Consider the following 72,089-nt stretch of genomic DNA (forward strand, 5'->3'; position numbering starts at 1 on the left):
AACCTGTTAAGGTTTATAGAAGTCAAGAAGCCATGGAATTGCAGCTCTGGTCATATTTCTCAAGTTCGGTTTAAGTTCTGTGCTTGCAGTTGACTGGTCTTTTTGTATTTTGATTTTCATTAACACAGAAGGCTTGCTGTTGGCAATAATGCCTTGGAACGTCCTTGCCGGAGCTTAACATTTCAGCACATTTTGCCTTGCCTAATGATGAGGTTGTGGTTTGCCAGGAAGGGACTTCTAATGCTTTCTTCCTAGAACTAGGTAGAACTATCCCCATGCAAACCCCAGCTAGTTCAAACAAAGCTTCTGTAATAGCAAAGGGAGAGAAAAGCTGCTATAAATACTTTTATAGGCTGCATAGGTGATTTACAACCCGCTTTATTAATCCTATAAAAAGGCAGAGCCGAACGCCTTTAAGTTACATGCATACAGATGACTAATTAAACACACAGTTAAAAGTCTTGACCCAGCACAATTCTGACCCTTAAAGAAATAAGTCTTGAATTCCCTTCTAGGCAAAAGTTTTTGGATGAATTTGTGAGTGAAGAGGTGGGAGTGCTGTGGAGGCGGAAGGTAGACATGGATGATGGTAGCAGGTAGAGAGCAGAGGGGGGATTAGATTCTGCTGGCTCATGTTTCCCCGTCCTCACTGCACATACTAACGACAATCCAGCAGCCACATGAATGCCGCACATGCCACAGGCGGCTTCCTCTGACAATGACAAGGTTAGGACAAGTGGGGATGAATTAAAGTGCCTTTGGGTAGAGAAAGAATAGCCTTCAAGCTGGGAGGGTTCTTAGCAGCCTTGCTCACCAGTCCACCCCATGCCACCCCGGCCCCTGCCCTGGGTTTGCACTCTCAGAAACAGACTCAGGAAGGAGAGGTGATTTTTTTCAGTCACAGAACTAACTAAGGGCAAAACCAGGACGAGGACCCAGAAGCGACCTTTAGAACATTAACCTTTCAGAGACACCATTCATCCCTCAGGCTGTGTTGCTAGGAGACACAACATATTTAGGTGGGGGGAGAGGGAAGAGGGGATTAGTGGAAGGCAAGTCAGGTAGGATATGATTCCAAAACTCAAAATGTTTGCCAAACCATTTATCAGAAACATAAAAGGCCCTTTCAGTTTTCAGGTTCTTGGAAGGGTTTGGAAAGGAGGGAGTGGCCCTTCCCATCAGGGGACAAGCCCCAACAATCCTTCCACCAGCTCAGTGGAGTTTTCTCTGTTGGTTGGCCCCCTCACAAAGTCTGGCTCTGTACAAAACATTTTTAGAAGCTCCCAGATCAGACTGTGAAAGGGTGGTGTGAGAACACTGGGTCAGGATGATTGGGTAGCATGCCTGGAGGGCTGCTTTAGACAGCCAATATTATTCCTCCTGCATTGAGCTCCTGAGGTGACCCACAATGTCAAGGTCACCTCCACACCTACAGGCTGCCCAAATAGAGATTGCTGCTGAGAATTTTTTTTTTCCACTTGAACAGCTCTGTCTGCTTTGCTTGGTTCCCTTACGAGTCTGGGGCCGTTTCCTCAGCTCCAAAGTGGAAGGCAAGTTTTCTTCCGTCTTTACATGTGAAGCTCACAGCCTGGCTGTTTGTTGCCTCTGCTTAGAAACACTGCAATCACTGTCTTTCATGGATTTCCCACCCCTTTCACCAGCTAATTCCAATTCGTTATTCCAGTTCCAGCTCTGATGTCACTTCCAATCAAGAAAGTATCTGCAAATCCCAAGCTTAGGTCCAGGGCCCTCTCATCTGCTCCTACAGGAGGCTATGCACACCCTTGTCACAGAAAGCACATGTCACACTCTCTTACAATTGTCTGGTTTTGGGTTGGTTTTTCCTGCCAGACCATAGGCTCCAAGAAGGCAGGAACCATGTTGTTTTATTCACCATTGTATCTCTGGCACTACCATGGCGCCTGACATATAGAGGGATGCCTGCACAATGCAAATACTTGTTAAACGCTCAAATGTCTCCATCACTTTCTATATCTGAAAACAATTTCACAGGTAGGATATAATTTTTTTTTCATTTAGAATTTAAAAATTATTTCACTCTAGGCATAGAGACATGGAAGAAAATTACTGAATATTGGGATTAGATTAGCTTGCTAGGGCTGTCACAGACTAGGTGGCTTAAACACTTGTCTCATAGTTCTGGAGGTTAGAAGACCAGAATCAAAGCATCCGCAGGGCTGGTTCCTTCTGAAGGCTGTGAGGGAAGGGTCTGTTCCAGGCCTCTCTCCTTGGCTTGTAGATGGCTGTCTTCATGTTCACATGGAGTTCTCCCTGTATTCCTGTTTGTCTTCAGATTTCCCCCTTTTTATAAGGACACTAGTCACACTGGATCAGGGCCTTCTCTAATAGCCCCATTTTAACTTATTAGCTCTGCAAAGACCTTATCTCCAAATACAGTCACATTCTGAGGTATTGGGAGCTCAAACTTCAACATAGTGTATCTGGGGGGACAAAATTCAACCCATAACAGGAATAATAGAAGTTACTGCAACTCCAGATGGCCACTTGAAAGGTTAAAATCACAACAAAATAAAAATTTCTCACCTTTTTCTGGATATGATCACTTTTCATAGGGCTTGGAAAGCCAAGCTAGGTAGCATATTCTAGGGTTATAATCTTCTCCAAATTCAAGGCTTAGGGTTTTCAAGACCCTCCAGCAGAGAGTTCTATCAGAACACAGGTGTTCTAGAAACACCTAGTTTACAGACACCCCCTGAGCATCTGCCATGGTAAGGAACTATACGCCCCTGCCCACGAGTCATTCCCATCACCATGACAAGAAGCAAAGGGAAACTGAGTTTTCCAAGTAAGTGATGGGAGTATCCATTGCTTGCTCTAAATTCACACTATTATTGTCAGAATAACGGTGGAATTGGAATGTGAGCCGCACACTTGTGAGTAATCAGTTAAGATCACTTGGAGCTGAACTGTGCCTCTCTTTGCTGACTCAGTCTTTCTTCTCCACGTGCCTTTCCCCTCCTAGCAAGGCCAGGGACAGGCAGACCTCAAAAGCAGCCTCTCCTGCTTCCTTCTGTTTCAATCTGCATTTGTTTAATTGCGAGTGATGTTGAGCATCTTTCTGTAAGTTTACAAAGAAGTTGTGTTTCCTCTTTTGAAAGTGCTCTTTATATATGAAGAAAGGTTGCTCTTAATGTGGCCTATTTTTTTTCAAGTTTCAATTTTGCTTATGAATTTTTCCCTGCCAAAATTTTAAATCATTACATAGTCAAGTGATGAGTCTTTTCATTTTATCTTTTACTTTTCATCTTTTACTTTTCTTACATGTTCTCCTCTCAGGAGCCTCACTGACTCCCTGTTGGCATCTTCTGTCCTCTGCCTCCTACACCAAGACTTGTTTATATATGATTTATTTAGAAGTCTTAAGGAACTGCACAGGCTCCTTAGCAATAGGTTTTATTTTCTCAGGGAGTGAATTTGCAATATCCTACAGAAGACCTATTTAATACTATAAAATAACACTTCTATCGTAGTGTTTATCACATTTTATATGATTGTCTGGGGGGATATCTCTGTCTCCCACCAGACTGACCTGCAAGGAAGGCATGGATTGTGTCTTACTCTCTGCTGTAACTCTGGAGGCTAGCACAGTGACTGGCAAACAACTGGTGTTCAATAAATGTTCTCTTGAATACCATCCCTAGGGCCTCTCCTCTCCCTTGGTTGCCTTTATCCTTTAAGCGTCCATGTCCTGCGTGTCAAGTTCTCTCAGGTCATTCAGAGCTCAGCATCTGATATATTATCGGCCCACTGGTCACATGGTATGAAAATGGTCAGGTGTGACCCCACTCCAAACACACTTTTGTCATCAAAAAGGTGCTAAGGACTGAATTCTTTGGAGTTACTTAAATTTCATTTCTAGTCCTGTTCTGTCTACTTATGAGGCTGAACAAGATTAAGTGACTTTTTCACCCAAAACCTTGACTATTTCTTTAGTTAACCTTTGTCTTTCATTTCTTTTCAGAGTCACACAACCAGTAAGAGCCTCATGTTCAGTGGCTTCCATTTTGCTGTTACTGCTCATAAAGGGGCAAAGCGTGATCTCTTTTGAGAAAGCAATGCTATAAAAAAGATTTTAGACACCTTTTCAAGTGGCCAGTAAATGGAATAATGGAACCTTTTTTTTTTTTTCACAGTACACATGTGGCAACCACTACTCTCGCCCACTTCTTTTTCCTCTCCACTTACCTCTGCTGAGAAAAGAGAAGACAAATGCTTATTGAACTACTCTAAACCCAGGAAACCAGATGTAATGATTTTGTCCAAGATAAAGAACCCCACTCTGTGTTTATCAGTCCCACCTTGGCAACCCTGGGCTGTTGCTCAGGTGCTGGGCAGGCATACGAAGAGGGAGAATGGGAAGAATGAAGTGGGATGCATCTGTCAAATCCAGCACAAGTTTGCTATGAAAGTGACTCATTTCATAAACAACACAGCCGCTGGAGGAGGCAGTCCTGTCAGATTTGATGGATGGCTGTGTATCTCTGGATCTTCTGCAGTTGTTGGGCAGACGGGCTTCAGGGCCAAGCAACCATATCAAATCTATCGTGAGTCAATAAGAAATATGAGAGTTTTTCCTACCAATGGTAAAAATAAAGCAAAGTTCTCTGAATTCTGGGACTCTAGATCCACTCTCCAGGCTGACCCAGCCTGCCTTTTGACCACAGCTTCACACCTGACCTATTTGAGTGCCCTGCTTTGCAAGGGGAATTCTGGGGTATCACTTTCCCTTGCATAGAACAAGGTCAATCACCGTTGGTCCCCAACCGGGGGAGGCTGGATGGGAGAATGAATAAGTGATGGTTGTTTTGGGAAAAGGATGGATTTCTGACAAATGTGAGTTTGAGAGTACAAATCAGTAGGTTGCATAATGGCCCTTCCACTTGCTTCACATGGCTTTATCCCCTTGCCCCCTTTCTATCAGAAACACTGCCAACAGAACAGCTCCTGGGGGTCTGAAGCAAAGAAAGCCTACAAAGATCACCCATGGGCTGTTTGCAGATAAGAAGTCATGGCCACTGGTGAGATTATCTCCACCTCTATCTCCCCTCAGGCTTAAGGGACACTAGGTTTTGCTCTGCTCTGACCTCCCAACTCCTAGAAAGCCTGAGTCCTGGTCAGGAAAAACACTAATTTTGATACAGGGAATGTGATTGGAAGAACTCTGGAAAAGTCTTGTCAGATACATCTATATATTCCTTCCCCCTCTCATGGTCTCTGAAACCTCCACCATAAGACACAACACATTGAAGGCATCTGTGAAAATGCAGTCATAAAGGGTGAACATTAAGCCATTATCCTCCATGCACACCTTAGTTCTAAATAGTTTATCACACTAGCCAGGTATTTTTCACTGCCTCAAGGCTAGGAAAGCAGAAAAGGTAAGTGTTGACACAGCCGTTGGAGTAGAAATCTGGAAAAAGAGTGCATAGCCCAATAGGGTGGCTCCTAACTGGGCCAATATCAATGGGTGATCCTGGGTAGATAGAAAATGGCATAAAGGAATGACTCAGCATGACAATGGAAATAAAAGGAGACTCGAATCTAACAGAATTAATACTCTCCAAAGCAGCCATGAGCAGAAAGCTGTCCCAGAAGAGCTGCCCATCAGTCCGAGTTAACTTTTCACTTCTACAATTTAGGAATTCATTCATTCATACATCCACTCAACAAGCATTTTCAGAGTACCTGTTATAAGGCCTGAGGAAGTGTGTGGTGCCGGGCACAGGGTGTTTCTTGCCTCCGTAGAGGCGCCTTCACGCTCCAGCCTTTCCCAATGCCTACCGCTCTGGTCCTCCTCCCAGCCCGGCCTGCTCCTGCCTGCACACACAGCCCCTCAGAATGCGCTCCTTTCTACTGCGGTACGAGGACATTTCCTGGGAGGCAAGCTCTTTGCTGTTGAGGAAAACTACATGGTACATTTCACATGGCTCCTAAATGAGTCGAAGGCTGAAGTATCACGGAGTCCTGTTAAGGGCCCCACCTCCGGTTTCTAACACACCCTGTCAAATCCCAGGACCCTCCTCCGGGCTTTAGATTTTACAGTCACAAACTTCTCTTCCTTCTTTTCCCAGGCTTAAGCCCAGCTCTCTCTTGCAGCCTCACCTTCCCAGAGCATTAGGAATCTTTATTTCCTGTCTGGATTCCAGGTCCTTTCCCGCTCTTGGCCTCCTGTCAGAGCTCTTCCATCGCCATCGCTTGCTCGCTGATCTGGCCTGGGCCTCCTCACAGAAAGTTTCCAGGGGAACTTCTCCCAGCTCAACTGCCCTGAGGAAAGTGCCCACCTCCAGAGCTCCCTGAGTCCTTTGCCATCTTCTGCCTCTGTCCTCCCGTCCACCTTTCTGTCTCGTACTCTCTTCTGTGACAGGCCTGACTCTTATTAATAAGATTTCAGCTAGGTTGGATCCTCCTGACGCAATTCTCAGCCCAGCAGGACTGGCCTCACCTAGAACCTTTATAGAAATAGATTCCTGGGCCCTACTGGAGACCCGTTGAATCAGAACGTGCATTTTAACAGGTGACTGATATGCATGCGAAAGTTTTAGAAGTCCAGACTTAGAGCTCTTTTCCCAGAGACCCCACTCAAGAATGTTTATCCTCTGTCCCCTAAGCTTAAACCTCCCTCTGCCTCCAGGAGTTCTGGGCCCGCCTGACAAACGCCTGGCAGTGCGGTCAGCTTTCAGGCTCCAGATGGTTTCTCTCAGCGATTCCTGCAGTCACTCACCCTTCAACATGTGAGAGGCAGCGTTTATCTCGCCCTTCCAGGAACTTTTATAAAGATGTTTCAAAGTACCATGGAAACCATCCGTATATCTTGTCTCACCTCTATTCCAGTCATAATTAAGGGAGGAGGTGTTTATTTATGTCCTTGGGCACTGACAGGGAAGAGGAATACTAACACCCTCGTGCTTCACCAATGGTTTGGGGGCTGGCAAGACCCCTCAGCCTGAGCTCCCCCCTGACCGAGGATTTGTATCAACTGTTCTTTTAAAGAGACTTCACTTTTAAAAACCCAATATGGAATATTCTTTACAAAATCCCTTTTACAATGTCAATAGGCCAGGGAGAAAGGACATCTTAAAGGCTTGCTCTATGTTTTTGAAAACTTTTTATTTTAAGGAAATTGTAGATTCCCATGCAGGGTAAGAAATAGTACAGGGAGATCGTCTATACCTATCACCCAGTTTCCCCCAGTGGTGACACCTTGCATAACTATAGTTCAATATCACAACCAGGCTACTGACATTGATACACTACATCAACCACATTCAGATTTCACCGGTTTTACATGCACTCATTTTTAAATGTCTTTCTATGTGATTTTATTACTTGTGTAGACCCATGTGCCCACCACCACCACCACCAAAATATAGAACAGTTTCATCACAAGGATACCTTGTGCCACCACCTATTTATAGCCACAGCCATTTTCCTCCCCACCCCCACCACTACCCCAAGCAATCTGCTCTCTGTCTCTAAAGTTTGTTATTTCAGGAATTTTATTTCTGTGTATGTATGTGCAGTTGACCCTTGAACGACATGGGAGCTGGGGGGCTGACCCCCTGTGCAGTAGAACATCCACAAATAACTTTTGATTCCCAAAAAACTTAATTACTAATAGCCTACTGTTCACCAAAGCTTTACCTATAACCTAAACAGTTGATTAACACATATTTTGTATATGCATTATATAGTGTATTCTTGTATAGAATATAGAGAAAAATGTGATTAATAAAATCACATAGAAGAGAAAATACATTTACTATTCATTAAGGGGACCTAGATCATCATAAAGGTCTTCATCCTTGCCTTCATGCTGAGTAGGCTGACGAAGAGGTGGAAGAGGAGGGGTGTATCTTGCTGTCTCAGGGTAGCAAATGCAGTAAAAAATCCACATATAAGTGGATCTATGTGTTCAAACCAGTGTCGTTCAAGGATCAACTGCACACACACACACACACACACACACACAGAGGTATTGCAGGTTTAGTTGCAGACCACCACAATAAAGTGACTATTGCAGTAAAGCAAGTCTCAGGAACTTTTTGGATTCCCAGGGAATATAAAAGTTATGTTTGCATATATTGTAGTCTAATAAGTCTATAAAACTAGGTCTAAAAAAACAATGTGCATGCCTTAGTTTAAAAATACTTCATTGCTAAAGAAATATTAACAATCATCTGAGCCATCAGTTAGTTGTAATCTTTTTCCTGGTGGAGGGTCTTGCCTCAATGCTGATGGCTGCTGACTGATCAGGTTGGTGGTTGCTGAAGGCTGGGGTGGCTGTGGCAATTTCTTGAAATAAGACAACAATATTGACTGCCCCACTGATTGACCTTTCCTGTCACAAAATATTGCTCTGTGGCATGTGATGCTGTTTGATAGCATTTTATCCACAGTAGGACTTCTTTCAAAATTGGAGTCAATCCTCTCAAACCCTGCCACTGCTTTATCAACTAAATTTATATAATTTCCAAATGATTTGTTATTGTTTCAACAATGTTCAGAGCAACTTCACCAGGAGTAGATTCCATTTCAAGTAACCACTTTCTTTGCTCAGCCATAAGAAGCAACTCCTCATCCATTAAAGTTTGATCATGAAGTCAACTTCATGTCACATCTTTAAGTCACATCTTCAGGCTCCACTTCTAATTCTAGTTCTCTTGCTAATTCCACCACATCTGCAGTTACTTCCTTTCTTGAAGTCTTGAACCCTTCAAAGTCATCCTTGAAGTTTGCAATAAACTTCTTCCAACATCCTCTTAATGCTGGTATTTTGATCTCCTCCCCTGAATCATAAATGATCTTAATGGCATTTAAAATGGTAAATACTTTCCAGAAAGTTTTCAATTTACTTTGCCCAGATCTATCAGAGAAATCACTATCAATGGCAGCTATGGCCTACAAAACATATTTCTTAAATAATAAGACTTGAGAGTCAAAATTACCCCTTAATCCGTGGACTGCAGAATGGATGTTGTGTTAGCAGACATGAAAACATCAATCTTTCATACATCTCCATCAGCACTCTTGAGTGACTAGGTGCATTATCAACAAGTAGTAATATTTTGAAAGGACTCTTTTTTTCTGAGAAATAGGTCTCAACAATGGGCTTACAATTGATAGTAAGCCATGTTATTAAACAGATGTGTTGTCATCCAGCTTTGTTGTTCCATTTATAGAGTGCAGACAGAGTAGATTTAGCATAATTCTTAAGGGCCCCAGGATTTTCAGAATGGTAAATGAGCATTATATGCAATTTATATGTATTTTTGTATATATGCACTATATAAATATAATCCATATGTAATAAACATATATACAGTTACATATATGTATATGTATATAAAATACATATATAATGTGTGTATATAAAATCACAAAATATGTAACCTTTCGATATTGACTCAGCATAGTTCTCTGAAGATTCATCTATATTGTTGCATGTAGCAGTAGTTCATTCTTTTATATTGTTAAGTAGTATTCCACGGTATGGATATACCAGTTTGTTTAGCAATTTACCTATTGAAGGACATTTGAGTTCTTTCTATAATAGTTTTTAGCTATCACAAATAAAGCTGCTATGAATATTTCTGTACAGATTTTTATGTGAACATAAGTTTTCATTACTCTGGGATAAATGCCCAAGAGTGCAGTTTTCTGGGTCTTAACGGTAGTTGCACATTTAGTTTTGTAAGAAATTGCCATACTCTTTTCCAGAGCGGCTGTACCATTTTATATTCCTACCAGCAATGTATGAGTGATCCCTTGCTCTACATTTTAAGTGTTTTTATTTGACTAAATCTCAAGATACAACTTCTTTCGATAGTTTCCTTTAAGCATCCAAAGAAACAATAACAGAAAAGGAAATCCTTGCCCTCTTTGAGTTACGTGATTTATGCCCCTGTCTCCTAAAAGGCTCTTTCTGCCCACGCTCACTTTGATTCTGCAGTCTGCCTTCATGTTTTTCTCTCCTTTGGGTGCCTTCCAAATCGCTTATCATCATTGGCTGCAATTCCTTTGTGTCTTGTTCTGATTATAATCTGCTAATCTTCCCCAGATGCCACGCCAAGCCCCAGCGGGGCAGTCAGGTCTGCAACCACCGCTCATGACTCAGCACCTTGGACAGAAGAGCTGCGTCTGCCCAGGTGCCCAGGCCAGCAGTGCTAGCCACTCATTCTTTCCAGGCCCAGGGTACAATTCTGTCTCCATTCCTATTTTGCCAGGAGCAAAACAGAACTGTGGGAAGGGCGGAGAGTTCAGGTCGGAATTAGACAAGACTGGGACAGGAACCTACTGACAGGGATGTCCAAGCAGGAGATGGACACAGCCTTAGCCCTGGGGACTTTACCATTTGGGCCAGGCCTTTCCCCAGTTCTGAGCACCATAATTATAAGCGTAACAATGCTAGTTATCATTTACTGAGCATTTGATATGAGTTTTTTTGATATGAGCATTTGATAAGAGTTCACAGGTCCTGTGTTCTGTGCCTACTAATTCATCTCCAAATTATTTGCATGCCAGGAAGGAGAGCCCATGTGGGGGTGGAGAAGCATGTTGCAGGCAACAGCTTGTGCAGCCTGTCAATAAATTTTTGGTTCTTGTCTTAAGAGTCCATGTGACAGTGCCCGGTTCATACAAGCCAATGTATTTTGGCAATTAACAAATTCTGTGATAAAAGAAGACAACCAAAACATTGCTGCCCAACCAAAAATGTTCAAAGAGATATGGTATGCAGTAAGCTTCAGGCGAGGGATGAAGACAAGCATGTCTCTTGACCATCTGCTCAAGACCCTACAGCATACCACAAACTAGCAAGGACACAGTGCAGCTTCGTGGAATACCACAGCCCCAAATGCATATTTGTCACATACCATTCACTCTGGCAATAGGCATTCCACATGCCCCAGAATTCTGCAACTCGTGCTGTTTTGCCTTCTGATGAGACAGCCTGCTGACAATAAACACTTCTTGATAGAGGACTTCTGCTCCCAAGCTGAATGTTATTTGACCTATGTGTTAAATTCTTTTCCCTCTCACTGTTAAGCCACATCTCTGTACTCTTCACACACCCCAGCTTGCATAGCCTGCTAAATATTCTGTCTTGTCCCAAAGAAGAGTGCCTTCTAGATGATTCCCTGTCTCCTTAACCCAGGCTTGTCATAGGACCTCCTGACACTTATAGCTGCCAAGAACAACTTGCAAGTCTTGCAATAAACATACTCCGTGCTTTCCCTGGCCTTCCCTGACACTCAGGGAGCCCCACCTTTCCTGGGCACATCCCATTGCTACTCATCCCACCCACTATTTTTTAATTCCCTCATTGGGTGGTGCCACTCAAGCTTGCAAGCTGCTCTATTTAACTGAGGCAAGATATCTGGGCTTGACGGTGTTATCTACTCTATATGGTCTAGAACAGAAAGTTAGGATTTAAGAATCCAAAAGTTGTGGCTTCTAGTCCTGGCATTCCAGGTACTGGTAATGTTCAAAATCACCATGTTACCAACAATCCATGTGGGCCATAAAAATCCCTGGCCCTGTCTTCATTACTAGGAACATCCCTCAATGTCGGCTTTACCTCCCAATGCCTTATTTCACTGCCCCCCCCCCAAATAGATGTCTTCTTTTTATTTAATGACTCCTTCTTTGCTTTATTTTCTTCTTTCATCTCTTTTTATATGTGCTGTTTTGTATGTTTCACATATCTTTATAATCTGCTTTTAATCCTTTCTGATTATAAATGGTGGAAGGAAGAAAGGAAAGAAGAAAAGAAAGAAGAACAGAAGGAGGGAAAAGGAAGGAAGGAGGGCGGGAAGATAAGAAGGGAGGAAGGAGGGAGGGAAGGAAAGAGGGAAAATGATGCAAAAAAAAATTAAGAAATTTTAGACAGAACTCTGTCCATATCAAATAAGCTCAGAATGCCTTAACAAATTTACCTTTTTCATCTAAGTGAAGCAAGGGTTGACCAAGGGGAAGGAAGCATGTGATAGTCACAGGTAAGGAATTGAATAGCTCAGATTTCTTGCATTTTGTGCACACCTTCATAGCTGAGTTAAACTTCCTTATTCTTCTGCCATTTGTAAAATAAAGTGGGAATTATGGAACTAGACCACAATAACTAAAATAGGACAGTCTCTTACAAAATACTGGTATCACAAATAAAAAGTAACATTATTAGGGTAAATTATGATAAAAACTCTGTTCTAAGCAGTATGCTAATTATAGGAACAAAAGAATCATTTGTCACTACTATGCAGAATCACAAATGCTAATTCCAGTTTAGAAAGTGTCCTTTTTTAGTTCTGATTTAAAAAAATACTTGATAATTATGGTAGCGAGTACAAATAGCCCAAAGTACTCCAGAAGCTTTCCTCCCCTATGCCCTGCTCAGTTCCCCTCGGAAAGTACTGAACCGATTTCACATTTCAGGGCTTGCTGTACTTGGCCTCTTGACCTCTCTGTTTTTCACACTACTGAATCCTCTTGAAACTGTCTCCTTTCGTTGACTTCTATAACACTACTCTTTGCCAGTTTTCCAAGAATCTTCTTGCTTTCTGTTGCTGGGGCCTCTTCTCTGCTTATTCTACACCTTCTGCCTTTCTCCCCTGTTTCAGTGTTTCCCAATAGGGACACTATTGGCATTAGGAATGGGACAATTCCTTGTGTGAGATGGTCCCTTATATTTCAAAACATGAACCATGCTTGGTCCACACTCACACATGCCAGCAGTGCCACCCCCAGTCATTGTCACTGGGGCTGTCACCAAAAACAACCTTACATGTTTCAAAATGCCCCTTGGTGAAAAATTTTGTGCCATTTTACCATACCCAGCTCTGATATCTCCCCTATGCTTTAGTGCACTGTCAACGAGATATTTCAGTTGGATGACATACACACAAAAATTTCAAATTTCTGTCCTGAGGCAGACAGAAATCCGCTCCCTAAATCTGATTTTCCTCCTGAATGCCTATCCCTGTTGGCCATGCATAATCATCAAAGCCAGAAACCCAGGTATCAACTTTCACTCCTCCCTATTCTTTAAATCCCATATCAACTAATCTCCAAATCTTTTTAATCTCTTGAATACTTTTGTATACTTTAATTCTCCTCAATCTTCATATAATAACTATCACTTTCCTAATCCACTAATTCTCAGCATAGGATCTTCAGCCAGCTGGTTGGCCAAGAATGACCTCCCAATAAGCTACAAAATGATCAAATAAGTTTAGCAGGAACTGTTGGATACTTCTGGGCTCATATTCTTCTCTTATTGAGTAAAAATATGGTTCTAATTAGAGCCTTTATTCTTTAAATTCCTTTATTACTAGAGGGTGAAATTTCTGGAGTATCTGTGTTGAGGTATCTTTTGTCCCACATACATCAGCTAGGGTCAAAAAACTTTGTGCACCACTCTCCCAGACGATAAGCTCCTAAATGTGCTAACTCTAATCTCATTTTTCTCCTTTACCTTCTCCTCTCCAAGTCCATTCTCCTCTGTATTCTCAGAATTACTTTTCTAAAATATTTACTTGGCATTGTCACTCCTCTGCTTACTTTTTTTCAATGGCTTTTTATCACCTAAAACACACATCTCAGACGATCATATGTGAAATTTCACAGTGTGGCCCCTTTCTATCTCTCCAACCTCTCTATTCCTTAGTCCTCAAACCTCACACAAAGCTCCATCAACACCAAATTCTCACAGTTTCCCAGCTACAACTTGTAGCTCTGTATTGCACTGCTTTTGCACATGTGGCTCTCTCGGCCTAGAATTATCCTCCATTGATTTAACTTGATTTATATTTTAAAGGTTATAATTCTGGTACAGTGTAGAGGACAGACTTTAAGGGAACAGGGTAGAAGCAAAGAGACCAAAGCTGATGGTGACTTGACCCATGGTATAATAGCAGTGAAGGTAGAGAATAATGCTTGATTCTTATATATTTCTAAGTATCCATTTTATATATTTCATTTAGAAGTATACTTGGTTCGTGGATAAAAGACACAAACTCAAAGTGCTTTTTCCTATTCTCTTACTCAACACAACAACATTTACTACAGACAGACTTCTGTGACCAAATGTGAGAGGGAGGGTTTTCTCTCTACCACCAAGTGAGCAATAAATTCCATAGCAAACACCAGCAGAGTATCCTCCAATTCAGTTCTGACACCATCTACCTGGAGACAGCACCAGATCCCACAGGTGGAAAGCTCAGTCTCACAAGAATGCCCTCTACTTCAGGTGCCAATGGAAAGCCTCAGGTTGGCCAAAGCCGGTGCTTTGGCTATAAGTTGGGGTTCCCATAACCTCCTTGTGGGTTCAATTAATTTTCTACTATGGGTCACAAAACTCAGGAAAACACTTACTTGTGTTTACTGGTTTACTATAAAGGATATTACAAAGGACACAGATGAAAAGATGCATAGGGTGAGGTATGTGGGAAGGGGCACTAAACTTTCATGCCCCCCGCCCCCGGTTGCAACCCTCCAGGAACCTCCAGGTGTTCAGCTGTTTGGAAGCTCTCCAAATCCAGTCCTTTTGGTCTTTTATGGAGGTTTCATTATGTAGACAAGATTGATTAAAGCATTGGCCATTGGTGATCAACTTAATCTCAGCCCCCTCTCCTCCCGGGAGGTTAGAGGGTGAAACTGAAAGTCCCAACCCTCTGATCCTGCCTTGGTCTTTCCTGCACCCAGCCCCATTCTGAACTTGCCTAGGGGCTGCCTGCCACATGTCAATTGTTAGCATACAAAAAGACATCACTTTGGAGATTGTAAGGATTTTACAGAAGTTTTATGTCAGGAAACAGGGATGGAAGCCAAGTATATATTTCACAATATCGCACCTACCAAAACCTTTGTACTACTTGACTGGTAGAAAAACTGAACCATGGAGTCATCCTTAGTCTGTTCAGGCTGCTATAACAAAATATCATAAACTGGGTAGCTTATAAACAACAGAAATTTATTCCTCACAGTTCTGGAGGCTAGGAAGTCCAAGATCAAGTTGCTGGCAGATTCAGTGTCTGGTGAGGGCCTGCTTCCTAGACAGCCATCTTTTCACTGTAACTTCATATGGTGGAAGAAACAAGGAATCTCTTGGAGCCTCTTTATTGAGGGCACTAATCCCAGTTATAAGGGCTTCACCCTCATGACCTAATTACCTCCCAAAGGCCCAACTTCCAATAACAATTATAATTAGGATCTCAATATATGAGCTTGGGGGGAAAGGTATAAACATTTAGTCCATAGCAATCATCTACCATTTTCTCAGTATTATATCTGAAAGAAACTCCCAGAATTAATTTTCTCACTTAGAGAATATTTTCTGTCAAAAAAACCTCTTTGCAAACTGAGCAGGGGTGTAATTCCTGTCTCTCTTGAGGATCTTAAACGATAAGCACATATCTTAATTATCTTGAAAATAATCCTCATTTCCCAGTTTGAGGTGGTTGTTGTTGTTGCTGTGTTGTTTTATTTTCAGCAATGCTGATAATAAGAAAAGTCATGAAATTAGTAAAGTTTTTCTCTTGTCCTTTTTCCTTTTTAGCCCCCTTCTCTTAATCTTACCATATCCCCATGCCTCATAAGGTTCTTTATCCTAATAATTGTATTGGTAATAATAATAATAGTAGTAGTAACAGTTAGTAGTGGTAGTGGTGATAATACTAATAATACAATGCATTAACTCATGTTCATAGAACCTTGCCATGCTAAGGGTTTATGTCAATTATTTCCTTTAATTCTTACAGGAACCATAAGAGGTAAATAGTTATTTTATACCCATTTTGCAGGTAAAGCAATAGAGGCTCCAAGAAGTTATAAAACTTGATTCAAGATCATTCACCTAGCAGATTGTAGGCTGGAATTTAAGTCCAGATTTCACAGCCTGTACTCACCCCCACTTTACTATATTGGCTCCATTGCAACCATTGGTCTGGACTTCAATTATCATATAACTGTGAACTAATCGAATGAAGCATTTAAAAATAATATTTTAAAATTTAAAAAGTTATTTTGTATTTATTGTACAAAGTTTAGAAAACCTAGAAAAGCACAAAGAAGAAAATGTTTCTATAATCATATCATATAGGGCTATTGTTAATATTTTTGTATTTTCTACATCATACTTATAATAGATTAATATCATTGTGATTATACTGAACAAACATTTTTGTAATCTAATTTTTTAAACTTGATAAAATTTTTAAAACTTTTCTCATATCAAGTCATATTTACACAAGATCATTTTTTGTAGTCATATAGCATGTTACTATGTGGATGCACAAATAAATTTACTTCATCAATTCTATACTGTCGGATATTTTGGTTAATTTTTTTTCTTATTTTAGGTTAAAAATTCCCTTACTGTAATTTATTCTTTAATAACAACTTTCATATATGCCTGATTATTTCTTCTGGATAAATCCCTAAGAGAAGAATTTCCAGTTCAAAAGTAAAAAATGTTTAAGGTTTTTATTCTTTTTTGCCAAAATACCCTCCTGAAAGATTGCTCTAATTTAAACCCCAACCAGTAGTTTTTTAATGTGGCCTCCTTTTATACACTCAATATTAACTGTTACTATTTTTATTATTTGAAGTTGTTTTCTTTTCCTTTTAATAGTTCTTCTCATTTACTTTATTTTAAAATCAAAAGGAGAAGGACTTTTGCTTCCTCCCATGAAGGAGTAGTAACTATATGGTATTTGCACCCCAACCCCATAATGCATAAACAACTAGAAAACTGGACAAAATATATAAAATGCCTGTCTTCTGGCATTAGACAAGAGGCAGTGCAGATCTATGATCCCTGAGAGCGTAACTTGCAGCCTGGAAGCAATTTCCTAACCTCAGGGCAGGAAGGGGGAAGGGGGCGGCATGTAGACCTTGGCAGCCTCTCTAAATGGAGGAGAGATAGGAGCTCAGAAAGGCTAAGGCAGCTGGAAATTAGAGGGCAGCATTCCAGAGAGGGAGGAGCTACACAAAGGAAGAACTCCAGAAATCTGCATGGGAGTCCCACTGAGTCTTTCTTTGGCTGAATCCAAAACTGTACATGTGTAAGTGAACTCCACAAATCCAGGCAAAGAATAACTGCAGAAGCTTTCTATCTGAATAATTCTCTGAGTATATACAAGGCTGAAAGACATTTAAGTCATTATGCCTTGTAGTGGAAAGATCTTATCTGAATACCTAGACATTCAGTAAAGACTATAGAAAAGCCAAGACTTAGTAGTAGGAATAAACTAGCCCTACAATAAGGCTACCCTAGACCTATACTAATAAGACTCAACAACAAGCCTCAAAGGGATCAAACTGATGTGCAGCTAAAATATTAATAACTGCCTAAACAAACATCAGCACTCTAGAGGAAGACAACAAAATTTGAACCTCAATATTATAACATTTCTAATAGCCAACATTCAATAAAAATTTCTACATATGCCAAGAAGTAGCAAAATGTGACCCTTAATGATGAGAAAAATCAGTGACTGGAAATAGACACAGAAGTGGCTGAAATGTAGAATTAGCAGACAAGGACTTTACAAGAGCTATTATGAAAGCTCAACAATTTCAGGGAAAGCAGGGACATAAATAAAGAAGTTGAAAATAGGAAAAAGAGCCACATAAATATTCTAGAGCCCAAAAACAACATATATGAAGTGAAAAAAAAATCACTTAATGGACTTAACTGCAGATTAGGCATTGAAGAAGAAAAAGTCAGTAAACTTGAAGATATAGTAATAGAAACAATCCTAAATCAAGCACGAAAAACAAAGAGATTGAGAAAAAAAAATGAATGGAACCTCAGTAACATGTCAGACAAGCAATCTAACATACATGTAATTGGAGTCTCAGAGTGAGAGATAAAGAGGAAAAGACAGAAAAAAATATTTAAAGAAATAATTGTTGAAAATATCCCAAAATCGAAAGTGATAAACCGACACTTTCAAAAAGCATGACAAATTTCCAGAAGGATAAAACACAAAAAATAGCACACCAAGTATGGTAACCAATCTCCAGGATGACTCCAAGTGATCCTTCTCTCCTGGTGTTCATGCCCTGTGTATTTCTCTCCCATACAAAGAGGGATCAACTGGATATTGGGAGGCAATGGCATGTGACTTCTGAGTCTAGACTGTAAGAGGCACTATACTTTCTGCCTTGTTCTCTTCTGAATCCCTTGCTCTGAGGGGAGCCAGTTATCATGTCATGAAGAGACTCAAGCAGCTCTGTGAAGAGGCCCATATGGAAAGAAACTGAGGCCTCCTATTCAAGTCAGCATCACCTTGCCAGCCACATGAGTGAGCCATCTTGGAAGCAGAGCCTCCAGCCCCAGCTGAGCCATCAGATGATTGTGGGCCCACCAAAATTTTGACTGAAACCTCACGGGAGACTCATAGCAGAACCACCTAGGTAAGCTACACCTGAACTTCCAACCCATAGAAATGGTGAGAGATAAATGTTCATTGTTGTCTTAAGCCACTTGATTTGGGGGCATAATATTTTACACAGCATTAATTAATTGTGTTTCTATTAGTTAGCTAAAAAAAAAAAAGTGGAAAATAAAATCTAAAAAAAACCCACCTTCACTATAGCAATGAAACAGCATCTCTGAAAACTACAGAGCATTGCTAAGAGAAATTAAAGTTGATCTAAATAAATGGAGATATCTACCATGTTCATAGGTTAGAAGACACAACATTGCTAAAACATTTATTACTAAATTAATCTACAGGTTTTGCAATCTTTCTGTAGAAACTGACAAGCTAATTCTAAAATTTATATGGAAATGCAAAGAACCTAGAATAGTAAAATAAATCTTGAAGTAAGAAAAACAAAGCTGGGGCCTTATATTACCTTCTTTTTGAGACAGAGTCTCACTCTGTTGCCCAGGCTAGAGTGAGTGCCGTGGCGTCAGCCTAGCTCATAGCAACCTCAAACTTCTGGGCTTAAGCAATCCTACTGCCTCAGCCTCCTGAGTAGCTGGGACTACAGGCATGTGCCACCATGCCCAGCTAATTTTTTCTATATATATTTTAGTTGGCCAGATAATTTCTTTCTATTTTTAGTAGAGACGGGGTCTCGCTCTTGCTGAGGCTGGTCTCGAACTCCTGACCTCGAGCGATCCACCTGCCTTGGCCTCCCAGAGTGCTAGGATTACAGGCGTGAGCCACCGTGCCTGGCCTACCTCATTCTTAAAATTATTTTAAAACTACTGAATTCAAGACAATGTGGTATTAGCATAAAAATATAGATTAATGGAAAAGAACACCCCACATAGGTGATCAATTGATTTTAGCAAAGGTACAAAGACATTTCAGTGATAAAGGAAAAATCTTTCAACATATGATAATACATGGATAATACATTGATAACACATGGATATCCATGGGGGGAAATGAACATCAGCTTTTATCACACACCATACTCAAAAGTTAGCATGGATCAGTCATAAAACTAAATGTAAAAGCTAAAACTATAACATTTCTAGACAAAGTTTTCACGAAGAAATAGAAAATCTTTTGTGACCTGGAGACAGGCAAAGATTTCTTTCATAGTGGACCAAAATTACAAATTATTAAGGAAAAAATTGATAGATTAGACATCTTCAAAATCTAAAATTACTGGTCTTCAAAAAATCACTATAAAAAAACAAAATGGCAAGTCACAAAACTGGAAACATATTTGTAATACATTTATGGGAAAGTACTTGTATTCAGAATATAAAAAGAGCTTATAACTCAGTAATAAAAAGTCAAACAACCAACTTAAAAATGGGCAAAGGTTTTGAAGAATTAATTCATAAAGGAAGATGTATAAATGACCAGTAAGCACATGACAAAGGATTCAACTTAGAGTATAGAGTTGTAAGATTTAAATGGGTAAACTGAATGGTATGTGAATTATATCTCAATAACACTGTTATTTAACAAATGAAACAGATCAGGGATTGCCTGAAGCCAGGAGTGGAGGAAGCAGTGGATTGTGAAGGAGCATGAGGAATCTTTTGGTGGTGATGAAAATGTTTAGTATCTTGAGTACTACAGTAGTTTCATGAGTGTATGAAAGTGTGAAAATTCACCAAACTGTATACTTTAAATGAATGCAGCTTATTGGATGTAGTGAATCAGGTTGATTTTATAAAATATGTAAATTGAAACATCTCCCTTCTACCTCTAGCATTCATTTCCCATCCCCCAATGCAATTAATATTATGAATTACTTATATATTATTCTGGACGTTTTATGCATATGTAAGTACATTACTACACATATTATTTTCCCTTTTTTAAAAAATATGGTGGCATACTATACATACTCTTATTTATCTTGTGTTTTTTTCCACTAAATATTATTTTGAAGATCATTCTCTATCAGAATATAAATAACTTCATTATCTTTTTTTACATCTGCTTAGAATTGGATGGTATGGATGTAATTTGATTAATCAGTATTCTATTAATTCATGCTTATGATATTTCTACTCTTTTGATAATACATACAGTGCCAAAGTGAATAGACTTGTACCTATGTGATTTCACACAGGTGTGTATCTATCCAAAGATAGAACAAGTATAGACTGCTATGATTTTGATAAATATAGCAAATTTCCCTTCATATATATTGTATAAATTTATCCTACCATCAGCAGTTATCAGGTTTTTTAACCTTTGACAATATTATAGGTGAAAAACAGTATCTCAATTTACTTGAATTTGTGTTTCTCTAATTGTAAGATTAAGTACCTGCTCATAGTTCCCAGGATCATTTGTATTTCCTTTTCTGTGAACCAGTGTTTTTAACCTGACTACATTTTTCTATTATATTCTTAAACATGTACTTATCTATTTGCAGAAACTCTTTCTGCATAAGAAAATTATCCTTTACCTCTACTGTGAGTTGCAAATATTTCTTTCAGTTTGTCATTTATATTTTGATTTTGACTATAATGAGTTTTATCAAAAATGTTTTATTTATATAGTTTAATTTATCACACTTTTCTTTCATGACTTCTAGGTTTTGTGTTAGACTTCAATCTCTCCCATTCTATGATTATAAAAAATAATTCTCTGGAGTTTTTAGGGTACTTTTATGGTTTCATATTTTACGCTCAAACCTTTAATCAATTGAGAATAATGTTTTGGTGTAGCATGCAAAGTACTCAAATTTTTTCCAGATGGCTACTCAATTGTTCCAATACCATTTACTGAATAATCCATCTTTCTACATTGACTTGAAATGCCATCTTTATCATACATTATATTCCCACATGTATTTTCATCTCTTTCTACACTTTCTGGTCTGTTCTACTGATTTGCCTATCTATTCATGTAACTATACCAGATTGTTCTAATTATTATAGCTTTGTAAAAAGAATCAATAGCTAGTAGGGCTAGTTTCTCCTTCCTTTAATCTTCTTTATCAGAATTTTCCCTACCTATACTTGTTTGTTTATTTTTCCATTTGAACTTCAGAACCACAGAAGTTTGTATAGTTTCACAGAAAAGTCCATTTTATATTTTTATTGGGATCCTTTAAATTTTATAGATTATAAGAAATTGACATATTTCTGATTGTGATTCTTCTGATCCAAAATAAATTACAATATGCCTTTTCATTTATGAAGGTTTTATTTTACTCATCTTCAATGCTAGCCTTTTACTAGCATTTAAATTTCTTTCTTTATATAAATCTTGCATATTAACTTTTCAGTTCATGTAATCTAATTGCATTGGCTATAATGTCTTAGAACTTGCTAACTATGAACAGTGATAGAGGGCATCTTTGTCTTGTTCTTAACTTTAATGGAAATGTTTCTAACATTTTCCTGTTAAGAATCATGCTGTTTTTGTGATTATCTATCTATTGAAAGATTTTAAAAATCAGAAAAGAAAACTGACTTTATTAAATGTCTTTAAGCCTCTCTGGAAACTATAATATTATTTTTTATTTTCCCTATTTAATGTAGTAAATTTTAGTAATACATATTTGTAACATTAAATAATTCTTGCATTTCTGAAATAAACTTCATTATGCTGTATTAATTTTTTAGTGTGCTACTGGATTCTATTTAATAGCTTTTTATTTGTGATTTTACATCATATTTATATAAGTAAAACTGATAGCCCGAGCTTTTTGTTCAATTGTTGCTAGACTTTGAAATCAATGCTATACTTTCATTATAAAATATTTTGGAAGCTTACCTTTTTGTGTATGTGTGGTCAAGAACAGTTTAAATTGCACTGCAGTTCTTTAGCCCTTAAAGGTTTGGTAGAATTCTCCTGTGAATCCCTCAAGCCCAGTACTTCTTAGGAGAGAAAATATCTTGAATAGTTTTCTCCATTTATTTTTCCTATGACCTGGAGAGATAAAAATGACAGTTCTGGTCATTTATATTCTTCTATACATTTATACATCGAATCTGGATTCTCAAATTTATTTCTACAAATGTGAACACAGAAAGTCTTATGAATTCTTTATTTTTTTTCTGTATATGTGGCTATTTTACCAATGTAATTTCTTATTTTCTATTTGTGTCTAACCTAAGTTAGCTAAATTATCTTTTCCCCCCATAGAACCAGCTGTTGAATTTGTTATATATACATTATCCACTTTTAAATTTATTAATTTTTGTTTTATTCTCACTTTTCTTCTTTCTGCTTTCCTTAGCTTTATTTTGCTTTTATAATTTTTTTAAATTTAAAAAACTGTTTTTTATTTCAGCATATTATGGGGGTACAAATGTTTAGTTTACGTGTATTTCCCTTGCCCAATCCGAGTCAGAGTTTTAAGTGTGTCCATCCCCCAGACAGTGCACACCGCATCCATTAGGTATGTGTATACCCTGCTTTTATATTTTTAATCTATTAAAACTGGGTATTTTACTCAGCCATTTTTACCCTTTGCTGTTTATTACTATAAAATTTTCTCTAAATACTACATAAAAAGATCCTGATGAATTTCTTGTGTTTTATAGACAACATTATTATCTATATTTTCATTATTTTCTAGATAATTGGCACTTTCAATTTTGATTCCCTCTTTGGCTTAAAAAGTTGTTTAAGAAAGGATTTTTTTTTTTTTATTTTCCAATTGGTATTTTGTTTGGTTTTATGGCTTCAATTTCTGAACAGTGATTAGAATATGTTTGTTAAAACTATTTCTACTTTTTGAAATGTATTCAGGTGTACCTTATAACATGAAATTTGGTCAGTTTTTAGAACTGTTTCATGGATGCAAAAGGATAAGTAATCCACAGTTTTCATAATATAGAAGTTATATATATCTCAATAATTTTATATAGGTTTTGTTTCCTCACTTATTTTTGATCACTTGATCTTTCAAAAATAATTAAACATCCTTTTTTCCACTGAATTTTGTGAATAATTTTCCTATGTTTCTTAATGTTTGCCTTTATACTTTTATAACTATATTTATATTACTTGAGTTATTAGCTTATTAAATGATCCTTACTTTTTAAAAAATGAGAAAATTGGCCATAACTTTACTATCTGCAGCTGTTTATCCTCTTCCCCACTAATTTTTATTATGCATGTTATTTTTACATTTTTTAGTTTTATGATATTTATATTCTATCAATTATCTCCTTTTTTTTCTTTTTATTTCTTCATTCACCTGCTGGTTAGCTGAAATCCTGCCAAATATCTACAGAAAGAGGTCATATGAAGAAAATGCTCTCATTATTTTTTCATGCTAAGAATATTTTGTTGTTGCTGCTCTTATTTTTGTTTTTACATGTAAATGAAAAGGTATCTGGATATAGTATTCTCAACTCACACATTCTTTCCTTCAATGTTTTAAAGGTATTAGTCCACCCTCTTCCCAACACCAAATGTGCTGTGAAGAAGTCTGGAGCTAGCATTATTATTTTTTCTCTTATGGGTGACTTCACCTTTTTGCTTAGGTGCCCAAAAGATTCCCTAGCTTGAAGTCTAGAAACTTTATAAGATTTTGGTGTGACTGTTCTATGCTAATTTTTTCCTGGGAAATGATATGCACTTATAATTTATGGAATCCAGTCCTAAAAATTTTCATGAATTATATTTTTATCAGATTCTATGCTTTAGAGGTACCAATTGTGCATATTTTGGATCTCTTTTGCCTATCTTCCATGTCTATCATTTTTCCTCTATTCTATAGCAATATGCTGAATCATAATTTTTGTCTGTACTGTAACAATTATTTAATAACAAGTATTTTCCCCATCCAACATTACTTTTTCCTATTTCTTTCCAAGTGTTTTCCTTGTGGTGTTTCCATATAGATCCTCTGGTGATTCCTCTATTATTGTTGTGTTTCACCTTTGAGTGAGATATGTAATTTCCTGGATCAGCTATGTGTAGTCAGTTTGTTCTAAGGAATGGTCTACAACCTCTTTCCAAGGTAAAATAATTCTCACATGACAGGGTTGTGTATATAAATGTGATTGTTTAATCTTTTCTTTTCAGCTAACAAAAATCACACTGCATTGCTCATTAAGTAAGCCAGGAATGGCTTCTCTCCAGTCTCAACAACGGACCACTTCTGGTAGAAATGGCTTATCTGTTTGATTCCTTTTCAGTCCTAACATTTCAACCTCTCACAATCTCATTCCACATGGAATCGGAGAAACTCTATCTGCTAGCCTGCTCACCCCATCTCCACTGTTACAAATAAAAGAGTTTTAGGTTATACCTCAGGCTGTACCACTTATTTTAGAGATGTGTGCTTTGCTAGCTTTTTGTGAAATGTGCAGCTCAAAGTTTCTATCCTCTCTCTGTGTCTTTCTGCACTCCTATTTGACCTTCACTATTTTCAGCAGTGCTTCTTCTCATTTTATGGTTTTGGGTTTCAGATGTCTTCTTATTTAATGATAATGGAGATTTTGTTTCTGTTTCTCATTATCTTTGTTGCTTTGGATAATTCCAAGAAAAGAGGGAAGTCCTGATTTTATTCCATATTTAAGAAAAAAGAAATATAGGTGATAAGATTTAAAAGTATCAATCACACCCTCTACTAGGAAGTGTTTAATTTATTTCAGACTCTTAAAAAACCAATACAGTTTATGCTATATCTACATCCCTTTGAGCTGACTGTAAGATTACAAACAGGTAAGCACAGTACCAACATGTGTGGTAATCTTTTTGTTGTTCTCACACACTGCCTATTTCTCATCAGACACTGAAGAGCAACCACTTGATGATAAAAGCAAAAGTACCAGATAGGGGAAACAGGCCCACTGCACCCTGAAAATAACTAAATAAGTCTCCACCAACTTCTTTCCACTTTTAATAATAGTATCATTCTATGTTTATCACAATTGTATGAGAGAGAATATTCTTTTCAGTTCAATTGCATATCAAAAATTGAGCACACACATGAAACCACTTTGATAAAAGTTTTTGAACACAGAAACTGTCAATTCATTGACTGCATAGGAAACAAGGATTTCACTCAATTCAATAATCCTTGGAGGCCCCAACTCCATTAGAAAGCTTCTATAGAACAGGTAAAAGTATCTTTGTTCTTGGATATTACTAATTTCCAGTTTTATTGAATTATGATCATAAAGTATTAACTGTAATATTTCTAATTGGGGAATTTATTGAGATCAATATCTAATTAGTGTGAGATTTACATCTAATAGCAAATTTACCCAAGAATAGTTATGACAGGTTAAATAAGAAATAGTACATCCACTCAAAGAAATACTATGAAGCTTTAAAAAGTGAGGAAGCTATGTATTGATATGAAAATATCTACAATAAATATTAAGTAAAAAGAATAAGACAGAAAACAGTGTGTAAATATGATAGCTTGGGGTAAGAACAGGAAAATATGAATCTGAATACATATTCATATTTACTTATATAAATATACACTGGAAGAACACACTAAAAATGAATAATAGGGGTTACATTGGTGGGAGAGGGTTATCTGAATTAAACATAGAGTGAGACCAATATTTTATTGTTAACTTTTTATATTTAAAAAATTTTGGAACTAAATGAATTTATTACCAATTAAAAAGGTTACATTTAAGAATTCTTTCACTTTTTATTGGGATGAATAGAATTTATAGATTAATTTAGGAGAAAATTATCTTTAATATGCCTTTTATGCATGACTTAGGTATCCTTTTCCATTCTATTCAAGTTTTCTTTCATATCTATCTCTAGGTTTTCAAATTTTTCTTTACATTGATCTTAAACATTTCTTATTATATTTGTTACTAAATATTTTATTATTTTGGTTGTATTATAAAGTCCACTTTTTTCCATTATAGCTTCCAAAGTATTATTTTTTACACATAGAAAGACTATTGAGTTTATTGTGCTAATTTTATACTTAGACATTTTTCTGAATTCTGTTATTTTTTATAATAATTTTTCCATTGGACTTATTGTATTTCTTTCTCTTGTTCAATTGCATCAATGTGTACCTCTGGAACAGTGAGCATTAAATTATTTAAGTGATACTGGACTTCTTTACTATGTTCGTAACTTTAATGTGAAATGTTACTTACATTTCACCCAGAAAAAGGTTATTTTAATGAGTTTTTAGAGCAAAGAAAGACACTGCTTTGGAGATACATGGCCAGGATATGACAGATCAGGTACTGAAAAACTACATTCATCCATAGGCCAAATCCAGCTTGCTGTCTGTTATTATAAATAAAGTTTTATTGGAACACAGCCATACTCATTTGTTTATGTACTGTCCATGGCTGATTTCACTGAAAATATTAATATTTACTATCTGGCTCTTTACAGAAAAATTTTGTCATCCCCAGTGCTAGACAACAATTCCAAAATATTGGTTGCTTAAACAACAAAAGTTTATTTCTTGTTTGAACTACCTATCTAACATATGCTGCCAGAGGCATGTGTTCCAATGGTCACTCAGGGAACCTAGGTTGATGAGCTCTCACCATCTTGTAGCTCTAACATCTGAAAAACATACTCATCTAGTGACACAAATCACCTCCATCCGTGTCCCATTGGCCAGAACTTGTCATATAGTATCATACTTGGAGGTATAAGGATTGGAAAAATAAAAGAAGCTACTATCTTTACTCTTGGGAGTTTACAGTCTAATAAGGAGGAAATGAGGGAAATGACAAATACTTAGCTAAATCTAGTGGCTTCCATCAAGAGGAATAAAGTTTCATGAGAAGGCAAAAGCCGGAAGGAAGATGTTTTAAAACGGAAATTTATCAGACTTACTGCCAAATCCTAAAGGACATTACATGAATAAAAAACAAATAAATATGTTAAAAGAACACACAGAGTAAAAAAAAAAAAAAATGTGACATATATAATATACAAAGCATTAATTTTTTAAAGTGAAAAGCTTAAACAAATTATTAAGAGATATTAGGATTTCTCAATGGACAAAGGAAGGACTACTCATGATAGAAAAAAACTAGAAAAAAATCTAGAAAGATGGTCAATCTCACTAGTAATAAAATGCAAATTAAAAATAAATTAAGATACCACTTTACCGGTAAAATTATCAAAACAAAAATTATATAGTATCCAGTGCTGAAGAAGATATAGTAATAGATGCACTTTCTCTATAGCTACTATGATGGTAATTGGTGCAGCTCTTGAGGAAAGCAATCTGGCAATATGTATTAAGAAGCATTTTTTATTTTAACTACATTTTTTTGTAGTTAGGTTTTGATTCAGTTATTTCACTTCTGGGAACCTATCCTAAGAAAACAATTCAAAATATGGAAAAAATTTATTTACCAAGACATTCATCACAACATTATTTGTAATTACAAAAATAAAAATAAAACTGGTCAAATGTCCAATAAGGGAATAGTTGAGTAAATTACAATGCATCATTTGAGGGATTTTATGTGGCCATTAAAATTATAGTTGAAAAGAAGCTAAATGGAAAAACACTTACTCTGTAATTATAAGAACTATTCAAAATGTCATATATATTAAGATAGCAACTAACAAGAGTTGTCATGAAAATGGTAAAATTAAGGTGTTTTGAAATATCCCCCACACCTGTTAGAAAAATGATTGGTCATGGCAGTTACCCACCATAAATATACAAGTGATCAATTCCTTTCTTAGTGTAGACATGGCAGAGAACTTCAGTTTACATGACATTGTGTCTATAACTCTTGGGCTGTTTTAAAGTACAATCTACCCTGTCCATTGAGGCTGAAATTCATCTTCTCCACTGCTATACAAGCCATTCTTTTACTTCTGTGCTTTAGATTCACGTGAAGAAAAGTCAGATCCACTCTGCCTTTCTGTCAAACTCAGATCCTCACCTGGTGGAGAGGTGGTGGAGAGGCAACTGGCTTAGGATAAGAAAGGAAATGGGGGTCTCTCACTACTATGATCAGCTTCTCATTAACACCACTACTGCAGAGGGAAGAAGATGTATGTCTGCTCCCAGATCATCCTAAGTATTAAGAATGTATCTGAAACATGGTACCTACGTTGTCAACAATGCATTACACTGTAGAAAGACTAAGGTAGGGTAGACAGTCCTTGGCCTTCCCTAAAAGCACACTCTAGTATCTATGTGTGCTTCTACTGTTGTAGAGTCATCTTTAAAATGAACTAGAAGGCCAGGTAGGGTGGCTCATGTGTATAATTGTAGCACTGTGGGAGGCTGAGGTGGGAGGATCGCTTGAGCCCAGGAGTTCCAAATTGCATTAAACTATATAGCTTCACTGTACTACAGCCTGGGTGGCAGAACAATACCCTGTCTCTAAAAAAGAAATAAATAGCCACCATTCTATTCACTACTTCTTTGAGATCAATTTTTTTTTTTAGGTCCCATATATGAGTGTGAAAATGAAATATTTGTCTTTCCGTGCCTGGTTTATTTCACTTAAAGTAATGTCCTCCAGATCTATCCATGTTTCTGCAAATGACAAAATTTCCTTCTTTTTCATGGCTAAATAATATTCCTTTTTGTCTTGGAAGAATCCTTGGGGTTTTCTAGATATAAGATCATATCATAAGCAAAGAGTGATAGTTTGATCTCTTCTTTCCTCATCTGCATATCCTTGATTTCCTTCTCTTGTCTGATTGCTCTGGCTAGGACTTCCAGCACCACGTTTAATAGAAGTAGTGATAGTTGCCCACCAGTTGTCTGGTTCCACTTCTAAGCAGGAAGACTTTCAATTTTTCCCCATTCACTATGACGTTGGCTGTGGGTTTGTCATATATGACTTTTATCATTTTGAGGTATATCCCATCTATGCCTATTTTGTTAAGTGTTATCATCATAAAAGTATGCTGAATTTTGTCAAATGTTTTGTCTGCATGTATTGAGAGGATCTTATGGTCTTTGTTTTTGCTTCTATTTATGTGGTGAATTACATTTATAGAGTTGCATATGTTGAACCATCCTTGCATCTCTGGGATGAAGACCACTTGGTGGTGGTGATTTTTTTTTTTTTTTTTTATGTGTAGCTAAATTCAGTTTGCTAAGATTTTACTGAGAACTTTTGCATCTATATTCATAAGGGATATTGGTCTGTAGTTTTCTTTTTTTTGTTGTTTCCTTTTCTGACTTTGGTATCAAGGTGATATTGTCTTCATAGAATGAGTTGGGGAGGATTCCTTCCTTCTCAATGTTATGGAATAATTTCTGCAGTATAGGTACCAGTTCTTCTTTGTAGGTTTAGTAAAATTTGGCTGTGAAACCATCTGGTCTGGGACTTTTTTCTATTGGAAGATTTTTTTATTGCTGCTTCAATTTCAGTGCTTGATATTGGTCTGTTCAGTTCTATTTCTTCCTGATTGAGCCTAAGGAGATTGTGTGTTTCCAAGAATTTGTCCATTTCTCCCACATTTTCAAGTTTATAAGCATAGAGATTTTTATAGTATTCAGAGATGATGTTTTGTATCTCCATGATATCAGTTGTGATTTCTCCTCTTTTATTTCTGATTGGGCTTATTAGAGTCCTTTCTTTTCTGTTTCTGGTTAATCTAGCAAGAGGCCTGTCAATTTAGTTTATCTTTTCAAAGAACTAACTTTTTGTTTCATTAATCTTCTGTATAATTATTTTGTTCTTGATCTCATTTAGTTCCACTCTGATCTTGGTTATATCTTTTCTTCTGCTGGGTTTGGGATTAGTTTGCTCTTCCTTTTCTAGTTCCTTGAGACAATTCATTAGATTGTTGATTTGTGATCTTTCTGTCTTTTGGATGTGGGCATTTAAAGCTATGAGTTTTCCTCTCAGGACTACTTTTGCTGTATCCCACAGATTTTGATAACTTTGTGTCCCCATTATCATTTAGTTCAAAGAATCTTTTGATTTCTATCTTTATTTCCTCCTTGACCCAACTAACATTCAGCAGTAGGTTGTTTAGTTTCCATGACTTTGTGTAGAGATGAGTGTTTCTCCACAGCCTGTATTCTTAACCACTGTTTTATAAATGCCTCTGATAATCTAGTTCCTACTACTTAATTCATTTTGATGCCCATTTACTAGGCTTCTAATCACTAATCACTTCTAATCCTAATAACTGACCAGTGAAGAAAATTGAAGAAAAATATGAATTTCACCTGTATCTTCTCATTGTAAAAGGTATCTGTTATACATTGAATTGTGACCCAAAATTCATATATTGAAGTCCTAATTCCCAGTACTTCAGGATGTGTCTTTTTTTGGAGGTCAGATCTGTACAGACACAATCAAGTTAAAATGAGTTTATTAGGATGGGTCCTAAACCAATACAACTGTTGTGCTTACAAAAAGGGAAAATTTGGTGACAGACACACACATAGGAGGATGCCATGTGAAGATCAAGGAAGAGATCAGGTTGATGCTTCTACAAGCCAAGAAACACCAAAGATTGACAGTAAATGATGAGAAACTAGGTGAGAGGCATGGAATGGATTCTCTCTCATAGCCCTTAGAAAGAATAAACCCTGCTGATGCCTTAATCTTGGACTTCCAGTTTGTGGTTTGGAGAGCCCTAGAAAACTAATACTGTGTCTTTTCCTCTTCCTGTTATCATTGTCTATCTACATACTGAAAATTATTTTGTTCAGTCAAACAGCTGAAACAAAAATAGATGTGGAAATCAAGTAAAGAGAAGAAATTTAAGATGGAATAGTTTAGGGCAGTGGTTTTAAAACTACATTTCATGAACCCTTAAGATTCTATATAGTTAACTGAGAAGCTTCCATAGTTTCAAAGAAGGTGCAGACCACAAGGTTTTGGAACCCCATCCCCTCCACACATGCCCCATCTTTAATGAGAGCAAGTCCACTTTTCTCTGTTGCACAATCTGTGTTCAAACTAAGATTTTTGTTTGAAGAAAATTTTCCATTGCATTTTTGAAGGTCAGAAATACTGATTTAAAAGCTGGACTTCTTTCATTTCTTTACTTGCTATAATTTTGTTGAACCATTCGTATATATCAGGCAATGTTTTATCTGCCATGGACCAACTTCATTGTTCCCAGGTACCCTACATTTTGAAATGTTTGGTCAAAACAACAAAAAAAGGAAATTAGGTAATAGTTGACTGATTAGGTCATTTCTATTAATTGAAACATGTAGTATCCAATCAAAATGTATTTACCGACAAAGCTATAAACATCCCCATAATGATGCCATTGTCCAAAGGTGACTGAGAAATACTTTTGGAATTGCCTTCAGCATCTGCAACTTTTTTTAACATCCTCAAAGGTAGTAAATCACTTTGGGCAAGTTATTTAACTTCTTTATGCCTAAGTTTCCTCATAGTAAAATGATGATTATAATATTGTCTACCTCACTGGGTTTTTGTCAGGGTTCAATGAGTAAAATCTATAAATAGTTTTTATCACAGTGTTTAGCATCTAGCAAGTGTTCAGCAAATGCTATGAGTATTATTAGTATTAACAGTATAATTAGAATTGCCATGGTTCTTAAAGGATGTGTGATTTTACTGGAGTGGTGAAAAGCTTTTAAAATAAGTCTTAAATCAGATGGGTGATACAACTGGGTAATAAAGCTTTACATCAGCAGCCAGAGGAGACTACAGAGCAAGAGATATATTGTATTTTTGTAGTCTATAACCTGAAATTTTTTTTAAAGTAGTCTCAAACTTATGCAAAATAACGTCTGCATACTTAAAATAAGCACTCTCTTCCTAATGTGACTACTTTGAAAGAAAAAAATAGGCTTCTTGCAGTGGAAGCTTCATGGAAATGAGTGGTTTCACCATCAGTCATTGTTTTCAGAGTCATGCCTGGTTCAATCTCTTGGGAGTTGACAAACACAAAGATGGCATGTACAAATTGAAATAATACAAACAAGCACCTGTGCATTCATGCTCTGTAAGTCTCTCTAATTTTATCTCCTCCATGTGTTGTTTGTCTTTCTCTGAGCCTTTGAGGAGAAGTAAAAGGGGATTTTTCATAGAAGGTTCATGTGTCTGTGTTATTCCTATTTGTGTCATTACGCTTTCAAAATGAGGAGTCTACATTGTTAGTGTGACATAGAACATGGATAGGATTTCTTTTTCCTACTCTTCAGCTTGCTGCTAATGGTACAAATTTCAACTCTTCAGTTATACTTTAATTCTACAAGCATTTGTGGACTGTCTGTTGTGGGGGGGGCACTTCCTTGCAAACACGATTCACATGATCAAGAAGCTTCCTATCTAATGGGACAGACAAGATTTTAAACCTATGTGAAACAAATTATGATACAGGCTATTTGTGGTTGAAACCAAAATCTCAGAAACAAATAAGTGTTCTAGGATATCAGAGGAAGATTGATCTGAGAAATGGTTTGGAAAAATATTATGAAAAAATTCGAGGCTGTATTGAGCTATGATTGTTCCACTGCATTCCAGCCTCAGTGACAGAGCAAGATCCTGTATCAAAAAAAAAAAAAAAAAAAAATTAAAGATACTAATATTTGGTGAAACAAAACTCTGGATAAGCCTAAAAAAAATTAACATTTGGCATATATACAGTACATTTATAAGCAACAAGTGCTTGATACCTTTTTAGATTTTGCCATTGAAAACCAACGCTACAGGAGAAAACATTTCTTTGCTTGTTTTTTTTTTTTTTTAATTACCAAAATTTGGGAGGGAGTTATATGATATAGACTGACAAAGGTGCAGTTGGACTAACAGTGATTAGGTACCAAATGATTGAGGAGCCAAAGATAGTTCTGTTCCATGAATAAAAGATGTTGTACCTGAATATAAGTCCACATACTGGTGTATTGAGAGCAGCTAATGGTCAGCAATGTGCTTCTGGCTCTTGATTCAATGTTGGGGGACCAAGAGAAAATTATTAGTACAATCAAATCATGACTTGAGGTATGAAATGGGCAGAAAGTTCAAGATTCTGTTTTCCCACTTGAAATGTTCTCTTCAGTGAAGAAAAGTGTTGTTCAAGGTATTTTTTAGGTGAAATGAAACATTTCTGTATGACACTGACCTTGAGTGGTGTGTGTCAACAATATGTGCAGCATCTTAATAGGCTGAACCCATTACTTCAGGGTCAACTTTTCAGTTTTAAATGCTGTGTATAAAATATTAACATTTCTGACTCAAATGACTCAATCTCTGAGTTTGACTCTTTCTAGCATTTCATGATTTTCTTTACCCAACAGAGAAAGAAATCTATTAGCCTATCCTCAAGCATATTTTTCAAAAATCCCATCCAAATTCTACCATAGTATGTGGAAAAATACAGAAACAGGTACTCCCAAAGAGTGAATTCAGAATCCATTCACTACCATCCCCCAAGTTAAATCCTTCAACCTTCAACTGTCCTACTTTTGTGTATTGACTCGATATATGATAGAAAATTCGAAGTAGTCTTCAGTGAGAAATTGCTCCGTAATTTCTCAATCTAATACCAAAAACTTGCTGCTGTTTTCAAGGACCTGTACTTTTGCATTAGGATTTTTTAATTAAGTAGAAAGGAAAAGTAAAAGATAAGTCACGTGGAAATGGAATCTGGCCTAAAGCTCAAGCAATCTGATGTTAACCTAAAGCTATTCTTATTAACTTTAAAATACATTTTATTTTTAAAACATCAAGGTGAATTTTTTTTTTGTTTGACATCAGTAATCTATCTCTTAAGTGGTTTCCAGATGTCAAACTTTTTAAAACCTGTGCCTTATAGAATGCTGTCTTACCAACACATATTTCTCTGCTTCAAATTACACCATATCTACACTTTCCGTTCATAACTTCAAAATTGCTTTGTAAGTGGCTTGCTCAGCATTACCCAGGCCTGAGTGAGAAGTGAGAACTCTTTCCTGAGTAAATGCTCTTTACTCTTTCCTGAGTAAATGCTGCCAAGCAATGGTAATATCTCTAGAACACTAAAATCAATAATCCTGAAACATTAGAGATTTTCTTTACTTAAAACTCATGTCTCTTCTAGTTATTATATCTTTTCCCTTGGAAGCTAGAGTATATTAGAAATTCCTTATCTATAATGAAACAAAAAATAAGAGGGGTGGGTGCAATGAGAAAGAGCAGTGAGGGCCCGTATGAGAAACCGAAGAGTGTGCGGACGTAGGCTTGCCTTTAGTTCTCGCCTACCATAGTAACAGAGCCACCTGAGGATATGCAGATTCTCAGCCTCCATTTTTGGTTTTCTAAGGGCAAGTGTTTGTCTTTGGTGGTAGCAAGTTTAAGAGACTCTTTTAGTAACTCTAAGAATGAGACTTTGGTGTGTACAAAGAAAAAGAACAGTCTGTATCCTGGCTTGGTGAGTATATTATAAGGAAGATTCTGAGAGGTTGTGAAATAGCCATTGGGCACTGAATGCATTTTCCTTGCAACTTAATTCCCTTAAATCACAAGCTAGAAGAATCTTAGAGCCGTAAGAGACTTAGGGATCTTCTTTATCATACAGATGAGGAAACTGAGACCAAAATAGAGTACACCATTAACTCAGAGACAAGCTAGAGTATATTTCTGGGTTCAAGTAAGGACAGGCTTCTCCTAACTTGCAGACCACTACATTGTCTCCAGCTGCTGTTTTTCACTTCTCTGTTCCTGTATGAGGCAGAAGCATCTCACTACCCATACACCCCCGACTCCCAAAACCTCATAATCAGTTTCATTAGGGAATTGTCTTACATTAGAGGGATACAGAACACTTAGCAAGGAGTTTGTGGGTCTCTCTCTAGAGAATCTGAAGAAAGAGAAGGAGCTTTCTATTAAAGGAATATTTTAAGTGCAGTGCTTATTGGAGGCAAAGGCACAGAGTGCCAGTCTTCTGAAGTTCCTTTCATGTCCCAAGATCCTTCTGTTCTGCTCTCTCTCTGAGAAAAATAAAGCATTGAGAAGCCTCCTAGCAAGTCGACATCAAAATGAGAATTACATCTTAGGTACGATGCAGAACTAATCTTTGATTTAATCCTACTAAGCCATGTGCCCGGTTTCTTTGACTTGGTTTGAGTCCAGTGTAGACAGAGGTTAAACAAATTAGAGCACACGTTGAGGGTAGAAGCAGGGTTTTCTGAGTTATGTGAAGATTATGTCTACCTTGCCAGCTCAGGCTTGCAGCAAGTAAGTAAACTTAGATTAACCCTAGATTAATCCATAGACAAAAGAACCTTCAGCCAAGGGACTAAGATAGGGCAGAGGGGGAGGGGGAGGAAAAATATGCTTTGTCCTAATCACTAGGAAAGAACAGGCTGTTCAAGCCAATTCTGCTCTGATCTATAATGAGATCAATTGCATCTGGAGCTCTTTGGGGACTGACAGCAGGCACAGGGACAGCAGTGCAGCACTGAGGAAGGATGACCTCATTGAAGGGAGCAGCCAAGGCTGCCACCTTCCTTCTCAGACCCTCCCTTTCTGAGCCCATCCTCCCTCCCCTCAGCTACCACCGGATCGCCAATTGCCCTGTGAAGTGTAGCTAGTCTGCAGAGTAAAGATCGCAAGATCGTGCACCTAAGTCTCTTTGCTAATCAGCCAGCTGTTTTCCTGTTCAAATCGATCTCAAATTTTAAATGAACAGAAAGCTGCTTTCAAAGGGTTGTTCTTTTTTTCCCCAATGACTCTATCTCTATAGATGATATTTAGGGAAAGTTAACCACCTCTCTTCTCCCGTCTCAACATGGAATGCATTCACATAAATGTGGGAATACAGTCCTTCATTCAACCATTCCATGGCCACAGAAACTTCAGCTTAAGTCACTAGGCTCCTTCCCAAAGGAAAAGCTAGAATGTCTTTCTTTGTCCTTTTCCTACCTTTCACTTCTTTTCTTCAGGTAGCACAGGAAAACAAAACGGATACTGTCTTTACCAGCCACTTCAATAAGTGATCACACCAGAGTGGAACTGGTGAGGAATGGGAGTCAGAGAAAGAATACAGATAAAGTTTGAGTCAGATAGGGACTAGGAAAACAGAACTCGCCTATTAGCAAAGAAAAAAAAATGTTGGGGGAGAAAGGCTCATGCTGGCTTATTAAAAAAAGAAAAAAGGCATAGAAGGCCTCTTGGACTTCAGATAACTCTTACAAAATATTTTGATGGATTAAGTACAAAAAGTGAATCAAACATATGGATTAAATTTTTATTAAAATACAAATGGGGTATTTTAGCTATTAAATTAAGTAAAATGTTTGGCAAAGTGGATTTCATTCTGGCCAATCCCAGGACATTTGAAAAATAGTTTTGAGATATTCAGTGAACTGAACAGAAAGCTAGGTTGACCTATCCCTAGAGTTTGGAAAAATGAAATTTGGCTCATCAAGCTTTGATTCTATGTAAAATATATTTGTGGGGAAATAAGTTTCTGAAATACCAAAATTGCCTACGTGCCTTGGAAGTGCAGCCAAAATGCTCACTAGTTACTGAGTAACTCGGTCTGCCCAGCACCATAAAAGGCAGCAATCCATTGACCTGAGAAAAAGGTGAGCAGCCCTTCCCCACCTCCATCAAGATATTAAGAACTGAACCAAAGCCAGTGTTATCCTGTGCCTGCAACTATTCTGTCTAGCCCAGAAAATTAACACAAAGCAGCAAATGAATAGAAAATGTTCACTTGAGAGAAAGGTGATCAGCACAGTTGGATGCCTGACAAGGGATTTTATTATCTGCATTGCCCAGAAGAATTTTAAAAAGCAAAGGACAATGAGAGTATTGATGAAAGGTGAGGTTATAATGTTTGGAAATTTTTTCCAGGTATTAATAACTTCATTTTACTTATTTGAAAAAAAATCCTACAGGAATGCATGGAAATTGTTGACACTCTAATGTCAGTCTATTTGAGTATCTTTCTATCAACCCATGGGTTAGTGGAATTTTTTTTAAATTCATTTATCAGCAATCCATCTGAACATGACTATACATGAAATTTCAAGTTTAGCAATCCCTTGTTCCTGCACATGGCCATTATGAAACTCCATTCTACCCATGGTAAAACTTCATCTTTCTGCCAATGTTTTGGGGGAGTTGGTCATCTGAAGAGCCAAGATTTCTGGGTAATGAAAGGATAAGTATCAAGCCACCAGCATCAAACCACACTAGAGGGTTACATTTAAACCACTTTGAGTAAAAACATTTGTAAATCTATTATCCACTTTTCTGTATTCTCAAATAAAGGACCATATTGTATTGCAAGAATACTCTGAAGGTAGTTGAGATGAATAGGGTTCTTTGCCTCTAAACTGTATGGTCTTAGCTTGTAATACTTTTTCAACACTTGTATTTTCTCTATAATGTATAAATCAGGAAAACATAGCCACTCTAGATATTTAAAGCAAAAAGGGATTTAGCAGCTTATACAATCATTGGAAAGCCTGGGTGGTATGAAGATCATGAATACCACTGCTAGCATTCAATAATTCAGGAAATACAGGCTTCACAGAAAACTGCTATCCATGATCTTAGCTGACTATAGTACAAACATAGGTGATTTTCAAGGGGTTACCTGGAAGTCCTTGGAAAAACCTCTGCATGCTGTCTGAAGATTGTCCACATGCCTGCCCACAGCTGCAGCCAGAAGATACACATTCTTTTCCACATTCCACATCTATGTGAGTGTCTCCTCTAGGTAAAGTCAAAACTTGAACTCTCCTAGTCCAAGGAAATATAGTTTCCAGACTTCCAGTCTCTGCACACAGGATAGAGTTTGAAAGGTTAAAAATGATGCTAAGTATCAAACATTATTGGCACATAAGCTTCTCCTGATTTTTTGTCTGTTGCTGAATACTCCACCATTTGTTTAGTGGGTTAGCCTTAATCATTCCACTCCACTCCTTGTTATTTTTTATTTTTTTGCACTTCATATAATAACAGTAGAAAATCTAATACCTAATTTATTAAGAATAAACAGTCCTGAGTGAGGACCTTGAGACCTCTGAAAGACAGTATAGTTGAGTGGTAGGTGCTGAAAACAAATGTATTAGATCCAGGTCTTCCAATTACTAGCTACATCATATTAATATATGTGACCATAGATTTTCTTGTCTATAAAATGGGTATAACAACAACTGCCATATTTATCTTTCCCAAAGATGTTGGATGTATCAAATGACTTACACACATGAAAGTTCTTTGCAAACTGTAGAGTACTATAAAATTTAATTCATTCTCTCACTCATTCATTTGACATATTTTTTTAGTGCTTAGTCCAAGGCACAGAATTACATATTTCAGGGGAATAATATAAAGACAAAAAATAGTCCCTGTGCCCGAGGAATTTATCACTTAGTAGCAGAATAAAATATATAAATAAAAGCCAAAATACAAAGTAGAAAGTCATAAGAATCATAAGGAAGTACAAAGGAAGACAATTTTGTCTAGGAAGTAACTATTATGTTCATCCGAAGAAATTAAGAAGGCTTTTTTGACCCAGATCTCTCATCTACTTACCTATTCTTTTATCTGATTTTTAGACTCCTGCTTTTACTTACTGTACTCACAATCTTCAGTAGATGTCATTGCCTTAATTCCATCAATCATCCATCTAATTCCTTTTTCTCCATTCCCACTGTAATTGTTTTAGTTCAGAATCTTATCACTGTTTGCCTGAACCACTGAAATACCCTCCTCACTAATCTGTCTCCAAGCCTGCCCTCACCATACTGCCCGTCTCACCCCACCCAACCCCCAATCCCACACAAAATTAATCTATCCTCTGCACTGCTCTCATCATAATGTAAAATGAAAATCTAGTCCCATAGTAATCTGCTTAAAAACCCTTCAAAAAGCAACCCCTAATTTCAGGATAAAGTTAGCACACAAGGCTCTCCATGATCTGGCCCCAGTTTCTCTCTCAGACTAATCTACAAGGATGTGCCTTTGTGCATGAACTTTGTGACACCTATTTACTATACTTAAGACAGCTTTCTCTTTTTTCCTTCCTGGTTTATGATGGTGCTCAGAGTAACATAGCTGTGGTCCTTAAAGTGAAAGAATGGAATTAGAAGATCGGTGACCTGGGGAACAATGTTGCTGGCTAGAGAGAATAAAAGAGGGGGAAAGGCAATAAAAGAGAAGGAAGAAAGGTAAAACCTGCAGTTGGTGACCTCTGCCTTCTGCGATACTGAATGTGGGAGTCAGGATTCAAATTGACTGTCAGGAAAGAAAGGAAGGGGCACTCAATACTGTGGCCAAGGAGACAAAAATTTTTTTTTTTCATTTCAGTATATTACAGGGGTAGAAACAATTTGGTTACATAAATTGCGTTTGTACCATGCCCATTCCCCAGATAATGTGCATTGTACCTGTTAGGTATGATTTTACGCATCCCCTCCACCTCCTTCCCACCTGATTGATTTCCAGTAAATGTTATTTCCACTTGTGCACATAGGTGTTGATCAATTAGTTCCAATTCAATGGTGAGTACATGTGGTGTTTGTTTTTTTTTTTATTCTTGTGATACCTGACTTAGAAGAATGGTCTCCAGCTCCACCCAAGACAATACAAGAGGTTTTAGTTCACCAGTTTTTTATGGCTGAGTAGTACTCCATCTACACATACATACAGCACATATTATTAATCCATTCACGTATTGATGGGCACTTGGGTTGTTTCCATATCTTTGCAATTGTAAATTGTGCTACTATAAACATTTGAGTGCAGGTGTCTCTTTTATAGAATGTTTTTTTTTTCCTTTGGGTAAATACTCACTAGTGGATTGCTGGATCAAATGGTAGTTCTACTATTAGTTCTCTGAGGTATCTCCATACTTACATAGACAAAATTCTTCTCTAGATAGAGATCAGAAACCAGGAACTCTCTGAATACTTTCATGGAGGAGGAATCAGTCTAGGGAAGCAGTCATACTAACCAAAGCTTCATTACATATATTGTTCTCCAAATGCTCTGTGGTGGAATGTGGTTGTTGCAATTATTAAGATGAGTTTCTAACATTTACATAGCACTTTACAGTTTCCCAAATGCTGCCACAAATAGCTCATTTGAGGATCAAAATCTGGGCCCTCCAAATTACAGCACAGTTTTTAAAGGGTTCCCAGGCTAGTTGCTTGGCTAAAATGGTTATCACATGCCATGTTTTTATGGATCCTTTGAACTCTCTATTAACTTGACAAAACTAATGTGTTTAACTGGGTGTTACTCAAAGTTAATATGGTAACATGGTAGAGTCTTAAAACTACTTAAATGAATGAATGATCACAAACCTTTGTGCTGAGAACTCAGATCACCTCTTTAAGAAAATTGGCTAGTGGAGGATGCAAGATTAAAGAGAGTAGGTGGTGTAAGAACACACCAGGGCAGGTCTTGACTGTTGACTTGCCTCTATCTGTTCTCTTTTGGTGTGCTCCTGCCTCTGAAGGAGGAGGTGGGAAAGAGATATTCAGGGAAGGAACAAAAGGTCCTTTTGTTTTATAATTAATGGACTAACTAACCTCATCTGAACATTTTGCTTGCAGATTTAAAGGCCCACAATTTAATCTTGTGTTACTGAACTAGTGATTGGTTTCCCTCAAAGATAATAAAAATTAACTTTTTTACAAATCTTTTCCCCTTCCTGACTCCAACACCAAAGTTTTGTTATATCAACTTGGAGAAACTGACCTAGACGAAATGTGTTTTAGCCCCTAAATTGGAACTTGAAAGCATAAGACATTGTAAACACAAACAGTGCCTTTCAATAGCTTCATAAATCATTATCCCTTCTTTTTTCCTCCCTTCTGAAGTTCTCTTCTGTAATAACTGGATCTTTGCATCCTAAAGCTTCTGGTGAGATCCAAAAGACTTGATGCAATTTGATCACAGGACAAATACCCTGCTGTGGCAAAGTGAAAGCCAGAGAGGTGCTTTCACTTAAGACATCTGGTCACCTACTCTTGCAACTTCTTCGTAAGAGCAGGGTAGTCCCCAAATTTCATATTCTTTTGAAGGACCAAGAAGCCCTCCTCACTTATATTACACCCTTACGGACAAGGAGAGAATATTTCATGGCTCCAGGCTTCTTCATGGAAAACTGGGACTGCTACAGTGGCCTTAACTTAGCAATCTCTCACACTAGTGATGGCTCTCTAGTTAGGGAAAGGATGAAAAATAGCATTGTGAAGTCCTCCACAGCTGCTTTATATAGGTTTTTTCCTATGGTTGTTGTAACAAATGGCCACAAAGTTTGTGGCTTAAAACAATGTGCATTTACTTATAGTTCTAAGAGGTCAGAAGTCTAGCCCCAAATCAAGGTATCAGCAGGGCCATACTCCCTCTAGAGGTTCTAGAGGAAAATCCATTTCCTTGACTTTCCTACCTTCTAGACCCTGCATTTCCTACATTCCTTGGCTCATGGCCCCTTTTTCCACCTTCAAAGCCAGTCACGTGTCCTCTTGCTTCGGTGGTCACATTGCCTTTTTCTGTGTCAAATTTTTCTCTGCCTCCTTCTTATAAGAACAATTGTGATTGTATCGGGTTTACCCAGATAATCCAGGATAATCCTGCTATTTCAAGAACCTTCACTTAATCACAGCGACAAAGTCTCTTTTGCCATATGTAAAAAGAAAATCACACCCTCAGGAGCCTGTGAAGAGCTGGCCCCACAGATCATTCATTAAGGAAATTTTTTGCTAACCTCTCATAAGCAAGGACATGCAAATCGTACCTATGTCTAGCACCTAAAACTAAAGCCTATTGGATTCCACACTAAAATGAATTACAAGTTTATCTTATAGGTAACGGAACTGGAGAGGAGACACAATCAGGCATTCTTCCACCTACCCAGGGATATCTACATAAATGATCCTTCCTTCACTCCCTTATTTTATGTAAAATGTTGATGTCTTGGGCTTCATAAGAATATAGCCACTACCTCATCAGCCCCCTGTCCCCCTGCCCCGCCCCCCAACAAACACACCTTCTGCTTTTTCTCCACATGCCTTTAAAATGCTGAAGGTCCCAACCTCCTCTTCAGAAAAAAACAGCAACAGCTTGTCTGGGGGTTCATGTGTTTTCCCAGTAGAGTCCTCAAAATTTAATAAACTCCTATTAATTGTGATTTTTGCCTCAGTCATTTATGTGGGTTGACAAATAGCAACCAAAAACAGGGACCTCTGAGAAGAGTTTGATTTTCTGAACCTGTAGCAACTTCTCAATTGATGCTTTTGGTACCAAGCTAAAGCTCCTTCCTGCTCTAACCAATTGGGCAATTTGCTGCTCTCTCCAGAGATCTTTGATGTCCCAACTCTTCAGTTGAGATCTGAAGTTTATCCAGCCGCGGAACTCCTTTATGGAGTTTTGCTCACTTCTGACAAAGAATGTGGGTTTTTCTGCTTCCATAACGATGGAGATCAGGCTCAGCTTGGGCCCCGTCTCCAGGTAAGAAGCTGGTGTGGGGTTTCATTTTAGAGTTTGATAGCTGAGGGTTAAGGTTTAGTGTTAGTTAGCTATAACTTCTTGTGCTTAGAGATTTCAGTAATATATTAATTGTGTGATGCTCTTTTTTTTTCTGTTTTTGGTTCTAGTTTTATCTTACATTAGATTTGACCAACTAAATTATGAAAAATGAGGCCTCTGAAATTGACTAAAACCCCCACAGCTGCAATACACCAACCAGTCAAAAAAGAATTTTTTTTTTTTAACCAAGCAGGGGTCCTGGCCTCTCTATATACATAATACACTTGAACAGACAGACAGTAAAAACCACTGTTTTCCTGTTTTGATTGATGAGAGCAAAAGGACTTGTATGACTGGTCTTACTTAATACAGAGACTTTTGGTACTTTGTGATATAAATTCATATATTTTTTTCTTTGATCCTTTTTTTTCTCCTCCCAGAGATAGGGATTTCCCTTATTGCTCTGTCTTTCTGTGTTGTTTGTCATAAAAAGTCCCATTCATAAGGGGCTTTTATTGTCTCTGTCTTAGCCTATTTCTGGAAGAATGAGAGGATCTTTGGAGTTGTTTCTTCTCTTAAGAAACTGTTATTAATAGATTAAGTCACTTTAGAATAAGTACATCATTGAAAATTAATGGATGGATCCTTTAAATTGAAAGATGGATTTTAGAGATCTCTTAATCACTTTTTTTTTTATTAGTAAAGGAATTGGATTAAAAGAAGGACACATAATTGTGTTGTAGGTAGCCTTAAAAATTCTCTTAACAAAATTAAAAAGCAAAATGTGACCCAAAAGATAAAAATCCTTTGTATGATTCCCCTTTGGGAGTGACAACAGAAGTCAATTTACCTTGTAGCTTAATGGTCAAAATTCTGTGCTTTCACCCTAACAGCCTGGGTTCAGTTTCCTACCAGGGAATAAGTCTGGTTTGATTTTATGTAACTTTTGCCATTTATTCCATGGGCAACCTTTAATTTCCTGCTTTTTTCCACCTGTGAGAGGCACATGAGGCTTTTGGACCTTTATATGTAAATGGTCAGCTGAGAAACTGAGACCCTAAAAAAAATGGCCAAATATGTGCATTACACTTGGTTTATGATTAGCAAGACTTTCCTTTCTTTGAGCTGTTTTTGTCACTTTTCTACATCTTGTAAAAACTGTTTTCTACCTCTTTAGAGACACCTCTTGTTTCCTTGACTAAGTTATAATCTTAGTTAAAGCTTATTGGTTTCACTTAGAAGGGTATCTTTAGTCAAAAAGTTCAAAAGCAAAAATGTCAACGGTTTGTCCCAACTAAACTCTGCTCTTTTAATGGCTCAGAATCCTTAAGGAACTCAGAGAAAAAAAGGTGCCACTCACCCCTCTTTTGGGGATCTTCTGTTTTCTTTATGGATGTAAAAGGTCCATAAACAGATTCCTCTCAGATATGAAACAACTCTCTTTTGTATCTTGTTACCTGATTTCTTTGGCTTTTGGGGTTACCAAAAATTACTTTGTATTGCAAGAAGATTTTTGACCTTGGTGTGTGTCATAGCTCGACAAAAGTGGTTATGTTGGAGGCAGCCGAATATCACAAGAGGCTGCTTCTTTCTTTCACCCTTAGATAAGAAAAGGGTGTGGTTTAAATACTTTAAAAAAATCTTTGTAAGAAGTATATTATAAAGATATTACATGGCTTGGTCCCATGGCATCTCTCTCTCACTGTCTTTTTGAGGTATTGAGATTCAATACTACCTATCTAAATGATGCTGGTCTCCTTATAAAGTCCTATAGTAAATTCCTATGATTTTATGTTGCCTTGACATTCAGTATTGTCTTCTTACACCACCCAAACTCTTTCTTGAAAGGACTTAGATTTTCTCTCTGTGTGTTTTAACATATTAATTAGTGCCCTGTTTCTTCTGGGACTCAGTGAGGGTTTAGGCCATATGTGAGACAAAAGAAATTTTACTTGTTCCATTCTCAATGGAATGATTTAAATCCAACTATCCTTTTGAACTGATGAGTTTTGCCAGTCTTTTTTTTTTTTTTTTTTTGAGACAGAGTCTCACTCTGTTGCCCGGGCTAGAGTGCTGTGGCATCAACCTAGCTCACAGCAACCTCAAACTCCTGGGCTCAAGCAATCCTCCTGCCTCAGCCTCTAAAGTAGCTGGGATTACAGGCATGCACCACCATGCCCGAGTTTTGCCAGTCTTACGGCTAGAGTTTTTTTGTTTTTTTTTTATTTCATCTTATTGTTATGGGGGATACAGAATGGCAGGTTACATACGTTGTCCATGCACCGCATTTCCCCCCAAGTCAGAGCTCCAGGCGTGTCGGCTAGAGTTTTAAAATCAAGGCTGTAGGATCTTTATATACATGTGTATGTGTCATAAATTAAGTAAATAAGCCCAAATTCTTTTCAAGTACACATGACTTTAGTAATCTCTAATGAATAAAGAGAGTTTTAAAAATCATTGGTAAAATAAAATAAAAACATCGTCAAAATTTAATTTAGACATTTTCACCTGAACCTGTTGGGTTAAAACCTGTCTATCCCTGCTAGATGTTTTAAGGCAATAAAACTTCTGCTTTCATAGTATTTTTAATATTTGGCTAGATTTGACTGTGAACTTATAGATGAGACTTGTATTGTAATTTCAAAATTCTTTTCAGTAATTTAAAATCTTAAAAGTCATATTATGTTAAATTAAAGAAGATAATCATAAAATATCTGAGTTATTTATAAATAAGTTAAAATATTAAAACATTAATTATTAAACATAAGTTTAAATTTATATACTTTACATCTTAGTTTTATATGTTATAAAAAACTAAAGATATTTAAATATGCTAATAAAAATTGGGAACTAATAGCCCAAAGTTACTTTTAACTTCTTAGATTTTTGATCAAAAATAAGGGTTACTAAGAGTTTACATTAATTTAATATATGTAATTAAAACCACTGGATATAAAAGAAATAATTCAACATACAAAATATTAAATATTGGATATGGGTTTTTTCAAAAAAAAGAAGAAGAAAATTTCTAAATTGTCTTTTTGACCTGAAATTAGCTTTTTAAATGTTAGGGACACTAAAAATCTAAGAGAAACACATTTGGCTTATTTGGTATGTTAAAACCATATAGGAAGCATTGTCAAATATAAAATGGTGTTTAACTTTCTCTGAGTTATAGTAATATAAACATGTTATTAATATATGCTCCCAAAATTGTATGAGATTCCTAAAATTCTGATATACTTTAATATATATTATCAATAATAATAATTACAGTTATGTTAAATTGCTGTATGCCACAAAAATAACCAAAATTTTTCTTTGCCAATTGTCTCTTTAACCATGGCTATTCTATGACTTTGTGCTATGCTCAATGATTATTTTATTTTAATTCTTCTCAAAAAGTGGTTTTCTACTAACTTTAGAGATCATAGACTGATCTCTAAATTCAGGTTTAGATTGAATCCTAAATTCTTTCCTACCTACAAGTCTCCAAATAATGTTTTCAATCTCTTCTTCCATTTTTCTGACTTGGACTCAATGAAATTGCCACTATTTTTTTTCCTGAGGCCCTACAAGCACACCTGTGACATACAAATTCCAGGATAAACTGTTGCAAATAGTAACGTTTGTTTTTCTACATGAAAGCTACTTCCACTTTAACTGAAGATGCTTCTAGTTTAACACCCAGCCACCTCAACTAGATGCCCTCCGGACTCCAAAGAAACTGGCTTACTTTAATAAAAAAAACTGATGCGTCATGAGGATTACTAACTCAACCTCAAGCAAAACAAGTATTAATTACATGAGACTTAACTAATTTTTAACTATTTGTTTAAAACTTTGCTAATTTTTCTATGTTTTGTTTTCCAGAAGACAATAAACCTTTTTTTCCCCTTCTTTTGAGCTATTTATAGCTTACAACAAATTGATAAAGTATATTTTATAAACAATTCGAAACATTTTTCTCTCTACTTGATTTCTCCAAAATTTGGGAACTATTCATAAGTATTCTTATTTTATGGCAATATAATTATTTGCATAAGTTTATTAAGAATCTGTTTTTCTTTTTATAACAGGACAGAATTAGAGATGCTAGTTATTTTACCAAGGCTTTAACTGGAACGGCATATTTTCAAATATGCCCAGACTGCTTTACGGAATTAGGTTGATTTCCTAAGGTCAATAAAACCCTCTGGAAAAAAATAAAACTGACTTATTACCTCATCTATAACATTTCCTGATCCATGGTAAGTAAAGGATGTCACTTTCTGATGGGTTCAGGAACCTCAAGTTACTTTGGGACCTTAGAAAAAAAGAAGTATTTACCTGATTTATACAGGTATCTGCAGGCAGTAAATCCTTGGCTTGGCTAGAGAGACCTTTAAACAACCTGAAACTCCTAAAAAGAAAAGGGTTCTAGCAAAGCCAATCAAAAATTTAAAAAAAGGGGGGGCTACATGGACAATGATTATTCTTACTGCATTTTATGCAAATTATCAGACCAAATATGAGATGAAAATTTATTTTGCAAATAAGTTGGTCTTACTATTTGTCTCTAATAAAAATGAGAAACTAGAGAGAAAAAATTATTTTTATATATAAATATACTTAGTATATATAAAAATATATATACTAAGCTCATTATTGGATTCTAGCCTTGTCCATTATTTACTTAATCTTTTTTTTTTTTTTTTTGAGGCAGGGTCTCACTGTGTCATCAAAGCTAGAGTGCAGTGGTGTCATCATAGCTCACTGCAACCTTGAACTCTGGGGCTCAAGCGATCCTCCTGCTTCAGCCTGCCAAGTAGCTGGGACTACAGGCACGTGCCCCTACAACCAGCTAATTTTTCTATTTTTTGTACAGACAGGGTCATGCTCTTGCTCAGGGTGGTCTCAAACTCCTGACCTCAAGCAATCCTCCCACCTTGGCCTCCCAAAGTGCTAAGATTACAGGCATAAGCCACCGCACCGGGCCATACCTAAAATTTTTGACAGCGGTCCTTCTTGACTTAATTTTTTTCTCCTCTGACAGACTCTATGTCTATGATCTCCTAAAAATGAAGCTTCACAGTGATGTGAGATTTGATTAAAATAATAATAATACAACCATGAACTCAGGCATTCTACAATGCTTTCTCTGAAAGATTTTGAAGAACAGGGGAGGAAGTGTAAAAAGAAAATCACAGCCTCAGGCACCTGTGAAGAGCTAGCCCCACAGATCATTCATTAAGGAAATTTTTTGCTAACCTCATATAAGCAAGGAAAGGACATGCAAATTGTACCTATGTCTAGCATCTAAAACCAAAGCCTATTTGATTCCACACTAATAATGAATCACAAGTTTATCTTACAGGTAGCAGAACTGGAGACAAGACAGAATCAGACTACCCAGGGATATTTACATAACTGATGCTTCCTTCAGTCCCTTATTTTATGTAAAATGTAGATTTCTTGGGCTTCAAAAGAATATAGCCACTACCTCATCAGCCTCCCAACCCCCTGCCTTTTGCTTTCTCTCTGTATATCTTTAAAATATTGAAGGTTCCAACCTCCCCTTCAGAAAAAAAAACAGCCACAGCTGTCTGGAGTTCATGTTTTTTCCCCAGGTGAGTCCTCAAAATCTTGGCTTAATAAACTTCCATTAATTGAGATTTTTGACTAAATTCCATGATTTTTATCTAAACCATTTTTATGATTTTTCTTAATTTCAACTTGAATTGCAAGGGCAATTTTTCCGTCTTTTCTATGTACCAGGCACTGTCTTATGTATTTTTATGGGAATCAACTCCTTTAACCCTCATTAACAGTGCCTATACTATAGGTGCTATCATTATTCTCATTTTTTTCATTTCACATATGAGAAAATTGAAACACATAGCAGTTGAATAATTGTGGTCAATTCCAGGATTCAAGCCCAGGGATCTTTAGCCACTAAGAATCACACTATACGACTAACAGTCTAATGCTTTCTATATAGTGTAACCTCCTAGTTTGTAAGTTCTATAAGAGAAGGCTTTATTCTGATTTTCCATTTTTTCTCATCACGGAGTCTAGTTTATTATACATAACAGGGCTTTAGGTGCTGAATAAATGAGTGAATACTGATTGCCATTGTAGTTCTCTTTTTTTCATATGTTTACTCTCAAATATATTCCTTTAGAACCTTGCCACTCAAAGTGTAGTCCCCAAACCAGGAGCACAGGCATCACCTGGGGCCTTGTGAGAAATACAGAATTTCAAGCCTCACCCAGACCTACAGAATTTGCATTTTAATACGTTTCTCACATAATTTACATGCATATTAAAGTTTGAAAAGCATTCTTTAAAGCACATGGTTAGAGTTAACAAACTTAATCCACTATATTTACATGGTTCTCTCACCTATTGACACACTTGAACACCTTGGCTTTAGCCTCTTTAAGTTCATTTTAGGTCTAAGGGTTTATGATCTGGCCAGTTCCACAAAAGTCTGTTCCTTTTGTAAACACTTGTTTCTATGTGAAAAGAGCAGTATTACTCAAGGGAAGCATTAATGGCTAGCTAGTACTTTTTAATTTTTTTCTTTTTTTTATTTTTTCGCTTCAAAGTCCTTAACAGCAAGCACACAAGCAGCTCCTCTGCCCCGGCACACACATACAGACCCCACTTCAGTAGACTGCACTGCGGGGCAGCTGGGAAGGGGCAGCCCAAGTGAAGAAAGGACTCGCAGCCTCTCCTGGCACAGGGAGGGAAGCTGCTCATCATGGTGACATAAAATAAAGCCTCTAAAGTAGCTCATATGTCTCGACCATCAGGCGAGTTTCATAACAACATATCTCATCTTCCCACTCTCATCTCCAGACCCTGTGGCACCTGGCTGTGAAAACTTGTGAATAAAGGAGGCATTGATATAGAGCTTCCAAGGCAATGCTTTTGAGAGAATCTAAAGGGCAGTTTGTGATCCCAAGATCAGGGCATCACTTTCTAAACTAAGAGCTGATATCACCATAAGAATAATAAAAAGAAAGCACTCACTTAGCATAAAGGAAGATGAGATCACTGCAGATCCCCCCTTCTGGAAATGGCTATCAGCCTGACTCTGAAAGTGGTGTAGGAAAATTGAACTGTAACGAAACCAACAACTTTCAGATGATCTAACCTACTGCTCCTTCACAACTCAACAGACCTAGATTAGGGTTTGATTGTATTAAATTTCTTGTTTTAAGACAAGATTTTAATCTCCATCTACACAGAAAATATTGGTAGGGGATTGCTATAATTAACATGATATCCTCGATCTATAAACACAGGATGTTGATGTTCCACCATTAGTAGGGTGGGTATTTTTAAGCATTTTAAACCTCAAACTTTGGTTTTAAACAGTACCTGACACCAATCACATCTAACTGAGGACTTTTGCTTCTGACCAAGATGGAATAAGAGAGACCAAATTTACCATTCCTCCTGAAAAAACCAAAAACTAAACAAAATATATGAAATAATGGTTTTCAAGACATAGGACATGAGGCAACAAAAGACAGCAATCTCTGAGAAACATAAACAAATGAAGTGAGCCCTACCATCACCAGCTGACTGCCTAGAAAGAGTTTCCTTCCTGGCCTACAGAGGACAACAAAAAATGATAATAAATAAATAAAAAGAGTTTCCAGGTTGTAGCACAAGGAAAGAGAATCCAGGTAGAGCCTGGCAGTCTCCCTGAGTTGCGGCGACAGAGTTTGGAGTCTGGGGAGGCTTCTCCTCAGGGCAGAGTGCCAGAAAGGAGAGAGCTGCACAGAGAGAGAACTCTGCAGGTCCCCTTTCCAGTATTCACCCGACTACTGGCTAATACAGGCATGGGAGGAAGCTATCAGAGGCCAGAAAAAGAACTATCCGAAAGGATTAAAAGATTCTGTTCGCTCACACAGAACAGGGAATGTTGCCTGTTTCCACTGGCTAGAATGGAAAAATCTCATCATTCATGGGATATTGGGTAGACTACCATATTAGTTTTAGTTTTCTATTGCTGTATAATGATTTACCACAAATTTAGCAGCTTAAAAACAACACATTATTCATAGTTCTTTAGATAAGTAGTCCAGGCAGGTTTGACTGGGTTCTCTGCTCAAGGTCTCCTAAAGCCAAAATCAAAGTGTCAGTTAGGTCAGGCTCTTGCCTGGAGGCTCCGGAGAAGAGTTTGTTTCCAAAATTCATTCTAATTATTGGCAGAATTTGGTTTTTGGTCGTTGTAAGACTGAAGTCCCCATTTTCTTCTGGCCATTAGCCATGAATTGCTCTCAGCTGCTAGAGGCCATTTCAGATCCTTTACATATAATCCCTTCCATCTGTAAACCGACAATGACACGTCAAATTTCCCCGTGTTTAGGATGTTTGACCTACTCTTCTGCAGCCATTCAGAGAACGGTATCTGCTTTTGGAAAGCTTGTATAGGTTAGGTCCACCCAGATAATTTCCCTATCTTAAAGTCAACTGATAGGTAGCACTAATTACATGTGCAAAATCTCTTTTTCCGTGTCTCATAACAAACCTATGGTAACAGTAGGGGGCAAAACCACAGGGACAATATTAGAATTCTGCAAACTAGAAGTATTCAGAAGGGTCTTGCCTTGGTAGTGGGATAAAAATAGTCCTCCACTAAATGCTGCTCTGAACCAGATTAATAAAGCTTAAAAGCAAAACCCAACAGGATCAAACTGTTTACAAATAACCACATCCCAGAACAAAACTCTGGAACACCTATATGAACACAAAAATATCTAAAAGCCAAAAAGGTAAAATCCACAATGTCTGGTATTTATTAGAAAATTATCAGACATGCAAAGCATTAAGAATAAGTGACCCATAATGAGATAAATCAAACAAAAAAAACCAACACAGAACATGACAGCAATGATAGAATTAGTACACAAAGATCTTAACATAGTTATTACATCTATGGTATTGCATATGGTCAAAAAAACTACAGCTGAAAACCACCATTGCTGAAAACTGTGCGTACCATAGGGGAACCTGAAGACAAGCACACCCTACCCACCACTGCCCCTGCCAGTTCCTATGCATGTTGTCCAGAGCTCTGGGCTATATCTGCTCCAACTGCTGCTGCAGGCACCCACATACACCACTGGGAGGGCCAAAGGACAGGCCCACCTGACCCACCATCTGTGGTGCCCATGCATATTGTCTAGGAGCTTGAGGATTGACCTACTCTGCCTGCCACCACTGGCACTGGTGCCTTCTGGAGGCCTAGACATGGGGCCATACCACCTGCTGCCACCACTCATGTATACCTCCCAAGGGCCTAGGTACTAGCCTGCCCAGGTTTTGTCACCACTGCCACCAGCAACCACCCACATACATCCCCTGGGGGCCCAGGGACTGGCCTGCTTAGCCCACCATTGGCTCTACTGGCACCTACCTATGACATTCAGGACCCAAGGGTTGACCTGCTGCTACTACTGCCACAACCAATGCCACACACCACCAAGGGGCCCCCAAAACCCACTCACCTGAGTGCTTGGTGAAACACTGACACTTCCAGCACCCAAGCAAGCTTCCTAGAGACCCCAAAACTGCCCCACCTAGACCTACTACCACCAGTGCCCACATACACTGCCTGGGAATCTGAGGACCAGTAGACCTGGCACACCACCACCACAACTGGTACCTGACAAGCAGTCCACCTGGCATTCTCATCCCCCACAAGGCCTCGATGCAACCTCCACTAAAAAATGCAGCCTAAACAGCTGAGAAAAATCACAGATACCACTGACACTGATTACAGTGGAAGAAATCATATGGAGACTACACTAAGGCACCCATCCAGAATTAAAGCCAAAACATCTTCCTCAGCCAATGCTATAGATACATCTTAGAAAAAGTTTGTCCCTATGAAAGCCAATACATAAAATTGGAAGAATCAACTGCTCCACCAGATGCACAGATATCAATATAAGGACACAAGAAACGTGAAAAAGCAAAAAAAAAAACAAAAAAAAAAAACACACCTCTGAAGGAGCACAATAATTTGCCAGTACCAGATCACGAAGAAAAGGAAATCTATGAAATCTTAGAAAATAATTCAAAATAATGATATTAATGAAACTCAGTGAGATACAAGAGAACACAGATACACAATACAAAGAAATAAGGAAAATAATTCAGGATATAAATGAGAAATTCAAAAAAAGATAGATATTTTAAAAGGACCAAATAGAAATCCTGGAACTAAAGAATTCAATGAATGAAATAAAAAATACAATGAAACAATAGAGGAAATCAAGCAGAAGAAAGAATTTCTGAACTTGAAGATAGGTCTTTTGAAGTAACCCAGTCAAACAAACAAAAAAAAAGGATTAAGAAAGCCTATGTGACATATGGGACACCATAAAGTGACCAAATATTTGAATTTTGAGAGTTCCAGAAGGAAAAAATATTGGCAAAGGCATAAAAAACCTATTTAACAAAATAATAGCTGAAAAGTTGCAAGAGATATAGATATCCAGATACAGGAAGCTCGAAGATCCCTAATAGATCAACCCAGAAAGGTCTTCTTCAAGATGCATTATATTCAAACTGTCAAAAATGATAGACAAAGAACTCAAAAAAAAGCAAGAAAATTGTATCAAGTCACATATAAAGGAATCTCCATCAGGCTAACAGCAGATTTCTCAGCAGAAACTTTATAAGCTAAAGAGAGAGTAGGATAATATATTCAAAGGGCTGAAAGAAAAATAAAACCTATCAGCCACAAATACTATACTACCATACGATTTATTTATCAGTGCTAAATACTAGAAACAACAAAATGTCTATCAACAGGTGAATAAATAAACAAATTTTGGTATATTCACTCAATGGAATACTTCTTACAATAAAAAGGATACACAAATTTGGCATATTCATTCAATGTAATACTACCTACAATAGAAAGGAATGAACTATGAATATACAAAAAATATGGATGAATTTCAAAACTATTATGCTAAGGGAAATAAACCAGACAAAAAGTAACACATATGATTCCATTTATATAAACTTTTAGAAAATGCAAATTAATCTATAGTGACAGAGCAGGGGTTGCCTGGGGATGAAGAGTAAGGTGGGAGAGGAGAGAGGGAGGATTTACAAAAGGACCCAAACTTTTAGGGGTGGTGGCTATGTTCACCATCTTGATTATGGTGATAGTTTCATGTTTGTATCAGTATGTTACAATGTATCAAAATTTTATATTGTTAAATATGTTGTTATATGTCAACCTCAACAAAGCTGTTAAATATTAATATGAATCAGGACATTCATGAGAACTTGTACAATTTGAGTTGACTTCAAATAAATATCTTGCTAAACTCAGGATTTGAGCATAAGCAACCTCCACCCCACTCAAGAATAAATATGGGAATTTTATCAGAGTTGGAGTCCTTTGTGAAATTCTGATTGAAGGTCTAAAGCTTAAATTGATGCTACCAGCTTCCAAAAAAGTCCAAAAGGGAACAGCCTTACGGATAAATATAATCCAAAAAAATAACTATCATGTCTAACCTTTACATTTCACATCTTTCAGCCTACTTACTACTTCTTTCTCTGGATCATAATTACCAGCAATGGCATTAAATTCTCCTTTATGCCCTAAGGTCTTTTCAAAAAAATTGTCTTGATCTACTATTAAAATGCTGTGTTACATCATGATTAAGTAGTTTTCACTTTTTATTCACTATAAAAAGCCCAGACTGGACAGTTTTATCACTGCTTATCCTATATCTAAGGAAAAATCATCCCCTATTTGGCAGCAAGAACAGCTAGTAACTCATTTTAATGCTGCAACAGGGCTTGCCTGCTAGTGGACACACCCCTGCTTCAGGAGGGCTTCGGATGCCTGAAGCTTATACAGGGCCATGACTCACTCGAATAAAATAATGAACCAGGCCATGAACACTTACAGGAAAATGTATAATTTTGCAGCCTATCTGCATCTGTTCAATTACGTTAGCATTCATGACCAATGTATTAAATTAAACATCCTAATGATATTTGCCATTCCTGGTTTTGAGTTGATTTCCTTAAAGAATTAGTATTTCATTTTTCTAATTTCAGAGCATATTAAGAACTGTTCTCCACTTAACTAAATCCAGCATTAGGAATGCTTCCTCCTAACAAGGCAGCCCCATGTGCCCCTCCACCCATTCGATAATTCAGTTTTAAGATAATAAATGCTTTTCAGCCTAGCGATGGGGCTCAGTCCTCATGAGCATTTGAGCATTGCAACCCCACCTTTACCACAGGAGAAATCCCTGCTGCCTTCATGCTCTTCAGCTCTCGTTGGATGGCCAAGGAAATAGTTGTGGTTAATAGTCACACAATAATCTTTGGCAAGTGATTATTGCCCTTTAGAACCCCAAGTCTCAAAAATGTATTTCCTCTCTTTTGTTTACTGTCACTCCTGGAGCTTCAAACCATGGTGTGCTGTGGTTATTATTATTTTTTAAAGCAACAGGAAGTTGCTATTGTCTGTCTTTGGTTGAGTTTCTTTAGCATGTTCTTTCTATTGCCACATTATTAAAGGCACAGGACAACCCTGTTTGTATTTATCCCCTCCTAAATGTCAGCTTCCCCTGGATGCTAGCTGCTCAAGTAAGTGGAATTTTCCAGCACAAATGTCCCCCAGACTTCTTACCCTTGATTTGACAGCTAATTGACTTGTCATCGTCATCCTTCACTCTGCATAAGTTATTTGCAATGTCTGGAACATTGCTGAAAAGTAAAATAACAAGGCCTAAAATGAACACTTTTAAAGAGAAATTATAAGTTGTCCTCTCTACTTTATGAGAAAGGCAGTATTGAAGTGATGTGATGGCACACTGTGTTTCCACTCTTCTTAAGAATCCCTTTGGATGACTGGCTTAGCCATAGGAACTTAGGCATCTTATTCAATATGCTCTTTTAGGTATGGTTTTCTTACCAGTATTAAGAGAATCGAACACAGATTCCTTGCTCAGCAGTTTGTTAGGCATTTGTACAACTCTGATTTGAAATTTGCTTCATAATATATTTGGCCAGTAACATAAGGACTATCAGAACAGGAGATACCACCAGGATTTTCTGAAATCTCTATTTCTTTTTAGGGATTCAGTGACCACATGTAGGTTAGAGTCATTTACTGACCTGTGAGATTAGACTGAGATTGTCCTAGATATAGGTACAATCAATAACTTCACTGTATATCTGTACCCCTGAAACATGTAGGAAGTGCAGTTGGCCATCCCTGAGAACAGGACCAAACAGAGATCTGTTAAGAGAGGGCTGCTCTAGATGATATTCCCAGAGACTGTAATAACACATCCCAAACGTCCCTTTCCCTTCCAAAACACAAATCAATGGACCTGCCTTACATTAATTTATCTAAACTTTTCTTAACCATATTTATATTTTCAGTCTGTATGAACTCCTGGGGTAATGGATCTGAGAACCACTGCTTAAAGAGGATTAATTGTGTTGCCTGCAGGAAAATAAAAACGGAGTAAGATGAATCATTCAGGCAGAATCATTGTGTTGCAAGCCAGACCAAAAGGCTCTCTGAGCCTAGCCATGTACCCAAGCCCCTCCCTACTACAGAGCATTTTGTCATGCCCAGCCTTGGTGAGCCGAAGAAAACATAACAGCTCTCACCCTGCCAGCTGTGTTTTCCATCTTAGTTTAAAATTCACACTGATGCTAGAGCTAATATGCTCAGCTAGGCTATTCAAGCCTTTAGCCTTTCTTTTGGTAGAAGAAGCTGTTGACATCTTTCTTGAAAAAATATATACTACTACTTGTGAAAATGCTTTATACTAGATGATGTTCAGGGTAAATAAAACAGGTGTGGTTCTTGACCTTTGGGGAACTCAGTGAGTTAAAGAGGCAAACTCAAACAAATAAATAGAAGTTTACAATAGATATAAGAGATGGAGTAATTAGGCAGAAACATTAGTATCGTAAGAAGAGAGGATGAAACATTTATAGTATATATCAGAGCTACTCTTCCCTGCAAGTGTCGTAGCTGGATAGTCGGATGGATGGGTGGATAAATGGATGGGAGGGGAGGAGAGAGATGCTCTCCACATATGCTCAGGAACTAGGAGAAAATTTAAATAGGGTCTATTACTTGCTTCTAAATCTGGTAATACTAATGAAGAGATTAACAGTGCTCTTGTAGATGTACTAAAAGAGGACAGTTCATATTGAGCACCACATCTTTAAGAGAGTCTGATATGGAGAAATAGGCAAAATAAAATAACTGTAATGGAAATGGAGGAAGTGAAGGGAACTGAGATTAGGGCTGTGAGTGTATGGAAGAAGAGAAGACAGCGAAGAAGGATCTAGGGTAACAGATTTCTAGTAAAGTTCTTGGGAAATGGGGTACGGTTTGGGTATCAGGATTTTTCAAAGCCTTCCAGGCGATTCAAAATATGCAGCCAAGTTTGAGAACCACTGATCTATATCATTCTACAAATGGCCACCAGATCTAGCTTTCAATTATTTTCATTTTATTATTTCCTCTACTAAAAGATCTCAGATTAGCTCTTTACCAATTATTGTGTAGGTATCATTTATTTTTTCATTTATCCACTGTAATAGCCATAGATAATCGCTTTACTCCTTTGAGTCGTGGGCTCTGACCCTGTCAGCTGAAAATAATACCAACTTGTGGCTTTGCTTTAAACATTAAATGAGGCAATGTTTATAAAGCATTTAGCATAGTACAAGGCACATAGAAAATACAAAGGAATGGTGGCACTTATTGTTTATAACTCCCATCATTCTCTGACAGATGATCTTGCTACAGTCTCCACTCCACCCACTGAAGGCATCAGGCCAACCTCCTCCGTGTATAGGTCTTGTTCCTCTCAGTCTAACACCTGCCTCTCTGAAGTTCTACGTCCTGAAACCTTTTGGGTACTAACCCGATATACTTTGTCCTAAAAATCCCTCCTCATTTTAGCATTCCTAGCATTCATATTTGTCCTCGATTTTAGTTGGTCTTGAATTGTTGCTTCTTTTTACTATACATGTTAAGCATTGTCTCTGTAGTTATGTTGTAAATTCCTTAGGATCAGGTATTTGGTTGTGTCATCTATGACTGGGCATGCAGATCCTATTTATTGTGTAGAATTGAATAGTCACTCATGCATAAGAGACACTCAGGAGACCGCAAACTCCACAATGGCAGGGACCTTGTGTGTGAGATTCATCTAAATCTCCCCAGGACCTAGAATAGCATAGCATCTATATATAATACATGCTGGTATTAATTTGCTAGGGCTACCATAAAAAGTACCATAGACTGGGCAGTGTAAACAACAGAAATTTATTCTCTCACAATTCTATAGGCTAGAAGTCTAAGATCAAGGTATTGGTAGGGTTGATTTCTTCTGAGAGCCTCTCCTTAGCTTGTAGATGGCATTCTTTCCTTGTTTTGGTGTCTTAATCTCCTCTTCTTACAAGAACACAGTAATATTACATTAGGACTCACCCTAGTGGCCACATTTTAACTAATTACCTCTTTAAAGGCCCTATCTTCAAATATGAAGTGCTAGAAGTTAGGACTTCAACACATAAATTCAGCCCATGACAGTGCTTAATCAATATTTGTTGAATGAATGAATGGCCACCATGTCCCCACTGCTTAATCTAGTATTATTGCTCAATGCAGCCTGGCATTTATTAAGCAACTATTATGTTACTATCTTAGATGGTTGTTATGAGTAAGCTATGGTTTCTGCCTAAAAGTACATACATTTTAATGGAAGAAACCACTATAAACAATTTCAACAAATGGAAAATAAACTAAGTTAAAAGTATGCACTGGGGGATATGTGAGACAGAGGAGAGCCATTTAGCCACATGGGGTTCGAGGAAGGATTCCTTAAGGAGATAACTTCTCAGGTGAGTTTTAAAAGATGAATGGATATTCTATAGGAAAAAAAGGCAAGAGGGAATTGATTTTAGTATCAGGTGATTACACCATCTGTAGAGTAGACGGATTTAAGTCAGGGGCAGTATTAGAGGCATGGTAAAAAATAAACACCAAATTACAATAGTTCAGGTGACAGATGAAGTGATTTGGCCAATGGTAGTTGGTGCAAAGAAGTCAGTAGGTGTGAGAAACGTTTAGAGGATAAAATCTATGGGCCTCATTGGTTAACTGAATATGGCAGTGATGGAGAAGCAGAGGCATAAGAATAGGATAGCTCTAAGGGACAGAGTGTTGAAGAGTTTGTGGCCATGTTTTAAAACAACCACAATTGGCAGCACATGGGAACTTGTGAGAAATGCAAATTCTTGGAGTTGACCTGGACCCACCAAATCAGAATCTCTAGGGGTGAGGCCCAGCGACCTCTGTGTTAATAAGCCTCCCAGGTGATTCTGACACTGCTGAGAGGCCCTGCTCTAAGACTGAGAAACTTTCTGTTTATATTCAGAAAAAAATATTTTCTCACTTTTGCTTCTTTCTAATAAGTCTCATTGAATTATTCACACCCCAGTTCTTGTTAAATATCTCAAAACCAATTAGTTGAAGGAAGGGAGACATTCTGGGTTATGGGGGTGGTTGGGGTATGTGTGTGTGTGTGTGTGTGTGTGTGTGCGTGTGTGTTGGGAAACAGTGTGGGGGGAAATACCCAAATACAAACAATCTCTATGCATAAAAGATTTTCTGAAATCTGGCTTTCATCATTTATCTACTTAAATTTAATATGTGACAAAGCTTTGGGAAAATATTTTTTATGAAGTTGCAATTCAAAGAAAATGTAAGGACATCATAGAAAAAGGCTCCACTTTGAGGGGCAGGATTTAGAATGCACAAATTATTTACTTATTGTCACCCAATGAGTTGGCCATTTCTACTAAAGAGAGGATGCATTAAAATAACTAGCTAGTCAATATCCCCATCAATGTTTAAGTGGAACCCCATAGTGGAATCAATAATGGTGACCTCAATGCAATGACCTTTGGAGCTGCGAACTCTTCTGTCTCACAGGTTATTTCCAATTGACTTAATAGAAAATGTTCAGGTGCAAAATCAAATGGTTCAATTCCTGGAAAATCATTAGTAGTTAAGTAATTAAACAATCACTCACTTATTAACTTTTTCAGGTACTTTGGTCATGCTTGACAATACCAAGATTACCTGGTAATTATATAAATTATTCCTATTCCCTATGTAGTACTTACCCAAAAAACATATTTTCATAAAGAATATATAACAGAGAGGGACATAACCTTCAAAGCAAGGGGGGCAGAAATAAGATGATAAACTCTCCTGAGGAAGACTGCTAGCTCAGAAAACATGTATGGAGCAAGCAGCATGGAGTGGTGGAAACAGTAATGATTTGTTTCCTGTATTGTTTGAAATTGTAATTGTTTCATAACTAGAAATAATAAAGTTATTGTCATTTAAAAATTAAAATAAAAAAGAAAGAAAAGACTCGTATGAAGAAAAAAGCACAGGGCTAAGTCAGAATGTCCTGGTCCAATTCCTGATTCTACCACTTATTAGCTGCATGACCTTGGGCACGCTACTTAGTTGCACTAGGCTTCAGCATTCTCATCTTTAAAATAGAAATGCTTACCTCAAATGGTTGGTATAATATTAAAACAGCTAATATACATAAAGCACTCAGCACAATACCTGTCAGGGTGAATGCTCAACAATAGTGGCTTTTTGCTGCTATTAGTAGCTCTGGGCTCAGCTCAGATTGGAATTCAAATACCAGTTCTTCTACTTACCAGCTACATGTCCTTAGGCCAATCATTACACCTCCATAAGTATTGTTTGTTGGTTGGTTCTTGAGATATGTAAAATATGACAAGATTATCAATCATTCGTGGCTTCAGAGGACACAGAGGAGACACTTAAGAAATGATGTCTACTCCCTGTTAGCTCTTCAAAATGGCTTGTATCTTTTGCATCAATTTGCCTCAGTCTTGCCTGCTACTTGGGCTTAGTTCTGTCCTTCGTACTGCCCTGTCCACACTAGGACGGGCAGGGGACCCTCTTCCTAAAGAAGAGATAGTTGTCTGCATTTTGTGTGTTTGTGGAAAGGCCTCTTATCCGTGCCTGCCCTCAGCCTGTCCTGGAACCACAGCATGGGGACTCTACAAACCATGGGGAAAAAGACAAAAGTCCTGCTTTTGACTAAGAGAACAGAGATCATCTCAAACATATTCTGTAGATGTTTTCCCATTTTCACCAACATAGTCCCTGTCTTATTAGAATGTAGTCTTAGCCATCTGGCTTCCATCCAAGCCTAAAATTCAGTCAGGCACAAGCAATGAGGCAATATTATAATGAACGAAATCAAAATATTTCAGCCCAAACTATACTTCTTTGACTATCTCAAGATGATTCTTCAAAGAGCCTGCAAACAGAAGTAGCCTTGCCAAGTTGTCTCTTGTGGGAAGATTTGTGTCTGTAGAGAAAAATCTGCATTGATCCAGCCAGGCTTTCTGTGAGGGCCTTCCCTTGTCCAGATCTAGGAAAGATTACCTGAGAGTCTGACACCTTTAAAGGTCTGAGAGAAACATTTCTGTCTATTCTCTCTGAAGGCTGCTCCCCGTGAGGTTTCTTCTATATAACAAGACCACCTTTGCTAGCCAGGCCTCATCTTCCCTCCCTCACATAACCTATTTTGCCACAGTCCAAACCCCCATTCTTCTGTAACCTCAAGATGGTATAAAGCCATCAACCATCTGGCCATTTCTTTGATTTTTTATATTTTGTATGACTCTTGTGCATATTAATAAGTTTGTATATCTTTTCTCCTATTAATCTGCCTTTGTCCATTGATTTTCGGTGAACCTTCAAAGGACAAAGGGAAAATTTTCCCTTGGCCCCTATAATAAGAACTGGATGAAGAGAATGACATAAAAACCATAAAAGAAAAAGTAATTAGATGTGACTATATTAATTTTTGTTTGTTTTCACATCTCTATGGCAAGAAAAACACATAAAAATAAAATGTCAGATGATACATGGAAAAATATTTTCAATATCTATGGCAGTCAAAGTGTTAAAGTCCTTAATACTGTTTATAAAAACATTTGCAAATCATTAATATGAAAAATACCAGTATTCCAATAGAAAAAAAATGGGCAAAGAATATAAATAAGATAGTCACAAAAGAAGACATACAAACTACAAATAAACAAATGAAAAATGATCAACCTAATTGGCAAACAGAAATAAAGCAATAAAATTTCATCAGATATTCAAGAATTTTATAAACTTAGGATTCCTAGTGTTGGTGAGGGCATGGGAAAATGGTACTTTGAATATTGTTGATAAACCTTTTAGAAGGGCAGTGTGTGTTTGGCAACCTGTTTCAAAAATTTAATGTGCATATCATTTGATCTAGTAATTCCACTTTTAGGAATTCATCCTAAGTGGTCAAAATGTATATAAAAGGAAGTTTGCTACAGAACTGTTTATAATAGAAAAAATTAAAATAAAACAAGCTAAATATTTGTCATTGGTTAAAAACAATAATGAATCAATACCTTATCCATACAGGAGAAAATATACCTCCCTTAAATATAGATACTGTAGAATTACATACATTGACATGGAAATCTGTCCCTAGTATGGGGGAATGGGTAGCTATCCAGTCGGAGAAACCGGCTTGTGCAAAGGCCCTAGAAGAAAAGGGCTCTTACTCCACATGTGGTTTTGTAATCAGTTTTACCTTTGTGGAAGTCTGCCCTAAGTTAAGACTGAGTGAAATTCACTAGGCAGGGACGCTATCTTTCTTGTTTACTGCTATATGCCAAATGCCTTGCACAGCCCTGGCACAATAAATGCCTATTAAATTGAACTTAATGCCATTTCTATAAAAGTGTTTCTGTGTGGACATATAGGAGGATATTTGGAAGGATGCTTGCCAAATGTTAACAGTGGTAACCTCTAGGTTGAAGGATTTGGAAGGATGCTTATTTTCATGCATTGTTTGAAATTTTAATGATAAGCATGAGTTGGTTTCATAATTAGAAATAATTGAGTTATTGTCATTTAAAAAGTTTATGAAGAAGGAAAAGATCTGAATGAAGAAAAAAGAACTACTAGCCATTGGACTCCACATTTATGGTTTGGTTCTTCAAAGTAGCCTCTTACTCTCCTATTAAAAGTAAACAAGGCAGCCACACCTGACTGTCAGCAGTTAAAAAGGCAGCTGACACAGTCTGGGGATTGGCAAAAGTGTTTGTCCAGTATTCAGAGAGAAGCCTCTCCCAACACCAACCTTGCGGTTTTGACTGCCCCTTGGGGGAGGGAATGTTCTTCCTTTCCTTCAACTACCTGGCAGCAACTTACCACTCATACTTTGACACTCAACTCAACCTCACCTCCTCCAGAAGCTTCCCAATCCTGATGCTTCCCCCCATGTTCCCACAACGCTCTCTTTATTCTTCTTGTGTCACCATCTCTCGGATTCTAAATGATCCATTTACTTGCCTGTCTTATCCATTCACATGAGCTCCTTGAAAGCAGGAAGCATGTTTTACTCAGCTACTACTTCCAGGCCCAGCCTCTCAACCGATACATAGCAGAGGTTCAATAAATGCTTGTGAATAAACAAGCAGACAGTAGCAAATTTATCCTGCAGGTGTTACCATGCCCTAAGAAAGCTTCCCACACCCCAAGTTCTCTTGAAGCTGGCTTGGTCTATCCCCCCAACCTGGGTCAGGCACTCTGCAGATTCCCAATTCACATGACTGCATCCAGGTCTGAGGGATGGAGATGGTGTAGCTCCCAAAAATTGTGGCAGGGGTGGTGTTAAGAGGTGCCACCTTTCTGTGTCCTATGACTGCCTCAAACTCTCTGTATACAAACAAAAACAAGATGGGACACCGGTATAAAGTCAGAGCAAAGCTTCTGAGGTTTATCATGTGTCCAAACACCAAAGCTTCCTGAAGGAAGAGGCAATGTTTGTCCAATCCACATTTTACCAGTGGGTGTAGCATACACGCTGATCCTCACCACTGCGCAAGCAGAACTTTCTCACGCATGAAAGAGCTCTGGGCAACCCAGCTGCTACACATTCTTACTCTGAACACCTCAGCCCATGGGCTTCCACGTGAGTTTATGCCAAGCAAGTCCTGGGCAGCCCAAGGTATATAAATGTTACCTGAACAAAGAATAAGAACAAAAACTGGGAAGTTATGTGTGCTGACAAACTGGCAATGTTTTTATCTGATTCAGTGAGTTTTTCTCTGAGGTTTAGCAGGAAAGCAAAGGCTCAGTTCCACCTGAGCTGAGCTTTTTAAAGTGCTGCTGCATTAGAATCAGAACTGTGGGAAATGATAATGTTTCCATTAACGAGAAGAAACAGTGCTAGAACAGTATCTTTCTAAAACTTCAAATGGGTGACAGAGTCCAGGGTGAGACTCTCGGTAAACACATGGGCAACATTCATCTTCCAGTTCATTCTCTCCTTGCCCCTCTCCATGCGCAACAGTGAATTCACTTCTGGAAATATATTTTATGGAAAAATCCAAAATATGGGGGGCAGGGAGGTCTTGAATTATTTATATTAAGAAGAAAAGAAGGAAGGAAGGTAGAAAGGGAGGAAGGAGAGAGGGAAGGAAGGAAGGGCCTAAAAGCCTACCATTGAGGAACACTTAAGTAAGTTTTTGTAATTCTACTGAATACATTATTGTGACTCCATTAAAATGATTTTGAAGAATATTCAACAACATGGAAAATGCTAACTATATGACTTTAGGAGGAAATACAGGATAGTAATACATTAAAACTACACAACTTTGGAAAAGACAGAAAAATATTAATATAAAGACAAAAGTAAAACAAAAATTAATAATCTAATCACCCATGAAAATATTAACGTGAATATTTTCTTCCAGTCACTTTTTGGATCATGTATGTATATGTGCACATAAATATATATATATATATACACACACACACACACACACACACATAAACATGTTTTTTATTTTTTTATCTTCCCAGTTTAGTACTTCATACAAACATGTATTTTAATAAAATAAAATTGAATTCTCATGCTATGTACTTACTACCTTTTTAATAAAACATTTTATTCATGAGAATTATATACTCTTTAAAAATATGATTTCCAATACCTGCATAGAAGTTTGTCATGTGAACATCCTACAAATGATTAGCATATAAAAATGCTGCTTTGTAGGTCAGTATTTGCCAACTATCAGTAATTCCATACGGTTCAACTTAATAGGTATCTAATTCCCATTTGGAACACTTGGGTTATGTTAATTACTCACAATGAAATCATTATAAATAAATACTTTGTGCCTTTTTATGTATTTTACTTGGATAAAATTTATAGAAGGAGAATTTGTCAATAAACACATTTTTAAGACCTTCAAATGTTTTTCCATTTTGCCCTTCAGAAAACTTATACTGATCTACGTTCCCATAGCAGTGCCTGCCATATTGTTTTTACTGTGCTCCAAATGCAAGAAACTCCTTATATTTTCTATTTAACACATAATATTCTAGAACAAATTACCATTTTTTCCTTTCTTGCTATTTAAGATAACAGTCTCCCCAGAATTGTTGTGAACAATTCATCCCAACAAAGCTTACTGGTATCAAGGGAAAAGACTTCCTGTTAAAGCCTTCTATCTGGACACATTAAATTAGGAATCAATTCTGAAGTCTGGAGTAAGAATCAAAAGGGATAGGTTCTGGGGCAAAGTAAATACCACAATGGGAAAAAAAAAAAAAAACAGGGAATTTGAAATTCCAGAGTTAAGTTTAGAATTCACAAACTTAGAATCTAGCAAGGTGGTGGAAGCCCACTAGTTCAGGCTGGGACGGGGTAAAACACAAGAGTATGATCACCAATAAAAGAAAGTTCTTGGCTGTCTTTCGTGTTTGGCTCTGGCCAGTGAAGTCTTCATTTCTGTCAGAGTATCCCCTGCATTCACTTCCTTCCAGATACCTGACACCTGCTGTAGCAAAATCATATGGTCAAACAGTGCCAGGTGATGGGAAAAGTCTGGGGGAATCAAAGATTATAAAAAAGATGGGAGGCCGATAATTTAGAGGATGTCCTCCTGGGGGGAGGGGTTGACTAGATCCTTTTAATGTGAGCAACAAATCTTACCCACTAGTTCAGTTAAATATCCTTGCAAGGATAGTAAGTAAATCCTTAGCCATCCTGACCATCTTCCCCGCAAAGAGAGAGGAGAATACAGGGAGGGTTACAGAGGCTTCAAGGGCCCCACACAGCCAGGGGGCTGCCTGGGACCTCTGTAAAGAGAACTGAAAGTGTAACTTTGTTCTCCAGAAAACAACCTAAAGAAAAGGCAGAAACTCTCTACCTAAATAAATGACCCGAGGCCAACTAAAACATCAAGCTGAATAAAAATTTGGAGGCCTTTCAAAGGGAGGCTCCATAATGAGCAGTCGCAAAGGCTTATTTGAGCCATGGCAAGTCCCTGGTTCCCAATAAAATTCTAGACCCTCCAAGTTTGCTTGGCTGGGGACTCCTCTAGGAGCTGAACACAGAGCTCTCCTAGAGTCTTTCAAAAGCATTTTCACAGATTGCTACATCCCAGTTGTACAGCAGCAAGCACACCATCAGCAGAGTTGCTTAAACCAGTAAACCAGCTTGGTCTAGCTCACGAATGCACCCAGATCTAATTTTCCTTCTCTCGGCTCATTGGCTGTAAAGACATTCAAGCTGCAACAATGTAGTTTCACACAGCACCAGCAATGAAGTTTCATACTTGTCAAAGATTAATGAATTGCATTTGAGCTATGGGTCAAAGTCTGGAACTGACCCTCACCCCTCTGTGATTTTCCTTTCTTTTAGCCTCTAGACCCTGTCCTATCCTGGGGCAACCAGTCATAAAGACAGACAGGAGACAGAAAATGGGCTCTGAAGTGTCTATATTTCAGAAAAGACCAAGAAACTCAGTTTTCATTTCTCTTAAAAATGTTCCTCCTCCCACGTCTGATTCAGAAGGCATGCATGTAGAACTAACCCCACACAGAACTTCTTAATTATATATAATAACTTTTCCTTTTATACTTTCTCTTCATATAGAAGTTTACACCAGTGGTTCTTGTATTCTTTCTGTAAATACTTCTTTGGGCATCTAACATATCTCCATAGATGGCCATTTCCACTGCCCACATTGGATTCATGTACATTAGTGTTACTTTCTCTCTTCCCAGTCTATAAACAGTATTAGCAAACTTCATCTGAAGTGAGCTTTTGGGGTTTAGAGTTTCTGGAAGACTCACTTAGGGCCTTAGAGAACATCTCTGGGGCAGAAACTCTCTAGCTAAATGACCACAGGTCAACTAAAACATCAAGCTGAATAAAAATTTGGAGGCCTTTCAAAGGGAGCCTCCATAATGAGCACAAAATAGTACCTATTTTCAGGAGCCTTAGGCAAATCTTCTCTCTCCTATTCTTAAAGGTTACATCACAGAATTCAGATGTTTCTAATGAGTTTGAAGCAGAATTATGTCTGAAGTGGTTTTTTTCTTTCCAACAGCTTTATTAAGATATAATTCATGTACCATAAAATTTACCATTTTACAGTTGACAATTCAGTGGTCCTATTGGATTTTTTTTCCATTTTTTTTAAATTTCAGAATATTACAGGGGTATAGATGTCTTGGTTACATGGAAATTGCTTTTGTACTGCTTGAGTCAAAGTTATTAGTGTGCCCATCACCCAGACAGTGTACATTTTACCCATTAAGTATGATTTCACCCATCCCTTCCTAACCCCTCCCACCTACATGATTTCTGTTTGTTTTACTTCCATTTGCGCTCATGAGTGTTGATCAGTTAATTCCAGTTTAATAGTGAGTACATGTGGTGTTTCTTTTTCCATTCTTGTGATACTTCACTTTGGAGGATGGTCTCCAGTTCCAACTACATTGTGGCAAAAGGTATTAATTCATTTTTTATGGCTGAATAATACTCCATGGTATACATATACCACATTTTATTAATCCATTCATGAATTTATGGGCACTTGGGTTGATTCCATATGTTTATGATTGTGAATTGTGTTGCAATAAACATTCTAGTGCAAGTGTCTTTTTGATAAAATGATTTTTTTTCCATTGAGTAAATACCCCGTAGTGGTATTGCTGGATCAAATGAAGCAGGGGTCCTTTATATTTTATGTCTAGCCCATTTACTTAGTTTTGTAGTAGATTTTACAAGTGAAACCCATGGTGGAGTTAAGCTGAGCTTAACTATGCCTATATTTTTTCCAAATATACTCTTAGCCCCAAATTACAGAACTCCCATGAGAAATGATCAGATTGTACTTTCTTCATTTCAGAAGAAAATAAACTGATTATATTTTAAACTACTTTTCCACTTCCAGTATAACTAAGAAAGCTGCTACCAGATCCTAGCTTCCAACATATAACAACTACAAATCATGGACAAATTATAAAAGTAAAAATCAAATATCCAAATATACCAGAGAGTGAACACAAGCACTAGAATTTCAGCTCTAGAATGAAGCTGAAATTTAATAGTAGAGATTGGTTCATGGTGAGTTAATCATTTTTATGGTCTTCTGTCTCAAGGCAGATCAAAGTCAGTGCCACACTGAGTAACGAAAACTCTAATAGAAAAACTAAATCTTTCTGGATTAAAAAACCAAAGGTCAGAATTTGGAACAACCATAGCTACTGGAAAGTGAGCAGGAAAACCCCCAAAAGGCGAGCCAGTGAGTGGTAACACCAAATTTTGTACATATACTCTTCCCAAGTATCTGGATGACCTTTAAGTCACATATGCATTCAGTAGTCTCAAAGCACCTCAGCAAAGAAGAAACCACCAACCAAAAAAAAAAAAAAAAACCCACAACAACTAAACTGAGGGTTGAGCTACCACACAAGAGACAGAGTATGCAGTTTGAGTTACCAAGGTGACTGCCTGCTGAAATAAAACATCAACAGTCTTCAGAGAAATGTAATTGAATTCAGAGCATCTATAGCCAATCATTCACAAGGTCGAGAGTATAATATGAAATTTCTTACTATATGAAGAAACTGCCCTCAAAGAAATCAACAAAAATACTCTCATAATGAATTTAAAGATAGGAAATCTCTGCTGAGAAATGGAAACTATAAAAAAAAGAACTAAATTGAAATTTTTAACTGACAAATACCATATCTAAAATTTAAAATTCACTAATTGTGCTTAATAGCAGCATGGAAAATACAGATGTATCAGGAAACTTGAATACAGATTTGGAAATGACCCAGTCTGAAAGACAGAGGGAAAAATGGGGAAAATGGAATAAATAGATCCTCATGAGCCCATGGACTTACATAACAATAACAAAAAGTCTATCATATGTTTTATTGGAATATCATGAGGACAGGAGAGTTGAGAGTGAGCATTAAAAAATATTTAAAGGTATAATGGCTGAAATGTTTCCAAATTTGATAAAAGACTTAAATTTACAGATCCAAGAAGCTTAGTGAATGCCAAACAAGAAAATTATGTGTAGTTTGATTATAGTTAAACTGCTAAAAACCAAAGATATAGAAAAAGCTTGAAAGCATTTGGGTAAAACAACACACTACACACAGGAAAACAATGATTCAAATATTCTGACTTCTCATACAAAATTGTGGAAGCCAGAAGAGAGTGGAACAACATCTTTTAAAGAACTGAAAAACAAAACAAAACAAAACAAAAAACCTATTAACCTTGAATTCAATAGCCAGTGAAAATATCTTTCAAGGATAAAGCAAAATAAAGACATTTTCATATCAGATAAAACTAAGAGAATTTACTGTTAGTTGATCTGCACTATAAGAAAAGCTAAAGGAAGTTCTACAGGCTGAAAGGAAACAATATCCAATGGAAATTCAAATTTATAGAATAGGATATAAAACATAAGGGCAAACATCTGGGAAAATATAAAAGCTTTTTACCTTTATTTCTGTAAAATTCAAGACTGTTTACAAAAAAAGAATATATCATTGTCTCATGGAGTACATAATGTATGTTAACGTCATACATGTGATAACTATAGTGCAAAGGACAAGAAGGCAGAATGGACTCATATAGTTGTAAGGTTTCTACATTTTAAACAAAGTAGTACAACATTAACTCTAAGTAGTAGACTGTGAAAAGTTAAAGATGCATATTGTAATCCCTAGAATAATTACTGAAAATAATCCAGAAAGGTATATCTGAAAATACAATAGACATTTTTAAAAACAATTTGAATGCTCCAAAGAAGAGATAAAAAGAAAACACAGAAACACAAAAATGATAAAATGGTAGACCTAAATCCAACCATATCAATAATTTCATTAATCCTTTATGAACTAAACAGAAATTGTCAGAATGAATAAAAAAGAAAATAATATCCAGTTACAAGTGATGCACTTTAAATCTCATAGGGAAGCCAAGAAACAAAAAAAGAATCAGTTCAAACCATAAAACAAAAACAAAACAAAATGTAGATTTATGAAGAAAATCTGAAAAATCTCCACAAAAGCGTATGTTTGAGAAATAGCCTCTGTGAACTTTTCAAACTTTATGCTTCAGAACCAAGTATGCAATTCACTGATTTTAGTCAGACACCAAGATAATTGTCTACATTCAACCTTATCTCATTAACATATTCCACATGTTAAGTGGGACAACATCAGTCTTACTCCCTTCCTTCTATCTCCTCTTTAAGCAAGCATGATCACGTTCTTTCCCTTCCTAAACCCAATCACCAGGCAAGGTGTGTGTACCCATGTTTTCTTTATAAACATTCTCAAAAATTCTTTATAGTTCGGCACAGATTCTTTATTTGAACATTACAATCTTAGTTGCATTTTGAGAGGGGATAGGAACTGTGGGTTCTGATTGAGTTTTGGTCAGGTATTCTGTAGAATGTCTCTCAACTTGGGTTTGTTTGTAGTTTATCTCATGATTACATTGGAGTTATAGGTTTGAAGGAAGAATACCACAGAGAAGTGTCCTTCTCATCACACTGCATCAGTGGATACATACTATTAACATGACTTATTTCTGGTGATATTAATTTAATTTTGACCATTTGGTTAGGGTAATATCTACAAGCTTTCTCCATTGTAAAGTTAGTGTTTTTCCCTTTCCACACTCCATTTTTTGGAAGAAGGTCATTAACTCCAGCCCACACTCAAGGTGAAGGGAATTAAGCTTAAACTTCTGGAGAGGGTAGCATCTACATAGATTATTTGTAATTCTTCTAAAGGGGAAAATATTTCTCTCTCTCTCTCTCTTTCTTTCTTTCTTCACTTATTCATGTATTCAATTATTTATTTATATCAATATGGACTCATATATATTTATTTTGTACTTTGAGTTATACTGTGATATTATGCTGATCCTTTTTAACGTAAATGAAATAATTTTCTGTGCACAGAAACTTTTTTTAAGAGACTTTGTTTTTCCAAGCAGTTATAGGTTCACAGCAAAATTCAGTAGAGGGTACAGAGATTCCTACATATCCCTGTCCCCACACATACATAGACTCACCCATTATCAACATCCCTCACAAGAGCACATTTGTTATATTTGATGAACTTACACTGACACGTTATTATACCCAGAGTCCACAGTTTACATTAGAGTTCACTCTTGGTGTTGTACATTCTATGGGTTTGGATAAATGTATAATTTGTCCATGAATCCATCATTGTGGTATTAATGTCATATAGTTTCACTGTCCTAAAAATTCACTGTGCTCTTCCTATTCAACTCTCTCTCCCCCCTAATCCCAGGAAACCATTGATCTTTTTACTATCTCTACAGTTTTGGTTTTTCCAGAATGTCATATAGTTGAAATCATATAGTACATAGCCTTTTAAGATTGGCTTTTTTAACTTAGTAATATGCATTTAAGTTTCCTTCATGTTATTTTGTGGCTTGGTAGTTCATTTCTTCTTAACATTGTATAATATTCCATTGTCTGGATGAACCACAGTTTATCCATTCACCTATTGAAGGACATTTTAGCTGCTACCAAGTTTTGGCAATTATGAATAAAACTACTATAAACATTTGTGCTCAGGTTTTTGTATGTGGACATAAGTTTGCAACTCCTTTGAGTAAATACAAAGGAGCACAGCTGGTGTATTGTACAGTAAAAGTATGTTTAGCTTTATAAGAAATTGTCAAACTGTCTTCCAGAGTGGCTTTACCATTTTGCATTCCCCCAGCAATGAATGAGAGTTCCTGTTGCTCTACATCCTCTCCAGCAT

Source organism: Eulemur rufifrons, chromosome 17, assembly GCF_041146395.1.
Source record: "Eulemur rufifrons isolate Redbay chromosome 17, OSU_ERuf_1, whole genome shotgun sequence".
NCBI classification, from domain to species: domain Eukaryota; kingdom Metazoa; phylum Chordata; class Mammalia; order Primates; family Lemuridae; genus Eulemur; species Eulemur rufifrons.